Consider the following 72089-nt stretch of genomic DNA (forward strand, 5'->3'; position numbering starts at 1 on the left):
AAACTTTCATCATCAAACACACTAAGTCAAGCGAATATTGCTCTCAGATCAGTCATCGTCCTACGGCTCAACGCATCGGCCACCACATTGGCCTTGCTAGGATGGTACTCGATAGTACAATCATAGTCCTTAAGCAGCTCAATCCATCTACGCTGCCTAAGGTTCAACTCCTTCTGGGTTAAGAGGTACCTGAGTCTTTTGTGATCAGTGTAGATAATACATCTCTCACCGTACAGATAGTGCCTCTAGATTTTCAAAGCAAAGACTACGGCGGCCAATTCCAAATCATGCCTTGGATACTTTGCCTCATGCGTCTTGAGCTGACGAGATGCATATGCCACAACCTTGCCATCCTATATCAGAACAAAACCCAATCCCACATGCAAAGTGTCACTGTAAACCACAAACTCCTTTCCAAGTTCATGTTGTATTAGAACAGGAGTCTCACTCAGAATAGTCTTGAGCTTCTCGAAGCTCTCCTGCTGTACATCAGTCCAGAAAAATAGAGCATCCTTACGTAGCAGCTTAATTAAGGGCGCTACAATCAGTGAGAAACCTTCCACAATCCGCCGATAATAACCTACCAGACCTAGAAAATTATGAATCTCAGATACATTCTTAGGCTATTTCCAATCCAGTACAGCTTCAATCTTTTTAGATCGACTCGGATCCCCTCAATAAACACTACATGCCCCCAAAAAAGTGACTTCCCGAAGCCAGAACTCACACTTACTGAATTTAGCATATAGTTACTTCTCACGTAGAATCTGAAGCACAACTCTAAGATGCTTATCATGCTAATCTTCACTTTTAGAGTATACCAGAATGTCGTCAATGAAGACCACGACGAACTAATCCAGATAAGGCTGAAATACTTGGTTCATCATATCCATAAATGCAGCCAGAGCATTAGCCAGACCAAAAGGCATTACTAGGAACTTGTAATGTTCATAATGAGTCCTAAATGCAGTCTTATGCATATCCACCTCCTTAACCCTCAATTAATGATACCTTGAATGGAGTTTGATCTTAGAGAACACAGAAGCCCTTCGGAACTGATCAAATAAGTCTTCGATCCTCAGAAGTGAATACTTGTTCTTAATGGTCAGCTTGTTCAACTGCTGATATTCTATGCACATCTTCATAGTCCCATCTTTTTTCTTAACAAACAGAACTGGTGCTCCCCATGAAGACACACTTGGGCGGATAAAGCCACGGTCTAGCAACTCCTGAAGTTAAGCCTTAAGCTTCATAAGCTCCTTTGGTGCCATTCGATAGGGGGCGATAGACACTGGAGCTGTACCAGGAAGAGCCTCAATCCCAAATTCCACTTCTCGATTCAGAGGTAAACCTGGTAGCTCCTCATGAAAAATGTCTAGAAAATCTCTTACAGTTCTGATATTCTTTACAGTAGAGTCCCTAAAAACAGAAACACTAATATATTCCAAGAACGCCTCACATCCCATACGAACCAGTTTCTCAGCCACCAGTGCAGAGATCGTATTAGCCAAATAATTCTAACATTCTCTAATCATGACTACCTCAATATCCTCCTCAATTCTCAAGAAGACCCTCTTAGTCACACAGTCCAAACTGATACGGTGCTCGACCAACCAGTCCATACCCAGAATCAGGTCGAACTCCCCAAACGAAAGCTCCATCTGATTAGCCAGAGATACTAACCCTTAACCTCTAGTGGAACATCTCTATACAATTTGCTAACCCAAATCGATTGCCCCAGTAAACTCAGTACAGTCGCCTCACTAGAAGTACTCTCAACCAAAATCCTCAAGTTTTCAAACACAGTGCTAGCTACATAGAAATATGTGGAACCTATGTCTATTAAAGAAGAAAAGGTACATCATAAATTAAGAACGTACCGGTAATGATATCTGAAGCACCTCTATCCTCTCAACGACAAGCAGCATAAACAAGAGCAGACTGCCTCGCCTCAGACTGTCCAGCACCTCTGCCAAGTGCTCTCTATCCACGACCTATACCGTTACCACCCCTAGCCTGACCACGACCCTTCAGTGGCTGCTGAACTACCTTCTATGGCTATGTAGTACCAAAACCTAAAGCCTGCACTTGATCGACCTTCAGCAGACACTCCTGAATGCAATGCTCTAATGACCCACACCTCAAACACGCCCTAGTCCTCCTCTAACACTTGTCCTGATAACGTTTACCACAATCTTCACACAGCTGTAACTAGCCCATCAGTCTTGGCCTTTTTCTTAGGCCTTTATACCAAACTCGAGAGCTCTGAATCCCTCTTGTTTCTACACCTCCCACGATCTCTATTTTGGCACTCGGCACACTTAACTTTCTCAGCAATCTTCGCCTTCTCTACCAGAATGGAGAACTCTCGCTCCCTCTTCAGAGCTATCAGCACCCTCAGATTATCCCTAAGTCCGTCTTCAAAACGAACACATCTATCATATTTAGACGCCACCATACCTCATGTATAGCGGCTCAGTCTAAAAAATTTGGCCTCCTACTTAACTATTGATCGGTCTCCCTGAGTGAGGTTCAAAAACCCACGTCTACGAGCATCGATGTAACTTGCTCCCACATACTTCCTTTGGAAGGTAGACTTAAAGAACTACCAAGACAGACGGTCGGGCTGAGTGCCCACCTTAGCGGTCAGCCACCACTAATAGGCCTCATCGCGAAGCAACGAGACAGGACCCTTCAATTTCTACTTAGGGGGTACAGTCTAAATCATCCATTATGCTCTCAGTAGCCTCCATCTAGTACTCAGCCACATTAGGGCGACTCCAGTGACACCCTTAAATTTTCAGCTCCATTGGACAAGAGCCATTCCGTAACCGACCTTTCGCCCCCAGACCCAGTGTTGGGCCCAGCGACCCTTTCCAGTATCCTTAACATAGCCTAGACAATGCGTCGTCCCCAGCCATGTGATCTCGAGACCCGGTCTTAGTAGCAGGTGACACTAGCGTCTCACTCGTATCCAGGTTCGGCATGCTGCCCAGAGAAGAGGACTCAGCTCGAGCCCCCTACAGCCTCTACCTCGGCCTCATGTCTCACACGTATCCAGGATACCTCACGTGCTCATGTCTATTCAAATTTATCTATATTACAAATTTTATGAATCAGTTATAGTTGCAGTATTTATTAACAGATGTTTTATATAAAGCAGTATCATAATTTCAGAGTTTGTTTTTCGCAAGTACAGTATCTATCAGTTTTTGTTCCACTACAATTTTAGTATACATTAACTAGAGTGTTTTCAGAACAGACTATCTATAATACCACAACAGTTTATCAGAATACTTATAAGATTAGTGCCAGAGACTTGTGTCCCGCATTTTCAATCAAATCATTTCAAACTATTTGAAAATCAGTTCTTAAAAACCAAGTTTTAAAACCCAAAATCCACAGCCAAGTTTTAGAACCTAGCTCTGATACCACTAAATGTAACACCCCAAACTCAGCTAGACATTATGGCTGAATTTGGCGATGTCACATGGAATAGGATTTGAAATCCAATCATCAAGTTAAAACCGTTTTCGTTTATTAGCTTCTATTTGCCTCTTGTTAATTTTAAAATTATTTTCTCGTTAATTAATTCATTTGTAAATATATCTTATAACGAAAGCTTTTAAAATCGTGATATTTTAAGAAAACTGTTCGCATTTAGGAAAATGTTGTTTTTTAATAAAATCGAGTTTTCATTGAGTTTTGCAGTTTAAAAGTCCATAAAATAGTTAAAATCCAAAATAAAGACAAACAGTCCAAAAGTCCCAAATTACATCAAAAATAAGTAATAGAAACCATAAATGAAATTAAAGCAGTTTAACTAACATGTGGTCACCGTTGAGTCCTCCGCCGTACCGATCCGTCTAAGTCTGGGGATTACCTATACAGATAAAACAGAAAGGGGTGAGTTTACGTAAACTCAGTGTGTAATCCTTACAGAAGATATGCATACAATCAAACAACAGTTATCTTTCTAATGCAATCTAGGGCCTAAGCATATTACAGATTCAGGTAGAGTTTATGCCTTGCCCATTCAAATACAGTTTCAGGTATAAATTAAGGCCTTAGCCCATCTCAGATACAGTATGCATACATTAACAGAAAATCAGTATCCTACCCACCAGCCTCTACACATCATCTCCGACCATCCCTACACACCATGTGGGGTTTAAAACACCCATCCAGCCCTACACACCAAGTCGTACCGAATGCGACACATATTAGTAATATTGTAGCTGAGCTTTCAGATAATAAGCATGAAAGCCTTTTAGTACACTTCCTCCAGTAATCAATCATCCCACCCGAATACAGATGCAACTAAGCATGTTCAATACAGACATACAGAATTTAGTTATCAGTCATACATATGGATCAGTGAACATGCATAAATTTTATCATGCTCAATACATACAGTATATATTCAGGTCACATGATTTTGGGTCTAAATAGCACTTATCAACCCTACAGTAGGTTCACAGTCGACTTGGGTGACCCTTACAACCCTAGAAAACATTGTAGCTAATTGGGCCAACACGTCGATGTAGCTTGCTTGTGTGGGCCCACATGCCCAAATTGACTTTGGCCCGTGTGGATCACACGGCCTGGCCTAAACTCCCACACGCTTGTGTGGATTACCAGTGTGGACCCACAGGTCCATGTGGTCCGCACGACCAATTCGATCAAGCCTGTGTGTCACACACGACCTACCTAGCCATCACACAGCCATGTCTAACGCACGGCCTAGCCTTCGTAGACCACACGGCCGTGTCATTCACTCACAGCCTACTTTTCTGTGTTTTTGGGTACACACCTGGTACGTTTTTTATATGAAAACACTCTCGATACCACCAGCACCTAAAAACGTCAAATGAAACTCTACAATCAGTAACCATATTACGAAACTCCAATGTAACCTATCCGAAATAAAACCTTAGAACAACTTTTCACCTACTTACCGTCAACGAGCAGCTATTGCTAGATCGAGCTAAACTATTGTAGTTAATTCCCCAGTTCCACGATCTTCCCCTACGCAACACCTTTACCAAAGTTAATTCCCAAACCACAACATCAACATCCACTCAAAGAAAGAGACCCAAAAAGGAAAATCTAAAAACTTACCGAGACGAAAGGTGCACAACCGCAGTACTGAGCCCCAACAAATAATCAAAAAATCGATTTAATCAAATGGTAGAAGAACGAAACCAGAAGTGGTAGGAAAAAGGGAGGCAGGCCGTTAGAAAGGTAACCAAAATTTCGTAAAGAGGAAAAAAAGAAAAAGAATAAAATAAAAAATGAGATAACCCAAATCCCCACTAGACCATAATCTCTTATTTTCCTTCCCCTAATCCCACTACTCATAACTTCCCTAGACTTTATTCTCCACTGAAACTCTTGCGCAAAACCGAGCAAAAATAAATACCCATGCCTACGCTAGGATTCAAACACAAAACCTTCAATAAACTAACACTCAATTTAACCACTAGACCAGCAAGCCCATTCTGATATTAAATTACAAGTAATTAAATATAAGCTCGCTGAAAAAGTGTAAGGCTTAAGTCAGAAAAATACCAAAATTTACCAAAAATAGGGCTTGAACTTGGGACCTTACACACACATTCAGAACACTTAACCACTGAAGCAGATACACATTTTGTGCCAAAAACCTACAAAAGCAGAATTATAAAATTTGGGGCGCTACATTTTCATTATTGAAAATAAATTTTATTTTATTTATCAAAGGTGTTTTTCTATTTTTAAATAATAAAAATAAAAACTCTTTTCTAAAAATAAAAATAGAAAATATTTTCGAAACCACTATTTAGTCTCAAGAAGCATAAGCTATATTCTTATTTTTTCTTGGAAAATAGAAAACATTAAAAGAAAATGTATGATTGAAAATTTTAAAATGATATTTTAAAAATGAAAATAAAATATGTGAAAATTAAAAATAATAAAATTTGTTTCATTGTTTTCACTAAAAATTTTTTGTAAGATTGAAAATGTTGAAAAAAAACATTATTAACTTTAAATGAGTTGTCTAGTTTAAACCCATGTAGACCTGATCATGAGTTGGGCCACCCGGTCCGACCCGAAGGCCTGCCTGAAATGTTGGAAGGTGGGCAAAAATATAGGCTCGAAAAATGGGCTTAGACAAAAACATAAGGCTCGTTTAAAAAAATGAACCGGATTGGGCCTCGGGTAAGACATTTTTGACCCGGTTCTAGCCCAACCCGAATTCCCTAAATGACAAAAAATATATGCTCTTTTTTTTTTGTTTTTGAATGTTATTTTCTTGTTGTTTTCTCCCTATTTTTTTACCATTTTACTATTATGTTGCTATTATTTTATTGTTATTGTTTGGATATTATATAAAACTTATTTTATTGTTAATTTTATTATTATTTTAAAGGTATTTGTTAATTTTGTTATTATTTTAGAGACATTTGCTTGTTAAGTTTGCATTTATCTTAGTTTTATTTAAGTCAACATATTTTTAAAATTTATTTTCAATTTGTTAGGAAATATTTATTTTGATGTTTTTAGTATTTTTGATGTATTATATATATTTAAAATTATATAAAATAATATAAAAATTTAATACTGGTATGGTCGGGTTGAGCTCGAGTTTTAGCATTTTTATTCGGTTCGAGCTTGGCAAAATTTTAAGCTCATTTTTCGGGCGGGCCGGCTTTGTGAAAGCGTAGTAAATGGGCCTAAATTTTAGTTGAACCCGCCCGCCCATGAGCAACTCTAAACCCATGTAAACATAAAATATATATATTCTTTTTTGATAATATTTTAAATATTATATTTGGTACGTTAATTTTAATCAGTATAAATGTAATTATTTTCATTTTATTTCTCATATTTCTATTATAGAAAAAGATGCTAAATATCATTATTAAAATAATTTTTATTTATATTTATTAAACATGTTTTTCAATTTTCAAAAGATAATATCATTTAAAACAAGATATAACGTGGATGATAAACTGTTCAAGATTACAGAAAATTGCGGAAAACTTTACTCAAATCATCTTAACTAGGAGAAAAGTGAAGAGTAAAAGGAAGTAGATAATTATAAGGTGTAATAAAATTAAATTTTGATTTCCTATTTTATTTTTGCAGAGAAAACTTGAACCAGGATGTAGCCTATGTATAAAAGAAAAGATAAAATATAGAATTTCTATTTTGTCAAATGATTTAAATGAATTGTAGAGGAACTTTCCAATCAATCATGAATAAAGAATATTAAATACACTTAAATTAAGTGTTTTAAATTTTTTAAAAGAACCCTTAGAAAATAGTAAAAATGGGTGGTTAGCAAGCAAATCTGACATAAAAATTAATACTACATTATAATCTTATAATAATGATGATGCATGATAATCAATTCAACAATATTTTTTTCCTGATTGCACCTTCTCACCAATGAGATATTAATTAAAAAGAAAAAGGACAAGAACAAGTTTGTTAGACAAATAAAAAATGATACTATGCTTGTTATAAAAAGGTCGACCCACCCCTTGAATAATGAATGCAATACACAACCTTCCCTTGTGTAAGAATGTGGACGAAATGGAAATATTTATTACTGGCTACAGCGCTGCTTACCTTCTCGGGTTGGTTTCGATTCTATTCACAACCTTCTAGCTTCAACACATCTACACTTATCCAGCAGTAACAATTTAGGACGACGCCCAAGATAAGCTTCTACAAATTTAGTCTCCAATGGCCACCTTTACATGTCATGGAACATTAAGTTGCAAACCTCCCATCCCTTTGAACTTCAAAATTCATGGTATATGGCCACAAGATAAAAATGACATACCAATACCTCCTTACAGTAAAAGTAATTGTTGTACTCGCAAGAGACCCACTCGTCCCAAAAATTTCCCGGTAAGCACACATAATGAATTTACTTTCGTTTATTTGAAATAAGGCTAAACCCTAAAAATTTAATTAAGTCTCTTATCCAAAAGTGGATTATTTGAATTATGAGTTATATATTTTATAACTTTTAATATTTTTAATAATTTTTTTAGAAAAATTTTATTAAATTTGTAACTTTTAATAATATCTAAAAATTAAATAATAATTTTCATAATATTTTATAAATTATAATAAATTTTATGATTTTTATAATTTTTAATGAATTTTACTTACATAATCAATTAAGCCTTTATAAAATAAAATAAAATCAATTACACAATCAACGTTATTATTTTTTCAAGACAATTTGCTATGTCAACACTTAACAGCTCGGTAGCCTATTTGATGAGATAAATAAATTCAAGGAGCTTAATTGATGACAAATCATAATTTAAAAGACTCAATTGAATGCACTTTTTGACAAAAATTTTAATTTATTTTTTAATTATTTTTAAATTCCTTATTTAGCTTTTTAGCCTTGAAATAATTAATTAATTTGTCAACTATCTAACAAATCTTTTGGTCTATTTTTTTCCCTCGTTTAAAAGAAAAAATTGGGTAGAATTGAAAGAGAATTAGAGTCACGATGGCCAAACTTGCGTGATGCACATAACAAGGCTGCAAATTACAGATTTTGAAAATATGAATGGAAAATGCATGGAACCTGTTCTGATTACCCTACAGATCCTCTTCAGTACTTCAAATCTGCCTTAAAACTCAAGCGTGGCTTAAAAACAAGATTATACACCATTTATTAGCTCATATATTTTATTAAAACTTATTGATATTAAACTAAACCTTTTATTATTATGGAAAGAGGATGATAGGGATTTAACCCGTGTCTTCTAAGACTATTAGTATAATATTATTATATGAAGTATGAACTAATTTCCATTTTTAGGTTGATCTTAAGGGTTGAATTTTATGAATATCCTATCTTAAAAATAATTGCTCGAACCAAATAATTTATAAATATTCATATTATCTTCACCTCCTAATACAATCTCTAATTTGCTTTATTTGTTATTTTGATCTAGTTGTTAGATTTCGTCCTGGAACAAAAAAGACAGTACAAGAGTTTGTAGATGAAGTTTTTGATGTTTTAAAAGCATATCCTGAGATTGCTTGCAACGGAAACCCAAGTCGCACTTGAAAGCAACTATGGGAGATTCGTTTATGCTATGATAAGCCAAAGCTCGGGAAGCTTCCTAAGAAGCTCCTAAATTGTACTCATCAATTACCAGAAAAAAACGGTCGTATAATAGGCCCCTGTCGAACAATGACCGATCGAATAGTTTTTCGCACTAGTTAATAAAATCTATGAATAATTACTATTCAATGTAATGATTGTTGTAAACCCTCAAACTTGAATTCTAGCATTTGGCTTATACGCTATTGTCTTTACCTTAGAGTTCGTGTCCTGGGTTTGAGTCACGATGTGTGTGTAGTAGTGAGTTGTCATACCAAAAGTGTGCAAGTTGTTTGAATTCTTCTACTTATCTCTCTACATTCTCTTGTCGTGCGTTTGAGTCGTGATATGTATGTAGTAGTGATGTATCTCGTCACCATGCCAAAAAAATGTATGAGTTATTTGAAATATTCTACTTATCTATCCACATTTTCTTGTCTGACCAATTTGATATGTAAAATAATTAATTAATTAATCATATTATCTATTTTGAATATAGAGGTGTTCACCACAAACAAATTGCCAAATAGTGACATCCTAAAAAGCATTAACAAAAAAAATCAAAAGGAGCACTTCAAAGAGTGAAGTACGAGTATCTACCCATCGTCTATTTTTCGTGTGGCCATTATGGTCACATAAAAGAAATATGCCCTAAAAGAGTGACTGAGCTTAACAAGTCTGAAGAAAGTATCACAAATGGAAAAAAAGGGCAAATGAGAAACACAACTTCGAACATGGAGGATACCCCTAAGAACTCGAATGGCCATGGCCCATAGATGTTAGTGGAAAGGAGAAGCAGATGACTATCAAGGATGATCAGGAGAAGCAGCAGCCAGGACCTAGGACCAACCAACACCTCTTGGTTTCAAGCCTTGGAAACCCTAGTTGAGGAAGAGAGTCTTCAGGTGTAAGGGTCTAAGGAATGGAACAACCTAAAGGAAAATAGACCTAGAGGATTTATTTACGTCAAAAGGGGCAGGACTATCACGTTTGGGTCTGGGCCAACAAGGGTCTCTTATTAATAGCCCAGGTCAGCAAGCATTGGACCAAATTAGGCCTACCAAGGAGAGTGGATTGGGATTGGCTATAAGCCATAAAGGAGTGGGTCTGGTTGAGTTGGGTTTAAAGGAAGAAGTAGGAATAACTAACCTAAACATAAGGCATAGTCGATTGGGTATAAAGAATGGCTCAACAAGGGGATTAGGTCAGCATAAGCCCGTTGAGAGGGAAGGCCTCATAGATGTAACCAAAGAAAGGATTGGTAGAGATGGGTTGGAAAGGGTTAGTTCGGCCAAAAGAAGTTTAAAAACGTTAGCTTCTAGGGCTAGAAAGGAAGAAGATACTGACCAGGTGCATAGCACCGACGTCTTGACAGACGGTACAACATTCCTTGGTCTAATGAGGACTGGCATGGGAGAACAAAGGCGATCAATTATAGAAGGGCACAAGTAATACGATGTTAGTAGAGGAGTGGAGAGAAGAGGTAGCGAGAGTAAGACATCATATGGAGGTTGCCACAGAAGCTAGCTCTCATCCTAACCAATGCTTGAGCTTTGACGGATTGCAGGAAGTGATGATGACCATAACAGAAGGCATTATAGACTTGGGTCGACACTCAATAGTGGCATTCTAGAAGAACATTTGCCCTGAACCTTTAAAAGGTTCAAAAGTAGGAAGATTTGGGGTTATGAGGGTTAAATCAACACCAAGAGTCTCACGAGCTGGAGGGGGCAAGTATAACGGGAAAAACAAAAAACTTAATAAAACTTTTAGAGAGAAGGGTAATCCCTTAAAAGCCTTTTCCCTAAATCAATAACCAACATAGTGGAGTTGTTACAAAGTCAAATCCAACAAGGTTTGGTGTCTGAGATATCTAAGGAAGTGGGTGCTGGCCCAGAAGTGCAAGAGGGTGACCAACAGTAGGAGTAGAAGAACACTATAGTATCAATTTTTAATGAATACCAATCTATCTATTTTTACCTAGAATTGTCAAGGGTGCACAAATATGAAGTTTATGCATATTTTTAAGGAATACAATATGGACTACAAGCTCGATATTGTCAGCCTATTGGAAACAAAAGTCAGTGGTGGTAAATCAAATGGGATAATTACGAAGCTAGGGTTTCAGAATTAGCATCGGACAAAGCAAGAGGATTTTTTAGAGGAATTTGGATTGGATGGAAGGATGCGGTCCGACTTGAAATTATTTAAAATCACCCTCAGTTCGTTTTAACAAGGGTATCCATATGGACTCCCATATAGAATGTTTTATTTTTTTTCGTTTATGGAAGTCCGAATATAACTAGAAGAAGAATGCTTTGGGGAGCATTAAAAGAGACCATTCCTAATACCTCTATTCCCTGGATAGTAGTAGGGGACTTTAATGCCATCCTTTCTGAGTGTGACAAAAAAAAAGAAGTAATTCTATTGGGAGACGTTTCCATTATTTTAGAGAATTTATTGAGTCTACTAGGCTATATGACCTGGGGTTTAGAAGGTTTTCGTTTACCTGGCAAAGAGGAGGGACCTTTGAAAGACTAAACAGAGCTTTGGGGAACTTGGTTTGAAATTAAACTTTTCCAAGGTATCTAGTAACACATCTAGTAAGAATCAAGTCAGATCGTTAGCCTCTTCTCATTAACCTATGCCCAGAGCTTAATTTACCAAAAGGGTGTCCCTTTCGCTTTCTGGACGAATGGACCCAATATCTGTGTTTTTTTGGCACCATTAAGGACTTGTGGAACTATTGCGAAAACATGTCCAAAAGTTTAGGAAAACTCACCGAGGGTTTCAAGGAATGGAATAAGAATGTATATAGGCATATTGAAGTCCGCAAACAAAAATTAATACAGTCTTTGAGTCAAATTCAGAAGGAAATGGAACAACCAGGTTTAGAAATGTTATTAAAAAGGGAGACGAAAATGAGAGAAAAACTTGAGAATGTGTTAAATCATGAATAATTACTTTGGAAGCAGAAATCAAGGTGTGACTAGCTCAAATTAAGAGATAGAAACACAATTTTTCCACAGTCGAACAATGTATAAACGGAAAGTTAATCGCATTAATACACTACGCAACATGAATGGTGAGTGGTTGTACGATCCAGATGAAATTCAATCTGAAGGAGTGAGCTATTTTCAAAATTTGTACGAGGAGATGCTTAATCAAAAAGGGGAGCCACCCTCTAATCGCTTTCCCCAATTGGAGCAAAATGACATGGAATTCCTAGGGAAACAAGTTTCAAATGACAAAATTAGAAAGGAATTGTTCGATATGGCGCCATTAAAAGCACCTGGAAGTGATGGCTATCATGCGGTCTTCTTTCAGAATCAGTGGGATAGCACTGGAGAGACAATTTGTGAATGGGTTAAAGAAGTTTTTAAAGAAAGGCCTATTTATCAATATTTAAATAACACACTCATTGTTCTTATTCCAAAGATTACTCAAGATCTCACAATCCCAACCAATTAGCCTTTGCTCGGTACACTATAAACTAGTTATAAAACCTATAGATAACAGGTTCAAGATCGTATTCCCCAAATAATTTCTCAAGAACGGGCTAGGTTCATCACAGGCCAAAACATCTCTGACAATATCATCATTGTTCAAGAGGTGATTCATTCCATGTGAAGGGAAAACAAGAAATGGATGGTTGTTAAAATCGACTTAGAAAAAGCATGTGATAGAGTTCAATAGGATTTGATTATCAATTCAATCCAAGCAACAGGTATACCAGAATTTCTACGAAAGGTGATCATGTCAGCCATTTCATCATCCGTCATGCAAGTTTTATAGAACAGAGTACCCACATCAAAATTCAAACCTACAAGAGGAGTGCACCAAGGATGCCCTTTGTCACCTTACTTATTCATTATATGTATGAAATGGCTAGGGCATAGTCTCAAAGAGGCCACACTTTTCGGCAAATGGAGCCCTATTAAGTTAACTAGGAACAGGCCAACTTTATCACATTTATTCTTTGCAGATGATTTGGTAATCTTTTCTAAAGTAAACAAAACATGGCTTGTTGCTAAAATGCATCCTGGATACTTTCTGTAGCATTTTAGGGCACCGTATAAATGCATGAAAAAATAACATGTTTGTCTCTAAAGGGGTGGATGACACTTTATGCAATAGGCTAATCTGACCACTAGGCTTTCAACAAGTTTAAGAGCTAGGCTCATGCCTAGTAGTCCTACTGCTACACAAAAAAGTTACCAACTCTACCCTAGGGTTTGTGATCGAGAAGGTCAAAGTAGCTAAATTATGTAATTGGGATGCAAAGCAATTATCTATCGCAAGAAGATTCACCCTAGCTCAATCAATCCTTCTCGTTATCCCAAATTATTTTATGTAGTCCATGCAAATTTCGAAAGGAGTTTGTGAAGAGATCGAGTGTCTAGCAAGGCAGTTCATATAGGGGTCTAATTCAGGAAAAGAAAAGGTGGCTCTAGTCAATTGGAATTCTATTTTTCAACCCTAAAAATGTAGACGCTTGGGCCTTCGACACTTAAAAGATTATAATGTTTCCTTTTTACTAAAATTAGGATTTAATCTTGTCACAAAAATGAGGCTCTATGGGTCAAGGTTTTGCACTCAAAATATGGAATGAAGAAAGGGTCCCTAATAACATTGTGCAAGGGAATTGTTCAGCCATTTGGAAAGGGATTGCAAAGGTATGGCCTTTGCTGAAAGAAAATTTATGTTGGCCAATTGGAACAGAAGTCTCGGTCCGCTGTTGGGAAAACTCATGGATCCCTAAAATAGGGCTAGTAAAAGCATATATACCTTCCGCAGACAGACCAATCACGAATTGTTTTCTTAAGGATATGGTTACCAAAGATGGAGCATGGAACCTAGAGGCTTTTAGCGAATGTCTTCTGGATGAAATTGTTAAAAAGATTACAGCCATTCCCCCTTCACATCCGTTAGCAAGTCCAGATAAAATCTTTTGGGTACATACAACAAATGGGGATTTTTCAACTAAGAGTGCATATTAAATGTTAAAAGTAAGAATGTGGAACGCGCAATACGCAAGGTGAAGGATCATTTGAAAGTACCAGGGACCGCATCGAGTTCGTTTCTTCCTATGGCTCATTTCCAAACAACGATTACTTGCTAATATGGAATGTGTGCATAGGGGTTTTGGTCAAAATATGTCATGCCCCGTCTGTTGTCATGAAACAAAAGAATTTTTGCATGTTCTAAGATATTGCTCAGTTGCTAAAGACATTTGGAAGTACTTTGCGTAGGAAGAATACCAACCTCAGTTTTTCTTAGAAAACCTCCTAGATTGAATTAAGGCAAACCTAAGGAACTCCGAGTGGCTTAAATTTGTTTAAAAATTATCAAGACATTCATTTGTTGGGTGACACAATACAGCATTGCACATGGATGGGATCAAAGCAGAGAATGGAATTTTGTTTATGGGTGCTCCTTAGGGAATTATTGGAATAATAGGGCAGCTACACGTTAGCATTAGGAAATTAGATTAGTTAGGTTTTATTCACACACAAAAATAGTCATGGATAAAAAAATTTATTAAATCTATTTATTTATTTTTGGTACATAAAACCTAAAAAAAATAATGTTAAGAAAACATTTAAAAGAACAACTCAGAATATCAAACTTAAAGTAATACTGTTAAACCTAAATTAATTTAAAACATAAATTAAGAAGAATAAGAAGAAAACGATGATGATAATTATCATACAATTTTTTTCTCAAAACTTAACATTTTCAAAGTTTCAAAGGTCACACGCCCGTGTGCCTTACACGGCATTAGACACGCCAGTGTCTCTAGGTCGTGTCAAAACAGGGCATACATACTGATTTATCCACACGGCAAACAGACACGACGGTGTGCCTGTCCGTGTAAAAATTAGGGAGGCTACTGACTTAGCCACACGGCTGACCACACGCCCATGTGTCTAGCCCGTGGTCGAAACTAACTTGGCCACACGGCCTAACGCACGCCCGTGTGTATACGGCCATGTGGTCTGCTCAGGCTCATTTCGAAATGGCCTTCGACCAACACGACTGAGACACACGCCCGTGTCTCTGCCCGTGTGGGCAAAAATAGGCCATTTATAAGGAAAATTTGCCACCCATAAAGGGTCCTCCCTACAAGCATAAAAAACCAAAACTTTTACAACATATTACCAACCAATTTCAATCACAAAACATTCACCTTTCATAACATATATTCACCAACCTATTTCATCCTTATTATACAACCCAAAACATACAAAATCATGAGCTAATGACATACCAAAACATATACTTCATAATCTCAAATCACTTCATTCATTCTCATACCATGAACTTACAAATTTCTAACATAGGCACATACCAAAGGTTACCAAATTGACTAATTCTCTTGGCCATCCAAAAACACATAATATAGAAAATATTGCATCACATAATCCATATCAAAAACTCATTCATTTACAAAATCAAAACCAAGCCAAATCACATGGCTAGATATACATATTATCAAACATATTCAAATACTTCTAGCCTATATATGCCATACTTCAATATTTATACTTTCAAAAGGTACCAAAATAGAGTTCGATACTGTGGTGATGATCCTCGATGATCCCTGAGCTCCCGGTAGCTTCGATATCTATAAAACAGTTGAAAAACACACAGAGTAAGCTTTCAAAAACTTAGTAAGCCATATACAAACAAACTTATCATTTCAAGTATATAAGCATCACAAAATACATATTCTTCATAACCAAATACTATCATAAACCACATAGTTCATATACATTTCACATATTCCCAATTCATTTGCACATATAGCATACTTTCTTATACTTATATCACATTTCATCATTTGCACATGTACTTACCTTTTATTCTCAAACATAAAAACCAGATACACATTTCATATATTCATTCTTTTCTCAGAATGCCCGTTGAACCGTTCGGAATCATAAGGATACGCGGATAGCTTGGAAAGCTCATACAATGCCAACATCCCAGACGTGGTCTTACATGTAATCAAATATTGATGCCACTATCCCAAACAGGGTCTTACACGAATCAAATACGATGCCAATGTCCCAGATATGGTCTTATACATAAACCATAAGTCGATGCCAACGTCCCAGATGTGGTCTTACACGATAACACATATCGGATCCTATGTCATGACATATGTATCCTACCTATTCCTATGGTTCGTACGGGGCTTTTCGAACGTCGTTGCATTATCGAAACTTTCTCGGATTTCACATATTGAGCTCTCATATCCATTCATGCAATTAAATTTTCATATAAACGATAATAATTCAATTTAACACATTTATTTGTATATTGACTTACCTTGTACAGATATGAACGGAAACGAGCAACTATTCAACGACTTTCGTTTTCCCCCGATCTAATTTCGTTTTCTTTGGTTCTTGATCTAAACACATTCAAATTTAACTTATTCAAGCTCACATTCATTCAAATCAATCCAAAAACACATATTGAGGACATTTTAAAAATTAGCCCTCACATTTTCACATTTGGACACTTTAGTCCTTAATTCACAAAATCACAAAATACACAAAATTTCCATACACACTTACTTAGCCGAATATACATGGTGTTCATATAAGCCCATTTATTTCATTTATTTCACATTTTAGTCCCTCAAAATCTCATTTTTACAATTTAGCCCAAATTACTCAAATTCATCAAAAATTCAAAGATAAAATATATTAACCCAACATCAAGCTTCCATATTCTATCATCAAACTTCACAAAACTCATAGTTTCATCATGGATCAACTCAAAATCATCAATAATTTCATAAATTGAAACATGGGCTTAGTAAAACACAAAGCAACAATCATAAAAACATAGAAATTATTGAAAACGAATCAAAACACATACCTTAATCATCAAATTTCTTAGTCGAACCCTAGCTTGTATTTTTCTTTCTTTTTCTTTGTGTTTTTCAGCAAAATGATGAACAAATGGCTAATTTCATGCATTTAGTTTTATTAATCACATATTAATTCATCAATTACTATTTTACCCTTTTTAATTAAACATATAAATCATTAATATTAAGGCCATTATTGTCCCCTTACCACATAAATGGCATAATAACAACATAAGGACCTCTCATTTACAAAGACATAACAAAAAGGTACACTTAACATATGACAAGCAACTTTTACATTTTATGGGATTAGGTCCTTTTATCAAATTGAGCATACAAACGATTAAATTTTTATACGAAATTTTCACACATGTAAATTCACATACTGTAAACACAGAAAATAATATTAAAATATTTTTCAGACTCAGATTTGTGGTCTCAAAACCACTATTCCGACTAGGGTCTAAACCGAACCGTTACATGGTGTTTGTATTTTCTTTTTTTTGTACAATGATAATTTGAACTCAGGTTATTTCTGAAAAATGTGAACACTTTAGCGATAGACCACAACTTGAGATTCGATACTTGTGTTTTTTTATTGTCCAATGTGGTACATTTATTTGGCAAAAGTTATACATTTTGGTACTAAAATGTAACAATGTTAACTGCTTAATGTTAAATTTGAATTTTAATATTTACTTTAGGAAAGTCAATTGCTAATATTATAGATTAGAATTTTCATGATTTTTAATATAATAAATTATTATTAATTTTGAATTTTTTAATTTTGTGTTTAATTTGTTAGATACATGCTAATGAATATGATTTGTTTCAATTTTATGATTGATTTTATGAAAATTAATTGCTAATATTTTTAGTAATTGTGAATGTTCATCAAATAAATTATAAAACTCGAATTAAACACTAAAATTAACATTGTTTCTTTCAAGTACCAAAATATATCATTTTGTCAAATACAAATACCACATTGGACCTCCGTAAAAGTATAGGTACTACTACATTACAAAAAGTGTCAAGCTCAGTACCAAATGACATATTAAGCCTTTCATTCAAATAAAATTATTTTTAAACTTTTTATTTCATAAATTATAAAGTCCACATGATAAAGTTTAAATTTCGTGACAAGTTTTGATTGATAGATAGATTTTTTTAAAAAAATACATTTATATTACTTTTGATAAAAAAAATTAGGTACTTAAATGAGAAAATTAGTATAGTTTAGATATCAATTTTCATTTAATCCCTTGAAAAGGCTAAAACAAATCACCTGAAAGACTCCACAATAGTAAATCACAAACAATGTAACTTAGAGATTAGTTGTATCATCAATAGACACACCACCTAGGGGTGAGCATTTTATCGAATCGAGTAAAAAAATTTGTGTTGGCGAATCCTATTTTATCATCCTAACTCGATTTGAATTTTTTTTTATTCAAGTCGAGTGAAATAAAATTTGATTCAAGTCGAATAGAATGAAATTGTTCGAGTTAAATTAAAAAATTAAACATGTCAAATTAAAATCTTATTTCAATACAACCAATTTCATGATAGAGCACATAAATTTGAAACCATATATATTTGAAAACTTGTTCAAAGTTGTTGGGGAAAGGCCTGTATATGCAACGAACAAGAACGAATAGAGAATATTAACGTGGAAAAACTCCTCCAATGAAGAGGATAAATAACCACGGGCAAAGAAGACTTCACTAAATGAGCAAATAATCTGAAAGAGTACAAGATGGAGATAACCAAAACAAACCCTAAACCCTGAAAACAAAGTTCTCTGGCTAGAACACTAAAATCTCTTAAAACTCTCTCAAAACTCTCTCTTAATCTTCTCTCTAAGTTTAATGTGATGAAGATATTAAGAATATTAATTCTAGGGTTACTAAGGCCCCTTTATATGCTGAATTTCATGGGCTAATATGGCTAAAATATCCCTAGAGTATTCAGAGTTCGATTGAGAAAAGATAGCAGAGTTTAACTAGGAGAAGAAACTCATTTTTCGTGGGAAACACGTCACCACGTCCCAACGTCCCCATTTGTGTCATCATAACGTCATCCATCGTCACAACATCGGGAAGCTTCCCGTTGTGACGTTGCCAGTTGAATTTGTTGTTGCAATACTAAAGTCCTTATTTTATGATACGGGCTACAATAAGGGCCTATAAGTGTCCGAAAATGCAAGGCACACCACAAAAGCAAAATAAGAAAAAAAAAAAGATGCTTTAGTATGATAAATTTGAATTGTTAATTAACTTAGGTATGTCCTCAAAATTATTATTTTAGAAAATTTTAAAATTTTTAACTTTCTTTATATATTATTTAGATTTTTATAATTTTTATAATTTTTTAAAATATAAATTTTGGAATTTTATAAATTTTTGAATTAATTTTTTTATTTTTTGTAATTTTGTTGAGAGAGAGACCAATTTGCTCATTTTCAAAACTGATAGGGACCAAAGGGGTATTTATATCAATATGTTATTTGAATTATACGAGTTATTCGAATTGTAAAATTCAACTTGACTCGAATTTGAAACTCGAATTACTTATACAAGTTGACTCGAGAAAGTTGAATAATTCGGTTTAATTAACTCAAATTTTGAATTTTTTTAATCAAATCAAATTTTATTCACTCCTAAACCCACCTTAAAAGGGATAATGAAAATAACCCCAAGCATTTTGCACTCCCAAATAATTCAATGCTATAAAGATAGCATCCCTAATAACCTCACTATAAGAGTTACAAAAACGTAACCATCTAACGTTAATATGGTAAAATTGGATAATGAAAACTTACAGTCAAGGTGGTCAATATCATACCAATAAAAATATTATTTTTCTATAGAACTAGTACATATGGATATCGGTCTGTCTTGGTGTATTGTTTCGACTTTACCAATATTTTTAAAAATATTTAATATATATATAATATTTAAAATGTCATATAACTGAGATTAAAATTTTAATATTAAAAATATTAACCATTTATATAAAATACGTTTCAATAAACTTTATAATAAAATTTTATAATTCGCGGAATTCAAAATAAACAAGGTGAATAAATCATATAAACATTAAATAACAAAATTTTCTTTAACATTATTAAAAAAATCCACAACAAGATGATCCCATATTAAGTATATAAAATGAAAGTTTAAAGAAAACATATACATTTGAAATTGTGATATTAAGAAGTTTTTAGAAATTTTACCTTTCCATTTCTTTTTCTTATTTTTGTTTTTTATATAAATTATTTAGATTTTTATTTATTAAATTTTATATTTTAAATTTTAAATTTGCTAACTAGACATTAGTTAAAGGCGAAAGTTGGTAAAGTTTAACAACTTATAAAGTTTTTATTATTTATTAGATATAAAATAGTAATTTTATATTCTTTTAATGATATTCATGCACAGTTAGTGTAGAATGTCTTAAACAATGTGATCGAAACAGCACCGAATGAGTGGATGCAATTTGTATGGGCTAAAATTTTCATCGGTGCAGAAAAGAGAATTGACTGTTTCGATTTATTATTGGAATTATGTGCACTAGCCAATACAACTAGTGTAACTCCACACCCGACTCGATCGTTGGATCCAAATGTGTGATGTCACATTTCGTTATCAAAATAATTCAGACTATCTTACTAGATATTCACAACGTTCAAAGAACAAATATCATATTAAACCATACACATCTATTCTTAATGTCTAAGAACTTAAATTTATCAAGTTACGGAATTACAAAGTTGAGTTAAGAGTTAGGACTCAAATCCAAACTCAAATTCCAAATTCTAACATTATGTCTCGAGGCAAAGATCTCCATGTCTCGGGACAGGCCATATTAATTTGTACTAAATTTTGTTTCAAAAATTAACATGTCACGAGACATTCGGATACATGTCTTGAGGCAAGGTCTCTTATGTATCTAGACTTGGTCTTGAGACAAACCTCCCTTATTTCCTTATTTTTGCTTCAATGTTCAAATGTCTTGAGACAAGGGGTTCTTGTCTCAAGACTTGGAACAAAGCATCTTTTATTTAGGTTCAATGTTTTCTTGTCCCGAGACAAAGGCCACTCTATCTCGAGACACATATCCAATTATCTCGAGACTTAAATGAGTAGTCTAGAAACCTAGGCTATTTTCAACAAATCAAATAGTACTATTTCATTCTTAAGGTCTCGAGACATGATCTTCCTGTCTCAAGACTTAATGGTAAAATGATCCAAAATGCTCAATTTCAAACATTCAAAACATACCAATCATGTATCTTAAATATACATAAGCTTTACCTAAATCTCCAATTCTCAATTTGATACAAATACATACATTTAAACACCACCAAATTATAGAAATTCATGTATCCATATTCAAGCAACCTACTACTTCTTTCAAACTCATTAGCTAACATAACTAGTTACTATTTAAATAATGAGATTCAACTTTGTAACACTCATAACTCATTTCTAATGCCGGATTAGGGCTATGGAGTATTACCATACATCTTAGAACATTTAACAACAAGTAACAACAAGTTTAGCAATTAATTAACAACATTCATAAATAAATCAGATTGAAGTCAAACATACAGTTATGGGCCTTAAATCGAGCCTACAAGGCCTTTTAAATTGTTTAGAAACAATTAGGGACCAATTTGAAACAAATCAAAAAGTTTGGGTAAAAATTAAAAATTTTCAAAAAAGGGTCACACGGCTATGTGTCTAGGCCGTGTGACAGAGCCAGACCGTGTGGCTTAGAACATGGCCGTGTGGTTACTCCACACGCTTGAGTGATTACTTCACACGCTCGTGTACGCAGATCGTGTAACTAACTGTGCCCGTGTAATATAAGGTCACACTGTCATATGGCCAGGCCATGTAATTCTTTGTGACCGTGTAGCTCAGGGTCCCATGATCATATCGTCAGGCTGTGTAACTCTTTGTACCCGTGTGGACCAACTTGCACCTAACACACTGATGGCACACGCCCGTGTGGGTTTGCCCGTGTGTAACACACGGCTGTGCAACTGTCTGTGCCTCAGGCCGTGTGTGCCTAAAAATGACTCAAAACTTGCCCTTTCCACACCTAATTCTTAGGTATCTAAACCAACTTACTAACATATGATCATAAGGCCTCAAAACACATTCAAGACCAACCAAATCAAGCCAATTCAATCAACTAAAGATCTAACTAATAAGTCATCAAGGACAACACAACTCCATCACTTAACATTTCATTACCGAGTTAGACTTCCAAGCTATGAACACTTATTCTCAACTAGCATACATTAAGATAACCAAGCTTACCAATTGACTCAAACAACTACATCCACTTGTATCTAAGTTAGAATCATGAATACATATATCAAGGATTTGTAAACATATCGAGATCATAAGCATAACAAGTTGTACAACATAAGCAATTATGCATCTTTACAACAAACTTAAATCCTCCAATTACATGCCATATAATCTAAGATGTATTCAAAATCTACCAAAAAGATCCTCGAATAATGTGATTCTTCGTGTTGATATGATCGCCCTACTATCCACAATAACATAATCTAGGAAACAAGAAAAATAACACAAGTGAGCTTTTGTAAAGCTTAGTAAGTTCGACGGTTAAAATGATTAAGCTTACCAAATAACATAATAAATCAATAATATGATTACTAAACAGAGGTCCTATCAACCACAATTCACAACAGGTGAGTAATACTCGTACAATATCGTAATCAAACTTTCGACATTTCAATAACATTTTATTTTCACTAACACATTGTCGATGAATGATATACAAATATGAGTACACAGTTAACCATCCAAAAACACACCAACTGCTCATACAAGTTAATCCAACCGATAACACACCTCGGCACTAAGTGTCTCGCCCGTAGGCTAACGCCCGCCCCCAATAACACAACAGAAAACACTATAAAATAACATGATAGTCCGCAACGAATGCAGGACCTCGGTATATTCAATGAACAAGAGATATACAGGAATCATCATCACCTCTCAACCCAATCCTATACCTTGCGCAAAATAACCTATTGGCATGCCAATCGTACTCTATCCTACATTCATTCAGCTCAAGAGATATCAACAGTAATCAGTGTTTTAACAAGCCATTAGTTTAATTCTCATTTACATAATATCAATACATTAACTAGCAATCAACAAACAAGTTTTGTCTAATATATATAATGTATTAGAATTAACCGAACGAACTTACCATTCTAAACTGCAGCAACAGCGAAAGTATAGGGGCTATTCTGCAACTTTCTTTTTTCCTCGATTTTCAACTCATTCTTGATCTAAAATAATAATTTCATTCAATTAACTAATTCCAAGAGAAAAATTAACTCATTTTATGCAATTAAGTCCTTTTATTCATTTTACAAAATTACCCCAACATTTTAGTTTTATGCAATTTAGTCCCTAAGTACAAACACGCAATTTAACTATTTTCAACTTAAACCCAACTTAACCAAACCATGTAGGAGCTCATTACAGCCCATATTTTTTGTTAATTCAATCAAGTACAAGCAATTTTACTATTTTTACTTTTCAGTCCTTAAACGTTAAAATAATCAAAAACTACTTCACAAAATAGTCCTATCTAACGACCAAGCTTAATAATCTATTATAAAACTTCAAGAACACAACAACCCATCAATGGCATAATCCATAACATTTGACATTTTTACAAATTAATCCCTAGGTTAGCTAGATTAAGCTAATACGAGCTCAAAATATAAAAATTACTAAAAACGGGTAAAATTTACTTACCAAATCAAAGGACCTAAGCTTGGCTGAATGGTTCTCTAGTTCCTTCTAGGTTTTTCAATTCCTCAACTTGAAGAAGAAAGGAAAATTTATTATATTTTATTTTATTTATTTAATTTTAACTTATCATTTAACAATTTACCAATTTAACCCTTAATAATTACTTATAAAATTACTAAAACATGTTCATAAATGTCCACTATAATTACCTATGGTAAAATTACCATCTAAATCCCTAACCTTACTTTTACTTTTCTATTTGACACTTTCAACTAATGGAAGGTAACTTGTACAACTTTCACAGTTTAGTCCTTTTACTAAATTAACTATCTAAACGATAAAATTTCTTAACCAAACTTTAATACAACATTAATGACATCATAAATATTAAATAATTAATATTTACAGATTGACAAATCGAAATTGTGGTCCCGAAACCACTGTTTCCGACACCACTGGAAAACGGGTTGTTACAAGCTTTATAAACCATTTAAGTCAAGTTACCAAACATACCAAGATGCACACTCAATTCCATGACTTAAATGCCTTAGGTACATGTTATATAAATTTTACTCGTATACATATGCAAAAGTGGTAGTAAATGGATACCGAGTTCAGTCGTTGAGTTGGATGCTTGACTATTCAAAATCTATGTCTACTCATGTCTAAGACCTGCACATCGAAACAAACATAATTGTATGCTAAGTATTGAATACTAAATGATGCTAGTATAATTCAAATTCAATATGTTAAATTAAACTAAAGCACACATGTAAAATAAAATATCAATTATATTAATTTACACTATTTCTACTTATCACCAAATCAAAAATCACATCATTCCCAAACTTTCTCATTCAATATTAATCTCAATGTCATAATCTCATATCACATTGTGTTCTATATTTCAACATGTTATACAATATCATTCAATTACTTACTTATTTTGATCCCTATTAACCAACAATGGACATTGGGATGGATACTTGAATTTGTATAATGAATGAGTCATTGACCCTTTAGAAAATTGGGACTGATTTATTCTGCCACCCCAAGTTACTTGGCAACGGTGGCTTTTAGCATTTGTCCAAACTATTTTATTCTACCATCCAAGGTTACCAGAGAACGATGGTTTAGTATTTGTTCACGACCCTTAAGAAATTAGAGCTATTTTATTCTGCCACCCCATGTTACATGACAACAATCGCTTTTAGTACTTACTCAATTGCTAACAATGATCCTATAGCATGAGAACTATACCCAGACTACTTCTAACATCATTTAAAGAGGCAACAGCATCAAAATCATCATTGCCACTCATATCATCATAGTATCAATATCTCATTACTATATATAATACATTTATTTTAGACATATATGTACACACATATAAACCACAATTCAATCATTCATGGCTTGATTTCAACATTCGTGATATCAATTCATCATCGAAGTTTTAAGGAGAGATACGATTACCTTAACATTCATTTCATATTCGTTATTAATGACTTATTAGACTATGAATGAGTTATTGAAAGTGGACTATAAAAGCACAAACTAATTCCTCTATCCGTTGTTTGCCTTTGCCTCTGACCCTCGATGATTTAACCTCATCGTTAGCTATGTACGATAATACAATTATAAAAATGATATTAGTTCATAATTATCAAAGGTATAGCTAATAACCAAGCAAAATCACATCCTTTACAAATAAGTCCTTTTTTAATCCAAAAATCTTAATCACTTGTACATCTCGATATTAGGTATCGTATTAAAATCCAATTTTATATCCTTTCATTGGGGACTTTTTTACTTTTAATCTATAGCATAATTTCTTTGGAGCTTTCAATTTATTCAATTTAGTCCTTAATGTCATAAACAAACTATATTTAATTGAATTTTCTTGAATACAATTTAGTCCCTAATGTCTTGAAAATTAACTTGAATTTAGTCAAATACTACTATATTAATAATATTTTTAGAAATATTTAACATATTTGATGACTAATATTGTAATTTTCAATATTATTAAACATATATAATGTACCATTCTTATTTTAATAATAAATAAGCAAATATTTGTTCAAAAAATAAATAAGGAAATATTAATATAATCAATGCAACTTAGTATTTTAATAAAATATTATTTAATTTTAAAATATATTATTTTAACAATAGATTCTAACATTACAAATTATTCTAAGTTTTAGATGTAACACCTGTACCCGAGACCGTTTTCGGAATCGAACACGAGGTTTTAACGGACTTAATTCATTACTTAAACAGCTCATACAATTCATTTTAAAATTTTCCAGACAAGCTGGCTAACTGCATCACAGTCGCTTTAAAAATCATATCTCGAGTTCCAAAACTTGAAATCCAATTCCGTAAATTTTTCCTGAAACTAGACTCATACATCTATCTATTAATTTTTTTCTAGAATTTTTGGTTAGGCCAATTAATACAGTTTATTAGTTAAAGTCTCCCTATTTCAGGGTTCGACTACTCTGACCTCTGTGTATTACGAATCAGATATCTCCCTGTATAGAGCTTCAATGACTATGTTGTTTGTCTCTAATAAAACTAGACTCAATAATGAATCTGTACATATAAATCATGACTTTTAATTTTCTTTGTAAAATTTATGGTGAATTTCTAAAGTCATAACAGGGGATCCAGAAATCGCTCTGGTCCTGTTTCACAAAAATTTAAACATCTCATAAAATATAGCTCATATACCTGATATGAAAATAGACTCATCAAGCTTCGATTCCATAACTTATTCATTATTTAATTCCATTTCTACTATTTTTAGTGATTTTTCAAATTCACGTCACTATCATTGTCTGAATCTATTTTGTGATAAATTTTACCTATTTCATGGTTTCCATGGATTAGCTAGCAATTTGACATACATAGCACCAAATATGATCATGATTAGCCATTCCAATGCCTAATCATTACCAAGCATTTCCATACCACTCAATAACCATATCATAAGACCATATATACGAAATGATTATAATGCTATACTCAAAATATATAAGCCATTTTCGCATGGCTATACGAATATATACATTACCAAAAGATACTTAATTAACAACAAAGGTCAGTCCTATACATGCCATTATCAAAGTTCAACTAAAAGAGTACCAAAAAGGGGCTTAGATAGTGTGGATGACTTCGACTTTGACACTTCCGAGTCCGATAGCTGACGAACAAAATCTATAATACAGAGAATTTAAGCAACAGAGTAAGCGTTTCGATGCTTAGTAAGCTTATAAGTAAGGAAATCATTTGAAACAAAAACACAAAAGAAATAGCATTCATAAGGATAAATAAATGTCTATGCACAAGATCACATATTCATTTTAATTTACACTTCTATCAATATGTTTACACATTCGAAGTCAAACTTAACTAAATTTCATTTGAATTAATTTCATGTAACTCGAGTGAGCTATAGACTTCATATAACTCTAAGGAATGGCCGGGAGAGCATTATTCGATTACATAATCACAACTTATACTGTACCAAATTTTTCCAATGTATATACGATCCATACCTGGTCATATTAGGGATTATGAGCACATTAATCGGAATTATTACAACAGAATCGCACCTTTCCAAACATAAATACTTTCGGAATTTGGCTCGGTTATAACAACCAGCACGAATGCCTTCGGGACTTAACCCGGTTATAATAACCCGCACGAATGCCTTCGAGACTTAACGCCTTCGGGACTTAACCCGGTTATAATAACCCGCACAAATGCCTTCGGGACTTAACCCGGTTATAATAACCCGCACGAATGCTATGCACATATATATATCATAACCCATTAGCATTACTAGCAAACAAGTTCAACATGCTTATCAACCCTTACTCTTACGGCTCAATAGCTACATACACGTAATACGATTTCATTTCGCTATTCTACATGAATTCTTTAACCATTCGGCTCCAAGTCATATAAAATAAAAATCATTTGTTTCACTATGTAATTTATATAGAACCATAAGATCACAATTTATCTACTATGCTTTTATATGATACCTATAAAATCATAAGCTAAGTTCCGTTACTCAAAGACTTACCTCGGATGTTGTCGAACGATTTCAACGGCTATTCGATCACTTTTTCCTTTCCCCTATCCAACTTTGATCCTCTAAGCTCTTGAGCTAAATGTAACACCCCGTACCCGAGTCCGTTACCGGAATCGAACACAAGGTGCATACAGACTTAACTTAATTATTTTCACAGTCCATTTAGAAATTTCCAGACAAGCTAGTTACTGCATCACTGTCGCCTTAAAAATCATATCTTGAGTTTCAAAGCTCGAAAATCAGTTTCGTAATTTTTCCCTGAGACTAGACTCATATGTCCATCTACATATTTTTTTCTAGAATTTTTGGTTGGGCCAATTAGTACAGTTTATTAGTTAAAGTCTCCCCTGTTACAGGGATCGACTACACTGACCTTCGCGCATTACGACTTGGATATCTCCCTGTACAGGGCTTCAATACTGATGCCGTTTGTTTCTATAGAAACTAGACTCAAATAGGAATCTATACATATATGGCATGACTTCTAATTATCTCTGGTTAATTTATAATGAATTTCCATAGTCGGAACAGGGAATCCAGAAACCGTTCTGGCCCTGTCTCACGAAAACTTAAATATCTCTTAACATACTGTTCATATGATCGTATCGTTACTTTCTTATGAAATTAGATTCATCAAGGTTCAGTTACATAATTTATTTGCTATTTAATTCCATTTCTACTATTTTTAGAGATTTTTCACATCCACATCACTGCTGCTACCAGCATCTATTTTTAAGGTAAACTTTACCTATTTCATGATCCTCCATGGATCAACTAGAGTTTGTCATACATATACCAAAGGTGATCATGAATAACCATTCCCATGACTAACCGTTACCAATATTTCCATACCTCTCGACGGACGACATACAAAGCGATTATAATGCTATGATCAAGTATACTTAAGCCATTTTCGCATGGCTATCCAAATTTACACAAAACTGAAAGGTACATGACCTACAACAAAGGGGTAGTCCTATACATTAACCAAAATATCCTCTCACTACTAGTCTATTCTATACATGCCATAAGATATTCCAAAACGTAGCAGTACCAAACAGTGGATAGTGATAGTATGACTAGCTGCTGACGATCCCCGAGCCTGTAGCTTCCAAATGAGATCTATAAAACAGAGGAACAAAGTAAACGGAGTAAGCATTACAATGCTTAGTAAGTTTTAAGCAATGTCAACAGATAACAATCAAATTATAACATAGTTGTTCGTATTTTTATTTCACTCTTCCTTCGGGCATACCATCCCCTTTTCCGAATATGCACATCTCATCATATGTAATAGGCAGATAAATTCTCACTTGATGGTGACCTCTTATGATCACAGGTACATTACATATTTTTACCTGACTTCCCACATTGACCAAATGCACAATAATCATAGAACAGTCTTATTGCTTTACTCACATGTGCATCACATAACGACCTTGTGATTTAGTCTAAATCAAACTTAAATATAATCTCAAAATACATACCTGACCAACTTAACGCATTGAGCGTATTTATTACTAATTGTCACTGTGAAGTCGCATAATCTTACGCTTTACTTGAATCTTCAGCAAAACCTTTAGTTCGGGCTTACCCGGACAAAATCTCCACACGTAGTCATCGGGTCATTAGAGCTCAGATATAGTACGAGCACGAGGCCTACGGTCATTAATCGGTGATAATATTCTCGCATAAAGCCTGTGGGGTTTTAACCCGGATATAGTACTAACACAAATGCCCTTCGGGACTTATCACATTTATACACTTCCACATCCATCACGTTGGCCACTCGGCCCTATCACACATATACACTTTCACATTCATCACATTGGCCATTCGGCCTTATCACATATATACACCTTCACATTCATCACATCGGCCATTAGGCCTTATCACATATATACACACTTTCACATTCATCACATCGGCCATTAGGCCTTATCACACATATACACACTTTCACATTCATCACATCGGCCATTAGGCCTTATCACATATATACACACTTTCACATTCATCACATCTGCCATTAGGCCTTATTACATATATATATCTCATACATATTTCATTTTTTTTTTTCTTGTACATCAATTTCAGCAATAGCTTATAAGCAACTCAAATAGTTTCATCAAAGTTTACAACAAAATCACATATTCACTACAAGCAGTTTTCCTGAGCAACAGTCACTAAATTGTTTATAACTGGAGCTACAAAACTCAAAATCAATCGCCGTTAATTTTCCCCGAATGTAGACTCATGTATCTTTCATCCATAAAATTTTCAGAATTTTAGGTGTGGCCAATCAATACCAGATTTTTCTTAAAGTTTTCCCCTGTTTCACTGTTCAACTAATCTGACCACTCCTCCCTACGAATCAGATTTCTCATTGTACAGAATTCAAAATGTGTTATATTCAATTTCATTTGAAACTAGACTCATTAAGGAGTCTAAGAATATAAATTTTACCTTATAACCATTTTTGTGCAAATTATAACGATTTTCTAAAAACAGAACAGGGGATTTCGGAGTCATTCTGACACCGTCTCACACAACTTTAAATATCTCTTTATAAGAAATTTCTTTGCTCACACGGCCTCTTTTATAAGGAACTAGACTAATTAAGCTTTGATTACGTATTTTATTCAGCCTATAATTCCACACCAACAATTTATGGTGATTTTCTAAATTCACGTTACTGCTGCTGTCTTAAGCAAATTATTACAATTTGCTCTTAAATTTCCAAGTCCAAACACTTATGAACTTACCATTTGAGTTTAAAACATATCATGGCCACATCATATCTTATTAAATCAACTCATCATGTCCTATTATGATTGAATTTACTCAACGTTTAATCACTTAAAACTTACCTCGGATGTGGTCGAACGATCTCGGTGGCTATTCGATCACTTTTTCCCTTTCCTTATCCAACTTTGGTCCTCTTTGCGCTTAAGCTTAAGTAAAACAATAGATTTGCTTAAGTACTTAACTAATATTATTCACTTAACAATCACATTTGGCAATCACATATCATTTAATCTATATCTAGAACAATAGATTTAAATATGTATCATATTTATGGTCAAACATAGCAAGAAAACTAAATAGGCTTTACTAGCCATACTTAGTTCTATTATAACATAGCTTCACTTACTTATATGCACATTAACTAAGCACTTAACAATTTTCGTTAGCCAGCAAACTCATTCGCACAAGCCTACTTCATTTCAATTTTGTCACTCTTGAACTTATCCATAATATCCTAAGTTCATTTAGTAGCTAGGCAACAATTATACAAAACAACAAGCATTTAACAACAATGTACTTAACCAATTCCTCAGGCATACCTTCGGCAATATATATATATATATATGTTAATGACGAAAACACTTAGGCCAATTCTAAAACATCCACGAATCATACTTCCAAAATGAGCTACTTCCATGGCCGATTATATTTCATCATTAACATACCTCATTTTTGAATCATATAATCAACACCACAACACATCTCCAAAACACAAATCATGCCAATCATATTTACTCATATGGCCGAATATACATACCCCCATATAATATCATTTTCATTTCATTTAACACTTAATTTCCACCACATAAACACTTGGCCGAATAATCCTAAACTAGCAAAACTCCACATTTGTTCATACCATCTTTTAAATTCACATATATCTATTTAGGTAGCTCATATTTTCCCCTTTCTAATATTTCTATCCAAAACATCAAAACACTATCCTTTTTTGCATTTACCCCATAATACCGTATGCACAATTTGTCACCAAAACTAAAGAAAAATCAACATATGGGTTGCAATAAGAGCTTGACTACTAGCTAGATTCTCATAAAAATCAATAGAAATAACATGAACTCCTACCTTATTTAACCTCCAAGATAGCCGAATGCCCTAGACAAGTTCCTTCCTCTTTCCTTTTTTTTGTTTCGGCTGTGCAAGAAGGTAAGGAAGATGAACACTCTTACCTTTATTTCCTTAAAGACGACCCATGCCTTAACTTCAATTTCTTCTCTTTTGGTACGGCAATGGGGGAAAAGGAGGATGAACATACCTTGTTTCTATCACTCTTCCATTCTTTTAGTTATTCTTTCTTCCATACTATAAAGGCATTAACTATTATCATGCTAAAATAAAATGCATATAATATCTATCAACCATCATCATGGCCGGCCACTAAATTAAAAGTGGTCCATTTGACATGCAAGTCCCTCATGTCAATAACTCACACATTATTTGGCCACTTTAAATTTCACCTATCACATTTTCAAGTCCTATCACATGGGTCCTTTCTTATAAATTAGCACCTAATTGATAAAATCAAGGCACGAAATATTCACACATACAAATTCCACATACAATAAGCACAGAATATAACATCTAATTATTTTTGTGACTCAGTTTTGTGGTCCCGAAACCACTTTCCGACTAGGGTCACATTAGGGGTGTCACACTAAATCAAACAATTTACTTCCCAATCAAACATAGTCATACGGCATCCATATACATTTTAGAACCAATTCACTTGAATTAATTGTCCACTTAAGTCTATCACCATTTCGTTTTCAAATTTGTATATTTGGTAAGTCACATTAAACAATTATACATATAGCTTTAATATATTTTATACTAGCCGAAATGTACCATCAAGATATACTTTACTCAAATAATTTACCTTGGCCGAATATTCAAGATCAAATATAATACCACAATAACCCAATATTCCAACTCAATAAATCAACACATATGACCGAATTTAGGAATTCAATATAACCTCACATGTATCGAATGTATATAAATATAAGTTCAATATAAACTCACATGTAACTAAATACACTTGTTCAATATAAATTCACATGTAATCGAATACTCAAGTTTGATATAAGCTTACTTGTATTTACCTATTTGGCCGAACATGTACAATGTTTTGTAGCTTAATAATTATAATATAGCATCATGTATTTATAATATTTATGCGACCAATTATCCATAGTCATACACACACACAATCAAAAATAAATATCAAAAATTTTTTTTATATCCTTTATGCCCTAAGCCGAATACACTTGCCATGTTCACCTACATTTTTCAACAATTTCTTCTTTAATCAAACGCATATTCGACTAGAACAATGAAAATTGTTAGCAATTTTTTTTAATTTAACACCTAAAAGATTATAACACATTTAAGCATTCTTTTCATTTTATTAACTCAAACCACATACATTACTCAAGTACAACATTTTCATATTCGGTATTAGCATCAAACATAATAGCCGATTCTTCCCACTTTGAATCTATGCATCTATTTGATCATAGTTAGTTCAAGCACTCATACAACAAAATTCATCCAATTTAACAAGAAACAAAAACCTTATTTCTCCATAGCTACTATGGCCGAAAGTTCTAGACATCTCAATACCGAAATTTCTAACATGGGTTACCTTAAGAACTTGGTGATTAGTTCAAATTTATCTAACATTTCAAAAATTTACAAGAATTTCATACCTTAATGAAGACCTAAATGACCGAATGGCTCCTTTCTCCCCAACTCTTCTTCTCTTTCGGTTTTTGGAATGAACAAGGTGAATACTTTGTTATTTTCACCCATTTACTATTTTATTTCTTTATTTTATTACATTCATTCATGATAATATGGCATTTAACTAAATAAAGCTAATAAAAATTATCATATTTTATAATATAATAGTAACATGGCCGGCCACTAACTAGAAATGGGTAAATTAACATGCAAAACCATTCCTTTAAACACATGCATTATTAAACCATTAAAAATTAACCAATCACATTTCAAAAGTATCACATATAAGTCCTATTGAATAAATTCACATGCAAATGACCAAATCAAAGCTTGAAACTTTCACACTTGTATTTACTCACTTCATAAACATGAAATATAACTTATAATTATTTTTATAGCTCGGTTTTGTGGTCCCGAAACCACTTTCCGACTAAGGTCAAATTAGGGCTGTCACGTTAGATAACATTCTAAGTTTTAGATAACATTCTAACATTTTATTGAAAAATGTTTTATATTAATATTTTAATAATAAATATGTAGATTATAATTTATAAATATTTAGTAATAAATAATTTTATAATATAAAATGTGATAATTTTAATTGAATAAAATATTAATATGAATAATATTTAATAACTATAGATTTAAAATATTTATATCATTAATGTGATGCTAAATACTAATTTAATAAATATTTTGTGATATTTAATATTAATAAAATGCTTTAAATCTTAAAATTAATATGTTAATGATAAACAATTTTAAACAATTAATATTATAATATTTATGTCAATTTCTATTTAAATATGAAAAAAAAATGTTAATCATTATTATTTAATTTTAATAATATATATAAATTAATGTTATTAATTTTAATTGTGAATAATTTTATTTTATGTATATAATATTTTAATATTGAATTTTACTTTTAAAATATTTTAAAATTAATATTTTAATATTTATCATATTAATTTTGAAAATTAAAATATTAATTCATTGAAAAACAATTTTTATAATATTGAAAATACTAATATTTGTAATAATATTTTAAAATTGAAAAATAATTTCCATGGGGTCATCTAAATATTAAATTATTGATAAGATAATATAATAATATGATTTTTTTTATAATTATGTTATATGTTGTTTATACTATGTAAAACAAACACACTTAAAATTGCTTTTTTTTATCTATCTATTATTTGTTTCATACATATGATAAACATTTTGTGAGTTTATTTAAAATTCAATTTTAATAATTACATTTTAATAATCAATATTAATATAATTGAAATCAAATTAGAAACTAATTTAATTTAAAATTCTATAGATTTGGCCAACAATCTCTTGGCTCTAGCAAGAGCATAAAAGTATTATCTTATAAACATAAGAGCTTGAGTTTAATCTTGACTTGGCTCTGAAGGTTGTTTGAAAGTGCAATCGCCTAAAACTCAAGATTAGAAGAGACCCCAAAAAATTATTTTTTAAATTTTTAATGTGGGAAAAAAATTTCAAACTAAAACAAATTAATTAAATGCCTAGGGCTTTTAATTTTTAACTATAAATGTTTCATCCTCTAACACCCCAATAATTTTTCAACTTTTATCGTATTACATTTTGTAATTTTTTTTTTAAAAAAGAACCCAATTTATTGTTTTGCCTAGAGCCTCAAATAAAAAATAACAAGCTTGATTTAATCCCAAATAATCCCATTCAAATCATAATAGGCCTTGGACTTAGGTGTTGGACAAAACACGTTAGCGAACAAAAAATAATTAAATATAAATAAACACATGTAAAATAAAATATGAATAGAATCATTTATAGTTAATTTATTAAATATGAAAATTAAATAAAACCATAATAATCAATTGAAATAAAGGAGAATTGAGATTTTACGAAACGTTAGCGGCCCGTGAAACACAGTTTCCTTAAGACAGATTCGGCCACTCTTATGGTACTTGGAGTAACGTTGGTCGAAAGTCTCCTAGGATACAACAACAGCAATGATCGAAGTAGTAGTACCTCTACCACGATCAATCGAACGAACAATGCATTTTTCTATCATCGGAATATTTTGAAAACACAAAAGATGGAAAAGGAGATTTTTTTAGAACAACAAAATTTTGGCATGAGAAATTCTTAGAGAGTATGAGAGTGTGCAAAAACCCTTCAGAATCATGGCCTTTTATAGGCATGGAGAGTTTGGGATTTTGGAAAAAATATCCCTAAAATCTGTCATTAAATTAAAAATTTAAACAGATTTATTGAAATCAAATCAATAAGATAAGTTTCCATATATAAGCAGATTTTGTCTACTGAGGAAATATAAATTTGTGTTGGGCTAAAATATCCACAGGCCCACTTTGGGCTCGACTAGCTCAGATATTTTGAGTCGCCCACGTCATGCAAGTGCGCTCCAACCCCATCGGATTTGGACCTGCACCCCCTCTGTACATGAGGCAAGGTTACAAGCTTAGTCATTCAATTACCCTTCAAGAGAGTTCACATATATAAACACATCCCACACTTGGTATTTAACCAATGTGGGATCTAAGCCTTTTATTTTTCCTCAATAATATTTCCAAGTAGCTTACTTTGAGCATCAATTTCTCATTCATCACTTAACCATTTTGAGCATATGACATACCGTTGTAAAGGTCTCATGGAGTAGAATATGAAACCATAAAATTATGATTCAACTCTCCACCTTTGCCTATTGAGAATATGCCTCAAAGTTCCCATAAAATGCAATTTTTCCAACAATCCCTCACATGAATGAATATTGATAATTTATTGAAAAACATTGACTCGATGTGGTGATAGAATCTACAATCGATAGTTGCATAGGATAGGTAGATATCCACCCTTGAACCTTCCCTTGCAAAAGTATATTTACTTTACTAGTTGACTAGTGGACGTAATGTCTTTAAACTGTTCTGCCTTTTGTGTAAACGATGATATACCTCACACAACTACCTCCCTAGCAAGGTTTTAGGTCTCATGGGTATGTTCATATAGTCGTGAACATCTCCTAATTCTGCAAGATTTTGAGAGAACTATGCCCCAATAGTCTCCTTGAAGCGACCCTACTTCACTCTCACATAGGTGACTTATGTTGCTCGACTCACCAAAACACACAATGGTCATTAAAAACATTGCTTAACCTATCCCGTTTTTAGTCATTGTTTACATTATAGGAATGGACTTGGGATAAGTACCCCCACAGTAACCTCACAAGGTCTATGCAATTAGATTGTCCATTTGAACCTAGATCTTAGGATCTCCAGTCAACTAGGTAAGGTTTTACTTCACGTAGTGCCTTTTATTTTCATGGGCTTTAGTCACATTCCTTTTGATGTTTTAACAACATGATCTCGTTTTAAACTTTTAGTTAGTGAATCTGTAATGTTATCTTTTAATTTTTCAAATAAATATAGATAACTCTATTTGAGATCATTTGTTTAACGGTATTATGCCGACGTCGCATATGTTTCGACTTAACATTATATGTTACGCTAGCAAGACACCCTCCACACTTTCAAGTGGTTGTAGGATGGTTTTCTACCTTTCCATAACTCATGTAGTGTCTTGTCACTTTTCTTGTGGGGTACCTTATTTAAAAGGTAATTTACTCGTAGAAACGCTCCCCCCACATTTCATGTGATAACCCAAAGCTTTTTAGCCGTACGTTCATCTTTTCCTTTAGAATCTGATTTTCTTCTCGGTTACTCTATTTTAGGAAAGTATGGTGGTGTTATTGAAATGATTCAATATATCCATCGCCATGATTACTTAATCTTTTATTAAGTTGGTTTTCAACTTCTTGCTTATAGAGAATAAATTCTCTTTGCCTTAGATCGTAGTAATGAAGGTAATAAACATTTTTATTCCTTCCTCTTGTTTAACCAAGCTTTACAAGCATTTTTATGTATTAGCTCAAGTGATTTTTGACTATTATTATTTTACCTCAACACATGTTTCACATTTATAATTATAATTATTACGAAACGAAGGAATGTGCTCTAAGTTAATTTATGTATGTAAAGTACCATAATTAACATATCTGAGCCTACTATGCCATTAATTAAATGACTTAAGCATATGAACAGGAAAGAACAACATCCTTATTCATAGTTTTGCTTTTACAGAGATAGCATTTAGCTTAATACATATCCCATTCCCACAAACATTTCCCTTTACTATGAACATTCTTATTCATAGTCAGGCAGATAATTCCATATCTGACACTTCCTTAGAAATTTCTTCCACAGCATTAGCCTCATTAGCTCTCTAGGATCCTACAGTCCAATGACTTGTGCCCTATCTTGTTGCAATTGAAGCATTTTCCTTGAAATTTTTGCTTTTTGGAAACACCACCTTTTGATCCCAGTTTAGTCCCATTTTGTTGTTGTTTTCCCTTCTTGAAGTCTTTCTTGACTTCTACAACGTTTTCCCTAACAACATTGTCATTTGCTGCTTTGTTGAGCCTCTTTTCTGTACCTCTATTGTCTTCTTCAATCTGAAGTCTGACAATTAGGTCTTCCACTGACATTTCCTTTCTTTTGTGCTTTAGGTAATTCTTGAAGTTATTCCAAGTAGGAGACAACTTCTTAATAATGGCTGCCACTTGGAAGAATTCACTTATTATCATCTCTTCAGCAAGAATTCCGTGAATGATCAGTTGGAGTTCCTGCACTTAATTCACAACTAATTTAGAATCAATCATTACAAAATTCAAAAATTTAGCAACTAAGAACTTTTTAGTTCCAGCATCCTCGGCTTTGTATTTATAGTCCAACGATGTCCATAATTCCTTAATTGTTTTCTTAACACTATACACTTTGTACAATGCATTCGACAATCCATTCAGGATGTAGTTTCGGCATAGGAAATCTGAATGTTTCCAAACTTCAACAGTAGTGAAAGCAGTAACTTCATCTCCCTTACCCTCTTTAACAGTAGGAGGGTCATCTTTCAAAATTTTGGCCAAGTTCAACATGTTCAAATAAAACAACATTTTCTGTTGTCAAGTCGGGAAACTCTATCCCGAGAATTTTACAGGTTTCTCGTTCTGGCTTATATTAGCCGCCACCGGCAATACTGAGCTTTAGATCGAAAATTGAGTTTGAACCAAAGTTTCAGATTGCGAATTGATTGAATTGGTGGGAGTCTCCATTTTTCTGTTAAGAAACAAAATCATAATTAGAAAACTTATCAACTTTTGTTAGACGGCAGGAATCTAATAAAATCGGAACAAAAGTTTATACGGTCTAATTAAAAATACAATAAAATAATAAACCAGGTAGGTAACCCTAAAAGAGAGGTAGTGCACTCAGCACGCTTGAATATCAAGTCTTTCAAGGAACCAGTCCTAGATATGCATTCTCATATTGTCGTCTTAACTCACCGTCGATAAATTTCTTTTAATTCAATTTAAAGCCACAATTAAGGCTACCATAAACAGAAAAAATTTTCCTTTGATATGTTAAACAGTAGAATAAACTTCTGAAACAAAATCAAAATTAATTTTGTTAAACGGCAGGATTAAATCCCAAAACAAAATTATATCATTAAATCAAAATAAAATCTATTAAACGGAAAGAATAAATCCCGAAATAGAATTATTTGATTACGTCTCTATTTGGAAATAAAACAATATCGAATAAACCGAAATAGAATTATTTAATTACGTCTCTATTTGGAAATAAAACAATATCAAATAAAATCTTATTAAACGGTGGGAATAAATCTCGAAACAGATTTTATTTTATTTAATTTCTCATTTTTGGCAACAAAATCAAATCAAATAAATCTTATTAAACGATGGGAATAAATCCCGAAATAGATTTTATATAATTTAATTTCTCATTTTTGGAAATAAAACAAATTTGGAATAAAATCGTTGAATGGTGGGAATCAATCCTAAAACGATTTTTATTTTACTCACTTTTGGAAATAAAAAAATTTGGAATAAAATCATTGAACGGCGGGAATCGATCCCGAAACGATTTTTATTTTACTTCTTTTTGGAAATAAAACAAATTCGGAATAAAATCGTTGAACGACTGGAATCGATCCCAAAACGGTTTTATTTTACTCGTTTTTTAGAAATAAAACAAATTTAGAATAAAATCGTGGAACAACGGAAATCAAGCCCAAAACAATTTTTTTTATTTTACTTTTTAATTTCCCGTTTGGAAATAAAATTAAATTAATGGAATAAAACTCGTTGAACGGTGGGAATCAATCCTGAAACGGATTTTACCTATTTTTAATTTGGAAACAAAATCGAATAAAATATGTTAAACGGCGGGAAAAATCCTGAAATAGATTTTATTAGTTTAAATATTTATTTGAAAATAAAAAAATAATAGAAAGAAAAAAGGAAATCTGTTGAACAGCAAGAAAATCCCAAAACAAATTTATTTTTTTTTAAAAATTGATTTTCGAAAAAGTATGTATTTTTTTTTCTTTTCGCCTTGGTGTTGTGTCGGATTAGAAAATTGCAAATAAACATATCTATCTTATGATTGTTGGACAAAACACGTTACCGAACAAAAAATAATTAAATACAAATAAACACATGTAAAAATAAAATATGAACAAAATTTTTTATACTTAATTTATCAAATATGAAAATCAAATAAAACCGTAATAATCAATTGAAATAAAGGAGAATTGAGATTTTCCGAAACGTTAAGGTTCGTGAAACATAGTTTCCTTAAGACAGATTCGGCCGCTCCTACGGTACTTGGAGTAACGTTGGTTGAAAGTCTCCCAAGATACAACAACAATAATGACCGAAGTAGTAGCACCTCTACCACGATCAATTGAACGAACAATGCATTTTTCTATCACCGAAATATTTAGGAAACACAAAAGATGAAAAATGAGATTTTTTAGAACAACAAAATTTTGGCAAAAGAAATTCTTAAAGAGTATAAGAGTATACAAAAACACTTCGGAATCATGGTCTTTCATAGGTATGGGGATTGTTGAAATTTTGGAAAAAATATCCTTATTGGAATCAAACCAATAAGATAAGTTTCCATATATAAGCAGATTTTTTCTGCTAAGAAAAAATAAATTCGTGTTGAGCTAAATCTTCGTAAGCATTGGGCCCAATCGGTTCAAGCATTTCGCGTCGCTCGCGTCATGCAGGTACACCCCAACCCTGTAAGATTTAGACTTGCACACCCCCTACGCGCAAGGCAAGATTATAAGCTTAGTCATTGAATTACGTTCACATATATAAATATATCTCTAACTTAATATTTAACTAATGTAAAATCTAAACCTTTTATTTTTCCTTAACAATATTTTTAAATAGCTTATTCGAAATCAATTTCTTATTCACCACTCAACCATTTTAAACATATAATATACTGTTGTCTCATAGAGTAAAATATAAAACCAACTATCCACCTTTACCTATTAAGAATATACCTCAAAATTCTCATAAAATGCAAATTTTCCAACATTGGTAAAAACAGGAACTGCACAACTATAAACTCTAATTTATATGAATTGCTAAACAAACGAGTAAAAGAAAACTCGTAATCACATATACAATTGCTTCCGAGTTCTTCAATCGAGAGATACAAAGGATTTCAGCCACTAAACTTTTAAGCCATTTTTTTGGCTATTTTTTCATTCATTACAACTTGGGAAATTGCCTTTTTGCAATTATAGAAAGCACCACAACTTGCTTCTCTGCCCTCACCAATTGAACAGCCTCCTAACCGAAAATGCAGATAACACATTGCTGGTTTAACCCTTGAAACATTCAAGAGAAAGAAAAAAAATCAATTAAAATGGTAGGAAGAAAACTGTAGATAGACAACCTATTTTCTGACAAGTTTAGCTTGAAATCACATTGAAGAACAAACAGTTCAATACCACTAAACAGTGCTCAACAATACATTATCCATACAGGGATGTTTACAGTAAGGAAACTACTTAATGGAAGTTACTCAAGACTTAGGTGTAACTGTCAAACACGGGAACATTCAATATTTTCTAAGATTTTCGTGTATATTTCAAATTCAAATACTTCAAGAAAAAAAGATTTGGAGCAAATATAAGTTTGTCAATGTAGTCCAAGAACATTTACTGTAGTTACTGTTCTGTTAGTCTTGCACATCTTTATCGTGCAACATTGTTATTCAGGAATAGAGGGGCTCGTATTTTAGAACAAAAGGGGGTTTAATCAAACTGGACTATATGAAACGCACAAAATGTATAGCATGAAAAGTAACATAAATGCAAGATGAGCCATTTTGAAGTTTACTTGATAAGAACTTAGAAGCTATTTGAAGCACCTTTGATTCTTTTCTCAAAAGTTTGGAGTTAAAAACTAGCAGAAGTTTTTCTCAATTCTTGTTTATTGAATAAGTAAAAATACAGAAAGATGTCTTAAAGCAACAGGCATTTGTTTAACACAAAGTTGATTTGCCATTAGAACATTACGGTTTAAAAAAGGTAGAAGAAACATATCTGATATTAGCCATGATATCAAAGAAAAAAGAATATATATCAGGAGCTAACCTGTCTCCTTCTTCGGCTTTGTAAGTACCATGTGCGAGCCACCACATACATCGGCAGAAGAAAGCCAGCAAATTGGAGAAGCAAAACCTGAAACTGCTGACCGAAATTCTAATTCAGTCTTAGCTAGAAGTAAAAAAGAACAAAGAAAATGTAAAAGCATCCCGAGCAGCCCACAACCTTCATTATCTGAAACTTACAACTACCTCTGTACTCTTATCAAGCATCATTTTAAAAGAAAACGTTTCAACTTATAACACAAAGTGCAACAAAATATTTAAATTTACATCCTGGCACATATGTATGACATTTCTTTGGCACCGTGTCCAATGCTTGTATGCAAAATATAAGCATTAAGGCACAACAGGCAAATGCAGACTGAGGAACTACTATGGTGCAATTGATATTCCAAAGATGTCGATTTAAACTCACGTTAATGAAAGTTGACGCCTCCTGTATCATGCCAAAATCCCTTGTCAACATAAGAAGTTGACGTACGAGCAGGATGATAAGCAACTGCAACAAATCAACAAAACATTCCAAACATGAGACGAGCTATTATTCTTTAGTAAAGAACGTTGAGAAAATAATTAAGCATTATTTGCTTACAATGAGGGCAACCAAACGAAGACAGGCAAGGCTACTGCTATTTGCAGCAACATAATCTTCATACTCTGATTGGAGTAGCTGGCTTTGAGAAGCAGTTAGCACTAGAAGATGCGAGTCACGGAGATCAATATGCGGGCTCCATGTTTGCCTGATCGTGAAGATAATTCAAAGCAAACATAACAAAATAATCAAAATGAAATTTCAGGGACAATACAATACACGAGATCAGAAACAAGGATGTCATACTACAGCCTTCCTACTGCTATCAATGAATTGACAAGCATTTTCCGTGAGAATCTGTCCGAGAACATACAAGTTGAAACCAACCAAAAAACGTAGACATTGTATTTAAGAAGGAATGGGATGAACAAATATCTCCTATGGTCCAACAGGAAAGACACAGAAGTAGAAGCTGTTAACCAAAAAGAGGATTACCTAATGTCAATTGCCAGAACATCTGGATTGCTTCTGGTCGGAGGAAGAGAATAATTTGGTGAAAAAACCTGATAAAAACAGAGCAATATTGTACACATTATCTATCAAACACGTACTTTTTTTTATATATGCAAATTAAAAGAAAAGGGCTAAAAACACCCCCAACCTGTTTGCATATTTCGCAAGTTATGTCACCTTTCTTGTTGCACCATCTTTGAATGCACTTCCTGTGAGCAAACTGAAACAAAAAATATATACACGATAAGTCAAAAAGATACTTCAAACATTTCAATCTGCAAACACATCTTAAACCAGATAACCATATAAACAACCTATCAAGGTTTTTCATATATGTCGGATACAGGACACTGATACTTTAGGAAAAATAAAATCATGCTAATATATATAACTAGGTATTGGCTATATGAGTACCTAGTAGAAGTCATGGAAATGCAAAGAAGAAACGGAAACAGGTAAGAATATATCCTCTTTTCCTTTAAAATCTTTTACAAAAATAGAAAAAGAACAACATTTGAAATTTTCATATTGAAGCTTAGGAAATAACGTATGAAGAAAGAGAATAAGTCAAAAGGAAACTCAAACAAGGCATATGCTAATGCCAAGAAATGCTCGCATTCCAAAACCAATAAAACTACCTAGAAAACATCATAGCACCATTGCTACAAAACTTAAGCCCAACAAAGCCTACCCCTAAAAAAGCCCGGTTTTAGAATTAGCAATAAGTTGTGTATTTTATTACTATTATTAAATTGTATAATGCAATAAGCCAATAACAAAGAACCATCACTAGAGCCACAAAGTCAAGGGACAAGCCCCCAAAAGGAAAAGAAAAAAAAAAGAACCAAAGGATAAATAATTTTTTTTTATATTTTTTACAACTACTCCTCTCCTAACCACAAAAAAAAAAAAGTTGATTGGTAAGACCAATGAAACATACGATCAGAGTAATCTAAAGCATACAATCAAAAAACCCAGAAATATAAACTTAAAAGGGAAAAAGTTTAACCAAAAGAAAAACGATTTACCATCTTCGTTTAAAAAAGAAAAAGACCTCAAAACTTTAAAAACAGAAGGCGAGAAAAACCAAGAAAAGTAAAGACCTTGAGAGTGCCACTGCAAGCACAAGGAGCTTCCAAAGAAAGCAAATCATCTTCCTCTTGACATATCCTACACTCCACCACCTCTTTCACCTTCTTTGAACTATACCCAGTTTTTCCTTCTCCTTCTTTTCCACTATCATCATCACCACTTGCTTTCGTCATAGGAACAACAACATTAGTATTCCCAGCAGCTGTAGTTGAGATTGGTTGTCCTTCATTCACTGAAGAAGGCTCAAAACAAGCTGCAGATGCTATAATTTTGTCGACACATACCATGAAATCATCCACCATTGTTTTCTTCCCTTCCTTCCACTTTCTCCCTAATGTACTTTTTTGGGGTTTGAATGTACAGTTTTTTCTTTTTTAATAAACGGAAAGAGAGAGAGAGAAAGTGGGGAAGTGGGGAGGGTTTTAAAAAGGTGGTGTGTTGGCGGAATTTACGAAAGGGACCAACTTATGTTTTGTTTGACGAAAATGACCTTTGGTTGGGTTTTTATTATCGAGTCTGTCCCAACTAAAATATCTTGCCGTACCTAAACGGTTGAACTAGCTTTGGTATTGTAGGTGGTGGTCAGCTTGGACCAAACTATTTAACTACGACCAAGTGCAATTTATTGCTATTAGCATGCCGGTTCGGTCCGGGCGTAAACTCAAAGTCAAGTTCCAGTTTGCTCGTTTCCGTGAATAAAATTCAAATATTTAAATGGGTAAATTACATTGTATATCACTCAATTTTAAAAATTATAAAATAATCCTCCGAGTTTTTTTTATTACCAACCATTTACTAGGGAATGGAAAGGCATGTGGCAAATATAAAAATTGAGGTGATAACAAATTCAACTCTTAGCATTCACATATTTATGTCATTTTGATTTTAATTCTAAAATTAATCATTAATATTTACACATTACATAATTTAATCTAATTATAAATTAATCTCAAGATTTCAAAACTTATATTTTTATATGTTTTTAAATCACTAGTTTTTCAATAATAAAATTTATGTTTTGAAATTTGAGACTTAAAGTTATATCTTATTTTTTATAATTAGACTATATTATGGAAAGTGTAAATAATAAGACTAATTTTAAGAATCAAGATTAAATTAATACAAATATGTTAATGTAGAAGGCTAAATTTGTTACTATACTAATTTTTATAACTGCCAAGTCATCTTTTAGTTATCTAATTAACGGTTGATGATCAAAAAGACAAACTCGATTTATTAATTAACTATTTTGTAACTTTTTTACAATCGAGTGACTAAAAAGAAACTTATACATAGTTGAGTGAGTTTACTCTATTTAATTTAAATTTTATTTTTTAATTAATAAAATATTATTAGTTCAATTTAATCATTATTTAGAATGGATAATGATTTTTAAAAACACTTTTAAATTCGGAATCCAACTCCAACTTCTTAAACAATATTAATTCATGATTGACATTCAACGTTTAAGATTATCACTATAAAATTAAACAAATACATAAAAGTTGGCCAATAAACAAATACATCAAAGTTTATTCATTCATGTTTGATTAAATTTGAAACTACATTAATGGACCCTATCCAGTTAACAGCCCAAGTTATTTTTAAATTCTATCTTACATGTAATATTGGTTTAATTTACTACTTAAAACATGATTTAGTTGTTCTAAATTACTAATTTTTACATAGAAATTATTCAACTATCCAATTTTTTATTAATTTTATACATATACACCTATTAGTTTTTAGTTCAACGATTTAATGATAAAGTTTAAATTGTAATTTAATTAGATTAATCTCTTAATTTTTATAAAATGTAATTTAATAAGGACTAACTTGTCATTTTTTTAAAGCAAGAAAAATATAAAACAAAAACAACTATTTTCACTATGGATGGATGAAATAATTTTGAGTAGGGAATATGTGTTATCATGTTAATTTGGATTGAAGTTTTTCAACAAAAATAAGAGAAAATAAATAATTTTGAGTAGGAAAATCAGACGTGGCAAGTTGGGTGGAGATTTGTTAAGATAAGGGAAGCTTGATTAAAATTTACAACAAATCAATGGATTCTTTTTCTTATTTTTATTTGGTTTTGTCAACTCTCTCTAGAGAGAGATAATGGATAACTATAAATATTTAATATTAAAATAAATAAATAATGGCATTGCCATGATTTTTGGGATGCAAATGTTGTTGTATAGTTGATGGGAGGATTTATTAATGGTGGTGAGTTGGAAAATTGTTGGAGAAGGATGCTGCAAGTGGGGCTTGAATCAAAATTATTATGTTTTTTTTTTTAATGTAAAATATTGGAATTGAGAACAAATTGGATAAGGAAGGAAAAAAAAAAGTATCTCTTCGCATATGATTGTTATTAGAATAAAAATAATTTAAAATCCGAATATAAGTATTTATCTATATATTTTATATTTTATAATTTATATAAACGCATAACTTTTGAACTAATCAATATATTATTTCTTTTCTAATGGAAAACGATATCATTAAAAAATGAAATAAAACAACAAAATAACGAGGAAAACTAAACCCGAATTGTTAGGCTTCCTCGATCCATCGAGATCTAACTCCTTCAAATCTAAACCCGAATTGTTAGGCTTCCTCGATCCATCGAGATCTAACTCCTTCAAATTCTATGTTGACATAAAATAAATTATTGGAAGAGAAACACTCAATCAAATAATAAGGGGAATGTTCCAAATAACTCGGATTGCAATTAATAAGACAACTTTTGCGAGACGATGAGCCCCCTTATCTGTATCCTGACATATCCAATGAAAGGATAGAGCTTAAGAGCACAAAGCATCAACAACCACTTTGCAATTCGGTTCAATAATATTATCAAGACATAAACTCTTAAGCCACAAAAGAGCTTCTCTAATAGCCATAACCTCCGCTTGAACAAGTTCAAACATTGCAAAAATAAAACACATGACTTTTGACAAAATTGCCATCAGAATCTTGAATAATAGCAGCCAAACCTGTCTGATTATGGTATTTAGAGTTAGAGGCATCGACATTTCATTTTAACCAGCTAAAAGGTGGTATTTTCCAATGAGAAGTGTTGAGGCAGTTTTTGAGCATTGCTTAACCGATGTCAACTAGTAGTAGTACTATCCGCTCAAAAGACTTGCTATGTTTGACTTGACAAATCTTGAAAACAAAAATACTTGGATTGTGATTATAGTTGTTACTGTAAATAATTATCAGCCCATCATTGATATTCAAATTACACATAGCAACTTATCTTGAAGATTGGTTTGGATTTGGATCGAAGCAATTATTGGAGTGTAATAGTCCGTTTTTCAGTGGTGTCAAAAATAGTGTTTTTGATACCACAATTCTGACATGTCAGTTCGTAAATATTAAATAATGAATATTTACAAGGTCATTGTGTCGTATTTAAATTTGGTTTAAAAATTTTGACATTTGTTTGGGCAATTAAAGAAAAAGGACTAAATCATAAAAAATGCAAAAGTCAATTTCTATTAATGTTTAGGTGGCCAATTGTAGTATTTAATAGATTGAGAGAGTTTATTATAGCAAAATTGTCATAATTGAAGATATTGAGCGGTGATATAATTGATATTTTAGTTTATAATTCTAAATGTTATATTAAATTAAAATTAGGTAATAAAATAATAATAACAAAATGAATGAAGTTCGTCTTCTTCATTTTTCTTTTTAAGTTGGTCGAACCACCATTTTAGGATTTGGGAGTTTTGGCTTTGAGTTCATGCTTGCATGTAAGTGTTTTCTTGGTTCGTTTTTCATGAATTTTACGTTTTTGAGATTGTTGTAATGATATCTATTTAGTTTAGGGATTAATTTGTGAAGTTGTCAAAGTTTAGAAAAATTCACCATTGTTGTTTTTGAAGCTTTCTTAATGTGTATGCTTGAGCTTGAAGCTTAATGGTGAATATGAACTATTTTTTAACATAAATTTGAATTGTTTTGTAACACCCCAAATCCAGCCTAGACATTATAGCCAAATCTGATGATGCTACAAGGAATGGATTTTGAAAATAGAGTTGACTTGATGGACCATTCAATTTTTATACCAAGAGTTTGTTCATGATTATACCGAAAACGTTATTCAATTAATTTTTTCGCTAAAACTTATTTTATAGCAGAAGTCTAACCAAAACCGATACATTTTAGAAATCCAATTTGTATTTTAAGAAAAACCTCTTTTTATGTAAAAATCGTCAATTTTAAAATAATTTAATCAAGCATGTAGAATATCAACAATCCAAAAATCAACGGTTTAAAATCATAAAGTCCAGAGAGTTCCAGAAATTACAAACTCTCAAATAAAAACCAAAATCATAAATAAAACCATAATTTCTAACTTTAAACAGTTTACGGTCGCATGGTCACCGCTGAGTCTCTGCTGCACCAATCTGCCTAAGTCTGTAGATTACCTGTCAAAACAGACAACAGATGTGAGTTTACATAAACTCAGTATATAACCTAAAAAAATTAAGCATGCAAACATACAGAATTATATACACAGTTAGAAACAGTTACAGATTCAGATTATAGAAACAGATATGCATAAATCCTACCCCCATCCTTTACACACCAGCTCCGACCAACCCATCACACCGTGTAGGTTTAAAAACACCCATCCATCCCTACACACCACATCATGTCATTAAGACATATATCAGATAACATGCAGCTAAGTTACTAGAATATAGGCGATTAACATCGAACAGAATACTTCCTCCACATATAAAAATCCCACCCCAGTCACAGATACATAATTATCAGATACAGTATGCAGATACAGAAACATCATGCCAGACATGTTTGCATACAGATATCAAATGTATATAAATAGAAAAATAATCAAACATGCTTATCAACATTCTACTCAGAGCGACTATCAGAATATCAGAACACATAATCTAGGATTTGGTTAGCCCTTACCGACCCTATGGTAGGCCCACAGTCGTTCGGATCAACCCGTGCAATCTTAGGAAAAATTTCAAAAAAATGGGCCCACATGCCCATGTAGCTTACCCATGTGGCCACACGCCTAAATTGGCCTTGGCCCTGTGGCCCACACGGCCTGACCTAGAATCTACACGCTCGTGAGGAATGCCCATTTCGGCCCACACGCCCAACTTGGCCTAGCCTGTGTGGCCCACATAGCCACACTCCAGCCACGACACGGTCGTGTTTTGCGCACAGTCATGTCTTCGTCGACCACACGACCAACCACACAGATGACCACACGCCCGTATGGCGTCGACAGAACAGTTTTTTGGCTTTTTTCAAAAATCATTTTTCTGCATATCGGGTACACACTGGTATGTTTTTTATGCGAAAACACCCTTGAGACCACCAGAACCTAAAAACGACAACCAACTCGCCTTAATTCACGATTAATCTGAAACCACGAAATCGATAATAGTTCAATTCATACGTTCAACACTTACCCCAACACTCTGAACATTTTTAACTACGATTCCATAAGAGGAGAGCCCCAATCTTTGCGATCTATTGCCGATAAAACCCATAAATTAAACTAACAAAAATAAAACACCATCTTTAGAATGGAAACAAATGAAAACCCTCTTTTAACTCAAGTAAAAACTTACCACCACTTACCACAATATACGAAATCAAAGAGCCGAAAGCACCAAAATTAACATGAAGAAAAAAATAGGAAAAATAAGAAAAAAGAATTTGACCGAAAAATGAAGAAACAGAAATTGACATCAAATTTTGGAAGAGAGGAAAAAAATAATTAAAATTCAAAAAGAGAAGAAAAAGTGGATATGCCAACATAATCCCTTAATTATCTCACACTACTCACAAACTTCAAAGACTTCCCATTCAACAGAAACTCTATCAGTCACCTGAACAAAAATTAACATTCGTGCTAACGCAAGGATTCGAACACAGGACCTCCAACACACTAACTTCCTTACCACTCGAACCGACAGGCTCATTCTAATATGGATTTACAAACAATTTTATATAAGCCTACTCCACAAGGATAAAGCTTGGATCTAACAAGATTTAGCAAAGGTGAGACTTGAACCCAAGACCTCCTCACACACCCTGTAGCACCCCAAACCCGGCCCAGAAGTTATGGCCGGATCCGGCATGCCACATCAAAAACGTAAAAAAAAAATTCCATTCTAAGTCCAGAAAATCATACTTGATGTTCAAAATATTAATTCATTAAGGGTTAAAGTGAATGGAAGCTGTGCACCAGGTAAGAAACCGGAAAAGAGGTGGTGAGTCCATCGGACTGCTTAAGTACCAAGCTCCCTTCGGATCCAATCCTAGACATGCATACCGCCATTGCCACACCTTAACGTCATGGATATTTCTAAGAAATCGATTCGATTAAGTCATTTTTAGGAAAAGTGATTAGTTTTGGAAAATACTTTCATTGCGGAAGCTTTGCTTGTTGTCGTGTTATTTTGAAATCAACTGTTGTTTTTGAAAATGCGCCTAAAGCTATCCAATTTCAACAGTTAAAATAAGTATTACCTATCTTAGTAATACATATTAAAACCATCAAAATAAATAAGCAGCCTTATTACATTTAAAAGCCCAAAACCTCAAACGTAATTAAAAGGATGTCCAGTTCACGGAAGAAAATCAAACTTTCGAATGGGTGGCCACTCAATTCCCCACAGCTCCAAGCCCACTATGGTTGAGGATTTCTGTGTGATGAAAATAAAAGGGGTGAGTTTGGGGAAACTCGAGTGTAAGGAAAACCCATTCAAAGCCCAAGTCAGCTCAAACCCATTGGGCCTAAGCCCATTCAGTAATGATGATCTTTGGGCGTAACGCTTTTGATTACAATAAAGCGGGCCTTAGCCCTTATTCAGATAGCAAGATGGCCTATAGGCCCATTTCAAAATACATGCAACATCAATAAACATATGCAAGCCCATTTGGGAGACTACTCAACCCACCAACCACTACACTCCACCCGTACCAGCCATACACTCCATGTGGAGAATAGCTCAACCCACCCAAATTTAACACTCCACATTTGCGACCTTGCTGCTCGATTAACAATAAATTGAGGCAAAGCCTCCGAAGACGTGGACAAGCCACTTTCAAGACTTCCTCCGTCAATATCCCGTCTCATGCATCGATAATAACAACATGGCATGCAATAAATAACAACAATCAAACATACATTTAGGTCAATTTAACCTAGGGGTATTTGGTAATTTATCTCCTAGGGTAAAGCGTAAATTTTCCACTTTTAAAGGTATTTCAGTAATTTATCTATTTTAAGGTTTTTCATGCATATTCCTACTTTTCACGTACTAACAGAATCACGTACCGAGTGTTCTTACCGAATTGGGCCCGTTGGCCCATATTCCAATTTTGGCCCATTAAGCCCAAAAATATCGAGAACGTAAATCATGCACTTTGCGTCTAAATTTTGCGTTTACCAAAAACATTAATCGATTTACCTCACGAGCATTCGTACACTCGCAAATCTACAAAATACCGGTTTTGGCATTTCACTTTTCGACTTTTGCCGATCTAGACTAAGAAAGAGGGTGTTAGTTACACACATTTTGCGACGATATCTTGTGAGATCCACACACAAGCGCCTACAATTGGATTACTAACACATTAATCTAACTATTCAAATACGAACTACGATTAACCCTTTACAATATTCGCCAACCACACCTACAGATCATAGTAAGCTTATAAGAAATCAATAAGCAACTCATTAACAAATTTTTGTCAATGTTTACCACATAATCATAATTTCACTGCAAGCTGTCTTCCTGAGCAACAGTCACTAAATCATTTATAACTGGAGCTACGAAACTCCAAATCAAGTGTCGTTAATTTTCCCTGAAAATAGACTCATATATCTTCTATCCATAAAATTTTCAGAATTTTTGGTTTGGCCAATCAATACCAGATTTTTCTTAAAGTTTCCCATGTTTCATTGTTTGACTAATCTGACCACTCTTCATTACGAATCAAATTTCTCATTGTACAGAATTCAAAATATGTGCTCGTTTATTTCATTTGAAACTAGACTCATTAAGATTTAATTACATAATTTATTCACCTTCTAACTCATCTCTCACAATTTATGGTGATTTTCCAAAGTCACGTTACTGCTGCTGTCCCAAGCAGATTTATCACCAAATCACTCTTTCACACCTAACTTGCATGCTTGTTATTTAAACATGTATATCACCAATCAATCATCACATATCTATGATTTTACTTAAGTATAATCTCCATTTCATCATTTTAAAGCACAACATGTTAGCCAATTTTTCCCTTTAGCATCTAAGGCACATGCATGTTCATTTGTTTGGCTCAACTTCACCTATCTTCCATTTTTCATCAAAAGAACATGAAACAACAACCATTTCCTTCATTTTAATTCATGACTAAATGCTCACAACACAACTAAAAACCAAAATATGCTTCAAGAGTTAAGGTAGAATCAAGAAGAACTCATGAACCTCAAAATAGAAGCAAGGTACCAAGAACTTACCTTCAATTTTCCTCCTCCTAATGACCGAATACTCAAGAGCTTTCTCCTTTTCTTTCTCTTCTCTAACTTTCAGCTATGATGAACAAAGATGGACAAAACTTTGTTCTTTTCACCCCTTTTTTCTTTTAATAAAACTTCATATTTCATCCATTTAATTCTTTAATACAAAAGACATGAAATTCTTATCATGAAACATTTACCTAACCCATTATCATGAAACATTTACCTAACCCATTATCATGGAACATTTACCTAACCGTTTATCATGGAACATTTACCTAACCGTTTATCATGGAACATTTACCTAACCTATTATCAATTTGTATCAATTTGTACCATAAATTATGGATATCAAGTGCACATTTTGTCTACAACAACATGATGGCTGGCCACTTCATGTAAAATGGGAGGTTTGTCATGCAAATCCTCCTATTTTGCACTCCTATTTATTTGGCCACTTCAATTTAGCCTATAGCATTTTCAAACATTTTCACATAGGTTCTATTTCATAATTTCACCCCCTTTTTGTTATGGAACAAAAATTAACTAAAATTGTCGGGTTCTATCTTAAGTTTGGGCTTTCTAGAGGCCCACTAACATAATTAAACCTATGCCAACATTCACAGGATTCCCGAAAATTGGGGCGTTACACACCCAAAACACTTAACCACTGAAACAGGTACACATTTGTGTTAGAATTTACAAAAACAAAAACAAATTACTCAGGGCGTTACAACTTTACCCTCTAAAAGAAATTTTGACCTCGAAATTTACCTAATCAGAATAGATGAGGGTATACTGACGCATCGAGTCCTTAGATTCCCACGTAGCCTCCTCAGTGCTATGATTCCACCACAGAACCTTTACCAACGGTATAGACTTCGTCCTTAGAACCTTAACATGTCGATCTAAGATCTGAACTGACTCCTCCTCAAAAGTCAAGTCTGGTCTAACCTCTATTTCCTCAACAAAGACAACGTGAGATGGATCCGACCGATACCGTCTTAACATCGAAACATGAAAGACATTGTGGATACGGTCTAACTCTGGAGGTAGCTCCAACTGATAAGTGATCGGTCCTACACGCTTCAGAATCTGATATGGTCCAATGAACCTAGGGCTCAACTTGCCTTTACGACCGAATCTCGAAACCTTTTTCCACGGAGAAACCTTAAGAAAAATGAAGTCCCCCACAGAGTACTCAATATCCGCTCAAAAAACTTGCTATGTTTGAGTTGACAAATCTTGGAAACAAAAATACTTGGATTGTGATTATAGTTGTTACTGTGAACAATTATCAGCCCATCATTGATATTCAAATTACACATAGCAACTTATCTTGAAGATTGGTTTGGATTTGGATCGAAGTAATTATTGGAGTGTAATAGCCCGTTTCTTGTGGTGTCAAAAATAGTATTTTCGAGACTACAATTCTGACATGTCAGTTCCTAAATATTAAATAATTAATATTTACAAGGTCATTAGTGTCGTATTTAAATTTGGTTTAAAAATTTTGACATTTGCTTAGGCAATTAAAGAAAAAAGACTAAATCATAAAAAATGCAAAAGTCAATTTCTATTAATGTTTAGGTGCCCAATTGTAGTATTTAGTAGAATGAGAGGGTTTATTATGGCAAAATTGTCATAATTGAAGATAGTGGGTGGTGATATAACTGATATTTTAGTTTATAATTTTAAATGTTATATTAAATTAAAATTAGGTAATAAAATAATAATAACAAAATGAATGAAGTTCATCTTCTTCATTTTCTTTTTAAGTTGGCTGAACCACCATTTTAGAACTTGGGAGTTTTGGCTTTCAGTTCATGCCAGCATGTAAGTGTTTTCTTGGTTCGTTTTTCATGAATTTTATGTTTTTGAGATCGTTGTAATGATATCTAACTAGTTTAAGAACTAATTTGTGAATTTGTCAAAGTTTAGAAAAATTCACCATTATTGTTTTTGAAGCTTTCTTAATGTGTATGCTTGAGCTTGAAGCTTAATGGTGAATTTGAACTATTTTGTAAAGTAAATTTGAATTGTTTTGAGTTTAGAGATTAAATAGATAAAATGGGAAATTTGGAAAGATTTTATTGAAAGATTTTAAACTTTAAGGGTTGTTTATATATGGTTAAAGGTTCGACAAAAATCAGGTATATGAAGTAATTTTGAAAATAAGCTCGCTTTAATATTAGGGACTAAATTGATTAAAGTGTAAATATTTGGGGCAATTATGAAAAATGGTAAATAGGAAGAAATATGTACTAAATTGAATATTATATGAATTTGAAGCTAATAAATTGAAATAAACAATTTTATAAATCAATATCAAGTTGATAACTGAGGAAAAGAGAAAGTTGTTGATTAGTCCTTGAACTTTTACTAACTCTGCAGTTTAGTCTAGGTAAGTTTGTACAATTTAGTTTAATATAAATTGAAATGTTATATTGATATTGTGTTGTGGTTGTTGGATATTTTAAATATAATCGAATTGTTATAATTTGATGTAAGTCGAGAAAGTAAATGATTTAAATATTGTTAATAAGATGATATATCGAGCCCGGATAAGCAAAGGATATGATACAATTGGCATGCCAATAGCGTGGTACGGGTTTTGGTTTGTGATGAGATGGTGATTATTGACTTGTTATTGTCCACTGAATATACCGAAGTCTAGCATTTGTTACGGACTATAGTGTTATATTTATAGTGATTCTAGTGTGTTACTAGGTGGATGTAAAGCCTATGGGCGTGTCACTTGGTGCTCAGATGTGTTTTAGAGGGAAATTAGCCTACAGGCTAGGCACTTGGTGCCAAGGTGTGTTATCGATAGGTTTAGCTCGTTTGAGCGTTCTGGATGGTTAATCACGTATCCAAATCCATTTATACAGTTCATCGGGGAAGTTTCCAATGGTTATATGACTTGTTATTAAATCGTATTTAAATCGTATAAGGGTCTACATGGTCTTCTGAATGTATATCATGACTTGTTATTGAATGATCTCATCTGATTGAATATATTTTGCAACTTGTATGTGTATGTGTATAAACTCACATGTTGAGTGATTGTGATTGACAGGATTTATTATTTATTAACTATTTAATGAAATAGCTATGTTTATACGATAAGTTTTATTGTTTCAACTGTTGAACTTACTAAGCTCTATTGAAGCTTACTCGTGTCAATTTTAATGTTCCTTATAAATAACTTTTTGTAGAGTCAGGCGATCAGATCAACTTGAAGATCACACTATCCAGATACATTTTGGTAGATTTTTATATATTTATTTTGGGTTATATGGCATGTAAGATGTGTGTTTTGTATATGTTTTGGATACTTATTTCATGTGTTATATATGAGATTGATACAAATATGCTTAAGCTTGGTATTAGTTTGCTTGTGTATATACCTTTAATCTTAGTGTGAATATGTTCATTTAAGTTGTTTTGATCTTTTGATATAAACCTTAACTAAGTGTTTGAATCATGGTATGAATGAATGTTAAAGTATAAGAAGAAATGGTAAGTTTGGTATGAGTTTTATGTATGAACTTATGAACTTGAATGCAAATTAGTTTAGTGTGACATGTGAGTTGAGGTTGATAATTGAATTGTAGTGTCAATGATGACACATTGGTTAGGCACTTAGGTTGAATGTTTTGGCATATTTTAGGCTTGTTGGAATGTGTTTTTAAAGTATGGAAATGGTTGATTTTGATTTGGCTTGGTACCTAAGTGTTGGATGAAAGTTTGCCTTGTCTTGTTTTGGAAACTTTTTAAGGTGCACACAGCCTGAGACACGGGCTGTCACACGGCCATATGCATTATTAATTTTAGGTGTAGGATTTTTCACATGGTCACTGTTAGTTACACGATCTTAGCACACAAGCGTGTAGGGTAACCACACAACCATGTTTGAGGCTACACGGGCTGATCTCTTTCAAACGGCCTAACCACACGACCGTGTGAACCCTGTTTCCAAAATTTTCAAAGTTTTCATGTTTTTCTGTTTTGGTTCAAATTAGTATCTGGTTGTTTCCAAACTATTTTTAGGGCACCGTAAAATCAATTTTAGGCCCGTAAATGTATTTAATCTATGAATGAAATTTAGAATTTAATATTTGATATTTAATTTGTTAAATGATATTAATTGTTGTGTTATGTGTGTAATACTCTGTAACCCTAATCCGGTGATGGAGACAGGTTAGGGGTGTTACATGGAGTATGCCTAAAGGCCAATCATATGATGATTGTAATAACATGCTTTTACCTAATTTATTTGTGAAAAATAAAATAGAATAAAATAAATAAAAATAAAGAACACATAAATTTTACGTGGAAACCCTTTCGGAAAAAAACCACGCAGGAGGAGGAGAAGAAAATTCACTATGTCGAAAATTTTTACTCAAATACAAGAGGAATAGACTATGTCTATTTATAGGCTTGCAAAGCCATATTCTAGTAGGATTGAAACATCTTATCCTAATCAATATAAAATAGATGGAGTTTAATAAGGTTTAAAAACCTTATTCTAAAATAAAATAAAAGAAGTCTAGTTCTATATGGATTTTACTTTTATTTTATTTTCCATCGTATTTTATTTAAATAAGAATTTGGGTCACTTAATTCTAACAATCTCCACCTTGACACAAATTCTCAATGAACAAGTTCTTCATCGCGAACTTTCAATAAACAAGTTCTTCACCTCTTCCAAAAACCCCTTAAGGGTTTAACTTCAACAATGAACACCAACCAAGTCTAAGCAATGCTCAAACTTGGTTATAGGAAGTGACTTAGTCATCATATCTGCAGGATTTTCATGAGTGCTAATTTTGCTCACAACAATATCACCACGAGCAATAATATCACGAACAAAATGATACCGAATATCAATGTGTTTTGTTCTCTCATGAAACATTTGATCTTTTGTAAGAAAGATGGCACTCATCGTCACAAAATCTTGTCTTGATTTGAAGGTCTTCATTGAGTTCATTGAATAGTCCCTTCAACCAAATAGCTTCTTTACAAGCCTCGATGAATCGCCATGTACTCACTTGATTGGTAGACAAAGCGATCGTAGTTTGCAAAGTGGCTTTCCAACTAATTGCACAACCTCCGATTGTAAAGACGTAACTGTGAGAGATCTTCTTCTATCAAGGTCTCCAAAGCAAAATCAGCATCAACATACCCTATAACTCCATCTTTAGTTCTTCCAAACTGTAAGCAAACATTAGTAGTGCCTCGTAAGTATCTTAAAATCCATGAATCGCTTTCCGGTGTTCTTTACGAGATTCGCCATGTATCGCTAACTGCATTGATTGCATATGATAAATCGGGCGTGAACAAACCATAGCATACATGAGAGATCCTCTCGCACTAGAGTATGGAACATGTGACATGTACTCAATCTCATTATCGATTGAGGAGATAAGGCCGATGAAAGTCTGAAATAAGTGCTAAAGGAGTACTAACAGCTTAGCACTCTGCATATTGAACACGCAAAGAACTTTCTCAATGTACCCCTTCCGACTTAGGTACAATTTACTTGCTTTTCTATCTCGAGAATCTCCATACCAAGTATCTTCTTTGTTGGTCCTAAATCTTTCATCTCAAATTCTTCACTTAGTTGGGCTTTAACCTTTCTTATCTCTCTTTTATCTTTTCTTTGCTATCAACATGTCATCAACATAAAGAAGTAGATACACAAAAGAACCATCACTTTTTTCTTAAAGTAGACACAACTGTCAAAACTACTTCTTTTGAAATCATGAGAAGTCATAAAGGAATCAAACCTCTTGTACCACTGTCTTGGTGACTGTTTCAAACCGTAAAGTGACTTTTTCATCAAGCAAACATAGTCCTCTTTTTCTGAGACTATAAAACCCTCTGGTTGTTGCATGTAAATATCTTCCTCAAGTTCTCCATGCAAAATGCAGTTTTACATCTAACCGCTCAAGCTCCAAATCATGCATGGCCACAATACCAAGCAAAGCTCGAATCGAACTATGCTTAACAACCGGAGAGAACACATCATGAAGTCCACTCCTAGAATTTGATCAGTAACCCTTTGCAACAAGCCTTGCTTTATATCCGGGTTCTTCAACTCACAGAGTCCCTTCTTTCTTTTTAAACACCCATTTACAACGAATGACCTTTTTACCTTTAGGAAGTTTTACAAGATCCCATGTTCTGCTTTTTGTGGAGTGATTCCATCTCCTCTTGCATAGCCAACATCCACTTTTACGAGTCTTCACACTAATCGCCTCGAATAATTAAATGGCTCTTGATTCGCATCTATATCTTCACCACATTTAAAGCATAAGCAACTAGATCAACCTCGGCATACTTCTTTGGAGGTTTAATTTCTCTTCTTGTCCTGTTTTTGGCGATAGAGTATTGCGGTGAAGAAGCAACTCTATTCTCAATTTTGTCTTGGCTTGAGGAGTTGATTCATATTAATCGATGCTCCACCGCTTTTGGTTTTCTTTATTGGAAGAGTCTTTAAGAGATAAGTTAGGTAGCATAGCGGTTTCATCAAAAACAACATCTCTGCTAATCACAACTTTTCTATTTTCGGACACCATAACTTATAGCCTTTTACACCACTTTATAACCAAGAAAACGCATTTAATGGATCTCGGTTCCAATTTTCCATTATCAACATGAGCATCGCAGGACACCCAAAATCTTTAAATCGAATAATTAGCGGGATTACGGACCATACCTCTTGTGGAGTCTTTTCTCAATGGCAGCGGATGGAGATCGGTTGATCAAAAACATGCGATAGAGGTCGCTTACGCCCAAAATGACTTGGTAAGTTGGCATTTGACAACATACATCGAACCTTCTCCATGATCGTTCTGTTCATTCGTTCGCAACGCCGTTTTTGTTGTGGAGTATGACGAATCGTCAAGTGTCTCATGATCCTTCGACTTGCACAATCTATTAAACTCATCGAGCAGAACTCTAAGCCATTGTGCATGCGGAGGTATTTTATCTATTTTCCGTCTATTTTTCAATCATAATTTTCCAAGACTTAAATGTGGAAAACACATCGCTTTTACGCTTCGGAAGAACGCCCAAACTTTTCGGAAAAATCATCAATAAAGGTTAGCATATAATTAGCTCCACCTCTCGAAGGCACTCTGGGCGGCCCCACGGATCGAATGGATATACTCCAACGTTTCCTTCGTGTTATGGATTCCTCTAGTGAATCGAACTCTCTTTGCTTCCCAAAACACGGTGCTCACAGAAATTCGGTTTGCAAATTCCTTGCCCATTAAGAAGTCCTCTTTTGCTTAATTTCGCCATGCCATTCTCACTCATATGCCCTAGGCGCATATGCCAAAGTTTAGTAATATCATCATCGACAAGGAAGAGGAAGCGGCAATTTGCATCACCGATATGATAGAACCACAGAAAACATATAACTTGGCAATCTTTCTTTGCCCTTTCATCACAACAAGGACCCTTTGAAATCTTTAAAACCCCACTTTCACCGTGTATCTGCCCTTTTGAATCAAGAGTACTCAACGAAATTAAATTTCTTTTCAATTCGGAACATGTCGCACGTCACTAAGTGTTCGACAACTCCATCAAACATCTTAACTTTAATTGTTCCAACACTGCGATTTTACATGAAGCATTATTTCCCATCAAAACAACACCTTGAGATCTTCGTTTCATAAGTTGTAAACCAATCCCGATTGGGACTCATGTGGAAGGTGCAGACTGAATCAAGTATCCACTCGCTTACTTTAGAATCATTGATGAAGCAACTAGAAGTTCACCATCATTGTAGTCTTCTACAACATCGACTTCACCGAATTTTCATTTGTTTTCCCTTTTGATTCGCACCTCCTTTTAATCTTATTTTGTAGCTTATAGCACTCGATTTAATGTGCCCTTTCTTCTTGCGAAGTTGCAAGTTTTACCTCTGTTTGAAGATTTCGATCTACCCTTAGATTTACCACGAGGATTCCGTTCTGTGTGTTCTACCACGATCATCATCAACATTCCGGTCTTGTCTCCCACGAACAATGAGACCCTCTCCAAAAGTTGGGTTTAACCACAAGATGCTTCATCTTATCATACGAGGTTAAAGAATCATAAACCTCATCAACTGTGAGAGACTCGCGGCTATATAAAATCGTGTCTCTAAAGGTTGAATAAGACGGGGCAACGAACAAAGTAGAATCAACCCTAGATCTTCCTTATCATCTTGAACCTCCATGGCCTCCAAGTTTGAGAGAATTTCTTTAAACACTGTTAAGTGTTCGTGTACTGACGCACCTTCCTCCAAACGATGAGCATAAAGACGCGCTTCATATGCAACTTGCTTGTTAGAGTTTTCGACATACATATTTGTTCTAGCCTCTTCCATAATGCGTGGCGGTTTTCTCTTTCATCACATCCTGCAAAATTTCGTTGGACAAATGCGATGTAATTGTGTTAATGCCTTTCGATCCTTACGCTTCTTCTCTTCATCTGTTAATGTCGAAGGCATCTTATCTATCCTAGCAGGGCATCCTCTAGATCCATCTGTGCAAGAAGCGCTTGCATCTTATTTTGCCACAACGCAAATCGGTGTTGCGATCCAACAGTGAATTTCATACTTCAAAGACGCCATTACCGTGATCGAGATGAATAACCCGTAAGCTCGATACCAATTTGTGAAAAATAAAATAGAATAAAATAAATAAAAATAAAGAACACATAAATTTTACGTGAAACCCTTTCGAAAAAAACCACGCAGCGGAGGAGAAGAAAATTCACTATGTCGAAAAATTTTTACTCAAATACAAGAGGAATAGACTATGTCTATTTATAGGCTTGCAAAGCCATATTCTAGTAGGATTGAAACACCTTATCCTAATCAATATAAAATAGATGGAGTTTAATAAGGTTTAAAACCTTATTCTAAAATAAAATAAAAGAAGTCTAGTTCTATATGGATTTTACTTTTATTTTATTTTCCATCGTATTTTATTTAAATAAAATTTGGGTCACTTAATTCTAACATTATTAATAAAGGCATTGCCATTATTATTTTAAGTACTTATTTTTGTGTTTAAATAAACTCTATAATGATAATATCACGAGAATGATATGATCATTCTTAAATGTCCTTAGTCAAGTATTATGTGGTCTTGGACAACAATAATGCATTGAGACTGATATGTGTTTGATTGATGACAAGTGTTGTTATGGATATTTGATATCAAGTCAACATATAAGTATATGTTAAAAAACAAAATACTAGATTGACCCATCATGAGAATGCTTCTTATATTATTATATAATAGTCACAATATTTCTCACAGTGATAATTGTATATATGATTAGGGGTGTTCAATCAGTTAACCGACTCGAAATAACATTAACCGAATTAACTGACCCTTCAAAATTTTTAACCGTTAACCGAACCAAAATTTTTTCGGTTAATTCAGTCAGTCAACCGAATTAACCGAAAATTATATTTTTTTATTTTTGGTTAAAATAAGTATAAAATTAACCGAATTAATCGAATTAATCGAATTACCTGAATTACTCGAATTACCCGAATTACCCAAATTAACCGAATTAACCGAATTAACCGAATTAACCGAATTATTTGTATAAAATTATATGTTTTTTTTATTTTTAGATTTTTATTTTTATTTATTAAATTATTTGTAATTTTTATGATTAGGTTGGGTTGGGTACTTGGGTTAATATATATTAGATTGGGTATTTGGGTTTATGTTGAATTGGGTTTCAATAAATAGTGGGTTATTTATATATTATAAATTTATTTATTAATATTTTCGGTTAACCAAAAATATTCGGTTAACCGACCGGTTTCGAATTGAATTAACCGTTAACTGAAAACTCAAAAAATTATTAAAGGACCCCCGACCGAATTAATTCGGTTAACCGACTGAGTAACTGAATTTGGTCAGTTAACCGAATTTTTTCAGTTTTACCCGAATTTTGCACACCCCTCTATATGATCCTTAGACTGGAGATCATCATTGTTCCGACGTCGTGACTCATATGCTTTGAAACAATTAGACATCTTCTATAAATGATTGTACTATAAATATTGATATTAAGTGTGCCACAATTTGTGTAGTGAGATGTAAGTGATCAAGATAGGATTTGTTCCTCCTGCATATAGGAGAAATATCTTAGGCTTCTTGGCCAAGTGAGACTAAAAATGCATGGCCGTACTCAAATGAGTTTATATGAGATGTCAAATTTATTTGTTTATCTTAGTTTACTAGGGAAATCAAGAAATAAGAGATTGAGTGATACAAGTGTGACTGTTCCATGACTTGTGTTCAGTCTTGATATTAAGGACAAAAGGATATACTACATAATGACATTATCACAAAAAAGTTATGTCGAACGACGATTTCTTGTAACTTATGTAGCAGTGATGTATTACTAGATGTCACCAACTGTTTAAAGCATTAGAAATGTTCTAATATTACTGCTAACGTTGCTGATCTTATAGAGTCACACCCTATGATTAATACAATTGAAATATGTAGAAAGGTGGGGTTATATTTAACTTGAATCTCGAAATGTATTAATTATAAAAATGTTTGCATAATTAATTTAATTCGATAAAGTTAAATATTAAACATGATGTATGTGTATGTGTATGTGTATGTGTATGTGTATATGTATGTGTATGTGCATGTGTATGTGTATGTGTATGTGCATGTGTATGTGTATGTGTATGTGTATGTGCATGCATGATGCACACACATAGACAACCCAATTTAAATAGTGTGAAATAAGTTTCACATAAAATTAAATTGGATGTGCATTCAAAACATATTTTTGAGTAAAAGGAAAGGATATCAATATTTAATCCTAGCGTTCAAATGTTTTAAATAAAAATGAAAAGGATATCAATCCTTAATAACCTATTTAACTTCTCGAAATTTATAGAGCTAGCAATTATGTGATTTTGGTTTTTGAGTAGAAACCCTAAAAGATTATTTTCTCTAAAAGAGTTTTAGAAGATTTTTTATCGGAGATACCGTAAAGGTCAAGACTTTTCATTACAATTGAGGTTTGTGACATCGCTAGTGGAAATGTTAGGATTTCGACCCGATTAAGTAACGAACAAGAAAATAGCAGAATAAATTGAGAAATTGAACACACAAATTTAACGTGGAAAAACCCCTCCAAAGAGGATAAAAAACCACGGGCAAAGATAATTTTACTATAATGGCAAAAAAACGAAGAGTACAAAAGATGGAGATAAAAACTAAACCCCGAAAATCCGAAAACAAAAAACCACAAAACGTAAACACAAAATTCTCTAAATGTGTTATGAGTTCTAATCTCTAATGGGTGTGTTTTCTAAGGTTGTAAAAGAGCCTATTTATAGGCTAAATTCATAGAGCAAATAATAATAAAACAATCTAAACTAATCAGTGTTTGATTGAAATAAGTAAACAAAGTTTAACTGAAGATTATTTTTCAAATTTGACTAAAAATAGAAGTCATATTTAACAGGAAACAACCCTATATCAATTCTTCAAATCTTATAAGTTATATTTTTTTACTTTTTTCAACTCGATTTCATTCCTCGTGCATGGATTCATGGGTTGTGGTCACCAAAATATTTTTCGCTATGCCATGAGGCGTACCGGCGTTCCAATAGCAATCAACTTCCCAATTTTAATGGATCAAATTGAATCGAGCTAGACTAGGAAATATATCTTGATGACTCAAGACTTATCTTAAGTTATTTGAAGATTTTCTTTATGCATATTATCCTACTTATTTCGAGGAAAGATTGATTGTAAAATATATAGTATGTTAGCAAGTGTCAATTGCTTATAAATTATGGAGACTTGTATAGGTTTTGTATTGAATCGAGAGCATTGTATCTTGTTCATTGTGAAATACTTATTTGAGTACATTGAGTGATATAATCAAGTTTGTGACTTGGTTAGTGTCTTAAGTTTTCAAAGGGAAAACTTAGAAGAGAGATATTTAGTTCTTAGGTACAAATGTGAGAAGCCTAAGCTGGTGAGTGTTAGTGTCTTGTTTTCTGCTTACAAATAATGATTTTAGACTCAACGATTGGTATTAGAACTTTCCACTAAACACACCTAGTGGACATCTGGTATTGATATTTGTTTGCAATGGAAGGTTCTTTAGTGTCTCGTCTCCCAATACTCAATGGAAAATTATGCCTACTGAAAGGTCAAGTTGACTACCTTTATTAAAGTCACAGATGAAAGAGTATAAAGATCTATTCTAAATGGTTAGGAGCATCCGTTTACCGAAGAATCAGGTGTTAAGACACTACATAACCGATTACCTAGTGTTTTATATTTTGTTGTTCTTCACTTGTCACTTGGTTCAAATGTAATTGAACTAATATGTGAACTCATGTCAACTTCCGAAATAATTTTTTTTTTCTCAATAACAAACTTAAAAGAAGTAAGCTGTAACATCTCCAATACCCATTGAGTCAGGAATCGTGTTAAATCAAAAGTAAATATGTTAGAATTTGATAAGGTCATAAAATAGAAATTATTATCACTAGTAGAAGGGGAAATACTTATTGAAGGTAATTGAAAAGGCTTGTATATTGTGAGAAATAAATCTGGGGTATCGACTTAGTTGTAAGAGAGTGAAAAGTATTGGGGCAAAAGTAAAAAAAAAAAGAGAGTTGGAATGATTAGATTGAATCGAAGGAAAAATGAGGAATGATTAGAGATGGAATTTTACTAAAAGGAAATAGGACTCATGAATGGTATTGTAGAGAAAGTTGAGGGATTAAATTATTAATACTCAATTTAGATAACTATGGAAAGAATAATGATTAAGGACTAAATTGGTGTAAAAGTATGATTGGTGGAAATATTTTAATATTTATTATTTTAATTATTAAATTAATAAATATTATTTTATAATAGTTTAGAAAGATGATAAAATTCATTCATCTTTTCCCTATTCTCTCGTTACTCTCTTTTATACATCTTTACAACTTTTGTTTTTATTACAAATAGGTCATTTTTCATCATTTCCAAGTCTTCCAAGCTTTAATTTCTCCTATTTCTTTCATGGATATTTAGTGAAATCAATAGAAAAGCCTAGTAGCTATCTTAGTTTCATTACAAGTGTATCCATAATTATCTTGGAAGAGAGAGAAAATAAGAATTAGGGTTTGAACATAAGAAATTAAGGTAAGTGTGATAAATTGTTCCATAGATTTCATGTTAGTTTTATTTAAAGAGCATAAAAATGATATTTGATTATAATTTTGATAAGTAAATCTTGCATGATTTGATATGAAAATGAAGAAACAAAAGAGAAGTTATCAACAAGTTGGAGACAAAGGCAAAGAGATAGCTAAAGAGTAGAACAAAAAGAAGAATAAAGCTTGATTCCAAGCCTTTGGTAGTAAGTACAACAAGAATTTACTTACTTAAATAATGTCCAAGTATTGGATTTTGTTAGATTAATTATATTAATATTTATGTGATTAATTTTATACATGATTATGTAATATTTAATATGAGATTGGTTAATGAATGTGTTGAAATTTATTGGATATTAATTATAAGGTAATATTATCTTTTGTATTGAAAGTGTGGAAAAAAGGGACTAATTTGTAAAACGAGGAAAAGTGGACATGAGAGGTGAAAAATATGCTTGAATATATATACAAAGTAATATATGTTATTGAATAACTTGTATAATGATTTTGATCTGTTATGAGAATGATTATTGAGTTTTGAATTGATGGAGGCTAAATTGAAAAGTATATAATTTTTTTCTGAGATGTAAATAATAAATTGCTTTTGTTATATTTGCCCACGCAAATAATATATGAACTAGTAGGATATAGATGAAATGTCATTATGAAACATTTAGCGCTCTCTTTGTTCTACATCGCACTTTGGTGCTACTTTGTTCTGATTAAGCACTTCGATGCTATTCTGTTCTAACATGACACTTGAAGTGCATCCCTATACTATTTTCGTATATCCTACGTGTTCTGTTAAGTCTACATTAGGCTTCCGTAAGTGAAATGATAAACTATCTGTGATTATCCGAAACATAGTATATTTTAAAAATAAGAAATATATTAAGCTATTCTTACGCGGCGCTTTCTTTTGAATTAAACTTTTGGTAGAGATTAATTAATTTTTGTTATGAAATAAATAATAATAATAATAATAATAATAATAATAATAATAATAATAATAATAATAATAAGTAAAAAGAACACGAGATAGAAGAGCAAAAGAGAATATATCCTTAATTTATTATTATATTCAATTAATATTTTGTATGAGTCAAATTCATATATTAATTTTATCTATGTTACGTATATGTGTACAACAAGCTTGTACATATAATGTGTTCAAAATTTAACTATCAAATTAACAATTTGACAGCTAAATACATTACCAAATGTATTTGGATTTTGGCATTTCGGCTTTTCAATTTTTACCGAATCACAGTTTAACAGGGGTGTGATTACACACCTCTTTTGGCTTTGACAGTAATTGAGTGGTGTACGATTACACACCTGTTCGCGAAAGCCTATGAATCACCCCTTGAACACCAATCTACATCATCCAAATTAATTATTTAGTCTTACAATTGCTAATATTCTTAAGAACTAATACCACGATCTAACAGTTTGTTGAATTATATTTGATTAAATTGTTATTTTTACTTCGGTAAGATTTATTGTTTTAGTCCGTTGAATTTACTAAGCTTCAAAAAGCTTACTTGTATTACTTGCATTTTCTTGCAGACATCTTTTCGTAGGATGAACTATCGGATTAGCACTCAAGTCACACTCATCTGGGTAAAGAAAATGTTGTTGCTGATGCTTTGAGTCAAAATTTAGAGTTGATAAAGAGGATTGTCTAAGATTCTGAGGTAGAATTTGTAAAAAAAAAAGGTCTCTCTTTTAATTCTGCTAAAACTGAACCATCATTAGACAAAGCTAATTAAGCATTCATCGCACGCAGAGTAAATAGTGATTTTTGACTCAAAGCATCAGCAACAACATTTTCTTTACCCAGATGAGTGTGACTTGAGTGCTAATCCGATAGTTCATCCCACGAAAAGATGTCTGCAAGAAAATGCAAGTAACACAAGTAAGCTTTTTGAAGCTTAGTAAATTCAACGGACTAAAACAATAAATCTTACCGAAGTAAAAATAACAATTTAATCAAATATAATTCAACAAACTGTTAGATCGTGGTATTAGTTCTTGAGAATATTAGCAGTTGTAAGACTAAATAATTAATTTGGATGATGTAGATTGGTGTTCAAGGGGTGATTCATAGGCTTTCGCGAACAGGTGTGTAATCGTACACCACTCAATTACTGTCAAAGCCAAAAGAGGTGTGTAATCACACTCCTGTTAAACTGTGATTCAAGCTAATAATAATATGGCAAGATTATGTTGTAGTGATGGAACGATAATGATTGAGTTATAGTATAGAGTTACTAATACTAATATGTTTTATACTTATTTATTACAATGTTATTGTACTATGTTTTCATTTAATTAATAAAAGGTAAGTTTCATTCTCGTTGTATTTACTAAGCTTTACAAGTTTACTCCGTTTGTAATGACTCGATTTCTAATGGTGTCAAAAAATGCAATTTTGGGACCTCCTTTCCATAAACCGAGTTTGTAAATATTAAATTGAGATATTTAAAGAGTTATTATATAGATGAATTGAAATTTGGATAAGTAATTTAGTCAAAATTATAGTTAATTAAGAGTCGGGGACTAAATTGTAAAAGTTCGATCGTTATAAAATTTTCAATTAGGAAATGGCTTGCGGAATTAAATTGCAATTAGCCAAATGTATAAAATTGTAATTAAAACCTTGGCAAATATGAGATAGTGGACATAAAGACAAAATCCACTAAGTAAAATTTAAACTAAATTATGTTAAGCAATTAAGATTTATTAAGTTAAATAACCTTTAATCATCTTGTAAGTAGGATGATAAGTGAAAGGAAAGAGAACTTCTCATCTTCGTCCTTCCTCTTTAACTGATTGTCCATTACTTTTAAGGTTTGACGACCAACCATCAATTAGGTAAAGCAATTAAGTCATTTTCTTATAATTTTTATAAATTTGAGGACACGAGAACTTGATTTAGTTAGCCCATGTACTAATTTTTGAAATTATTAAAGTTTTAAAAAGTTTCCATTGTTGATTTTTTGAAAAATTAAGTGTGAAATTGATAGAAATTAAGCTTAGATTTTGAAAAGCACTAAATTGTAAAGCTTAATTAATAGTTTCATACATTAGGGACCAAATAGAATAAAATGCAAAATTGTTATAAAATTTTGGTAGGAATAGAAAGTAGAAAGTCCCTAACGAATATATGTGAAATCAAATTTTAATCTGAAGGTCTAGATCAAAAGTTATGTTTGTCTCTGGTTAAAGGACTAAATTAAATAAATTGAAAAATATGAACGACTTTGTATTTGACTGTGATTTGGTATGGAATTTTATATTGTATTGTTGTTGAATTATTATTCGTGGCTAAAGACGACAAAGAGCCGTTGAGAGGGAAAGGAAAAATGAGAGTCAACAACGAGTGACACGAGCTATCAGTTTATAAATTTATGATTCAAACCAATTTAATTGTTGCATATTTATGATGTTTTGCATGGTACGATTCATAAAAAATGGTTGTTTGAATTAAACTAACATGATTGCGATTGATTATCGAGATAAAAGACTAAATTATATAAAATGAAAAGTAGCATAGCTTAATGATTTATGGTGTTTAGCATGAAATTGAGTTGAGATATGTTATATAACTTGATGAAATGATAAATTGATAATAAATTAAGATTGATAGAATGTTAATTGAGTTATATAATGAAATTGAAAAATTAGTTACCTTATTAATTGTTCGGGCAAAGTCGAATATATTTGGCATGCCATAGGATAGATTGTATAACAACCCTTTTTTCAGTGGTATCGAAAACCATGGTTTCAGGGACACAAATTCGACGAATGAGTTTGTAAATATTATAGAATTACTTTGAAATTTGATTTAATGATTTTGTTAATTGAATGAATAATTAGGTTCAAGTGGTAGCCCCCGAAGTCAAGTGGTTTTAGAAAATGATGGATCAGAATCTTGTTTCTATAAACCGAGCTTGTAAATATTTTTATTAAATATTTACGAAGTTATTATTTTGGTATGTGAAGGTTTTGTTCAGAAATTTTAATGTTCGAATAGTTAATTAATTGAAAATGACTAAATCATAAAAAGTGTAAAACCTAATCACTATGGAATTTTATGGATTAAATGGTTTAGTTGTTATAAGTGAATGGATTTAAAAGGAAAATATACCTTTTGTAATATAAATGTATGGTTAATGGCTAGGAAATTTGTTAGTTGAATGAAATCATTAAGGGTTATATAGTAATTAAGTTAAAAATAAGCATAAGTTAAAGAAAAATAATAAACAAATTATCATCTTCTCTAACCTTGAGCCACCAAAAATAGAAAAGAAGAAAAAATTAACACCATTGAAGACTTTAAAGTTTCGGTTTAGCTAGAGTGCATACATGTAAGTCCATTTTCACCCTTTTTTTAATGATTTATATGTTTTTGTGATCGTTTGAGCTTAATCTAGCCAACCCAATAGTCAATTCGTAAAATTTTACCAAATGTAACTTCTCCTCCATTCTTTGACATTAGTTCCATGAAATGGCTTTTTGTTATCGATCATGTGTCTAGAGCATCCACTAAAAAGGTACCATGAGTTCTTCTTAGAGTTGCTTGTCTTGAAGTAATGCTCTTCCTCTTACAAACACAAAGTTAAACTTTGGATTTTGGTACCCAAACTTTCTTGGGTTCATTAGCATTAGTCTTAGCAATTTTTGTTCCCTTAGGAATCCACTTCTTTAAATCATTATCATTTTGAGATGTGTTTAATTCTTTTGGAATCTACACACTTTTAGTGAATTTGCTCCTAGATGTGAGCTTCCTTAAAGAACATACTTGTCTATCATGCCCCTTTTGGTGATAATGTGTGCATGAGAGTGAGGCATCATATATATAGCTTGGTTTCTCAAAGAAAATTTTAAAATTTCTTTCTCTTTGTAATTTTACAAAACCTAAGCTAGTCTTGTCAAAGAAGGTTTTTTGAGATTCAAGCATATCATTTAGTTTTTGTTGCCCCATATGGAACATATAAAAGGAATTATGCAAGTTCTTATTCTTTAAAATCAAATAATCAATTTGAGCTTGCATATCATTAAATTTCTTTTCTATTTCCTCTTTAGCTATGATTAAAGACTTATTTTCCTCATTTAATTTTGAAATCATTTTCTTCTATTTGGAGTTAATAGTCTCAAAATCTATAGCTAATTCATCAAAGGAATATTGTAATTCTTCAAATGTATATTAATTTAATTCACTAGAATTTAGGATTACCTTTGGTTCTTCAATAGCTATAAAACATAGGTTGGCAACTTCATTGTCTACATCACTATAGGATAAATCGCTATCGCTCCAAGTTGCCATCATGACTTTCTTCTTTTGTTTTAATGCCCATTTCTTCAATTATGGCCAATCAAATTTAATGTGACTCAGCTTTTTGCACTCATAGCAAATTATTGGGTCATTTTCCTTCTTGCTTGGTTCACCCTTGATGATGTCTCTTCTTAGGAATATTTTGGCTTTGTTGAACTTCATGAATTTTTTGAATTTCTTTGCAAACATAGCCATATTCACCTCATCATCATTACTAGAGTCTTCATTCTTCTCAGAAGTTGTTGATTTGAAGGCAACTTCCACTTTTTTTTGGAGTTTTTTTTTTATTTTTTGTGCATTGTGATTGATTTTCATTTCATATGTCAACAAGGAGCCGAGCTCATCAAGGGAGAGTGAGTTGAAATCCTTTGATTCTTCTATTGTCGTCACTTTAGCTTTCCAAGATGTTGGGAGACTATTCAACATCTTCTTCACCATCTCTTTGTTGGGATAGATCTTTTCAAGGGCTTTGAGACCATTAATTATGTGGGTGAAACAATCGGACATCTCATTGATTCCTTCTTCTAGTTTTGCCATTTTAAAAGTTTATTTTGTCCAACACTTTAAAAATAATTTTCAAGACTTATAAATGATTTTTGCAAAATTAAGTAGGGGTTTTTAATATTCTTTTTGTTATATCAAAATACTTAGAAAACTAGAGCTAACATAATGTATAGGTGATTCATATAGAGCATTTGGTATAATTGTGGCATATGTATATATTGATGTATTAGATGAGATTTGGTATATGATGTGCTTGTATTGGTTGACATTAGAAATCATGTAAGCTTTATGCAA

General features: G+C 32.8%; 1 protein-coding gene and 1 long non-coding RNA gene across 2 annotated transcripts; both read right to left on the bottom strand.

The window, feature by feature from the left end:
• Nucleotides 1-40956: 40956 nt before the first annotated feature.
• On the bottom strand, nucleotides 40957-44645 carry LOC108487585 (uncharacterized). Its single transcript, XM_017791956.2, has 7 exons — nucleotides 44213-44645; nucleotides 43258-43329; nucleotides 43092-43159; nucleotides 42657-42804; nucleotides 42480-42563; nucleotides 42051-42143; nucleotides 40957-41279 (listed from the first exon to the last, which is right to left on the bottom strand). The coding sequence occupies exons 1-7, from the start codon at nucleotides 44501-44503 to the stop codon at nucleotides 41274-41276; spliced, it is 762 nt and encodes a 253-aa protein (XP_017647445.1). The 5' UTR covers nucleotides 44504-44645; the 3' UTR covers nucleotides 40957-41273.
• Nucleotides 44646-48442: 3797 nt separating this feature from the next.
• On the bottom strand, nucleotides 48443-49383 carry LOC128281801 (uncharacterized). Its single transcript, XR_008272072.1, has 3 exons — nucleotides 49251-49383; nucleotides 48791-48859; nucleotides 48443-48646 (listed from the first exon to the last, which is right to left on the bottom strand). It is a non-coding gene; the product is annotated as an uncharacterized LOC128281801 (long non-coding RNA).
• Nucleotides 49384-72089: the final 22706 nt, after the last annotated feature.

Source organism: Gossypium arboreum, chromosome 10 (assembly GCF_025698485.1).
Source record: "Gossypium arboreum isolate Shixiya-1 chromosome 10, ASM2569848v2, whole genome shotgun sequence".
Taxonomy (NCBI): domain Eukaryota; kingdom Viridiplantae; phylum Streptophyta; class Magnoliopsida; order Malvales; family Malvaceae; genus Gossypium; species Gossypium arboreum.

Bases quoted from the DNA above. Each gene is read 5' to 3' on its own strand.
- LOC108487585 (XM_017791956.2), bottom strand. From the start codon at position 44,503: ATGGTGGATGATTTCATGGTATGTGTCGACAAAATTATAGCATCTGCA. The intron at 43,330-44,212 runs GTCTTTACTTTT...TTTTTGTTTCAG, and splicing joins CTTGCAGTGGCACTCTCAAG to TTTGCTCACAGGAAGTGCAT. The intron at 43,160-43,257 runs GTTGGGGGTGTT...TGTTTTTATCAG, and splicing joins CTTGCGAAATATGCAAACAG to GTTTTTTCACCAAATTATTC.